This window comes from Seriola dumerili, unplaced genomic scaffold (genome assembly GCF_002260705.1).
Source record: "Seriola dumerili isolate Sdu_G_001 unplaced genomic scaffold, Sdu_1.0 BDQW01000113.1, whole genome shotgun sequence".
Lineage (NCBI taxonomy): Eukaryota > Metazoa > Chordata > Actinopteri > Carangiformes > Carangidae > Seriola > Seriola dumerili.
Genome location: NW_019174368.1, coordinates 1,298,442 through 1,370,530, shown reverse-complemented (window position 1 = coordinate 1,370,530; position 72,089 = coordinate 1,298,442). Strand labels below are relative to the sequence as shown.

General features: G+C 40.1%; 3 protein-coding genes across 4 annotated transcripts in view; 1 reads left to right on the top strand and 2 right to left on the bottom strand.

Moving 5' to 3' along the window:
- rad23a (RAD23 homolog A, nucleotide excision repair protein) overlaps window positions 1-2,730 on the bottom strand; it is an 8,175-nt gene extending 5,445 nt beyond the window's left edge. Inside the window, exons 1-3 of the mRNA XM_022748001.1 lie at window positions 2,503-2,730; window positions 1,413-1,574; window positions 988-1,208 (exon numbers count right to left, since the gene is read on the bottom strand). Of these exons, the coding sequence (XP_022603722.1) occupies window positions 988-1,208; window positions 1,413-1,574; window positions 2,503-2,568 (449 nt within the window). The 5' untranslated portion in view covers window positions 2,569-2,730. The remainder of the gene's footprint in view (window positions 1-987; window positions 1,209-1,412; window positions 1,575-2,502) is intronic.
- Window positions 2,731-22,361: 19,631 nt separating this feature from the next.
- On the bottom strand, window positions 22,362-38,971 carry LOC111223783 (guanine nucleotide-binding protein G(I)/G(S)/G(O) subunit gamma-13-like). The gene is made up of 3 exons (XM_022748052.1): window positions 38,547-38,971; window positions 28,533-28,659; window positions 22,362-26,524 (listed from the first exon to the last, which is right to left on the bottom strand). The coding sequence occupies exons 2-3, from the start codon at window positions 28,628-28,630 to the stop codon at window positions 26,419-26,421; spliced, it is 204 nt and encodes a 67-aa protein (XP_022603773.1). The 5' UTR covers window positions 28,631-28,659; window positions 38,547-38,971; the 3' UTR covers window positions 22,362-26,418.
- A 14,969-nt stretch (window positions 38,972-53,940) lies between these two features.
- On the top strand, window positions 53,941-69,294 carry traf7 (TNF receptor associated factor 7). Of its 2 annotated transcripts, none has more exons than XM_022747951.1 (22): window positions 53,941-54,010; window positions 55,927-56,101; window positions 56,252-56,309; window positions 56,434-56,522; window positions 56,774-56,890; window positions 57,083-57,175; window positions 57,850-57,883; window positions 58,045-58,267; window positions 58,407-58,541; window positions 58,678-58,773; window positions 58,976-59,097; window positions 59,739-59,812; window positions 59,965-60,013; window positions 60,353-60,480; window positions 60,990-61,072; window positions 61,174-61,213; window positions 61,337-61,453; window positions 62,852-62,974; window positions 65,251-65,370; window positions 65,666-65,797; window positions 66,074-66,193; window positions 66,651-69,294. In XM_022747951.1, exons 3-22 carry the CDS (start codon window positions 56,258-56,260, stop codon window positions 66,663-66,665), a joined length of 1,962 nt encoding a protein of 653 aa, XP_022603672.1. In that variant the 5' UTR covers window positions 53,941-54,010; window positions 55,927-56,101; window positions 56,252-56,257; the 3' UTR covers window positions 66,666-69,294. The 2 variants fall into 2 exon arrangements, with proteins under 2 accessions (XP_022603672.1, XP_022603671.1); XM_022747950.1 differs by having other exon boundaries at window positions 56,431-56,522.
- The last annotated feature ends 2,795 nt before the right edge of the window (window positions 69,295-72,089 follow it).

Genomic DNA, 72,089 nt, shown 5'->3' with positions numbered 1-72,089 from the left:
ACAAAACATAAAAAGGTGAAGAGACAAATCAGACGGTCTACCCGTTATTTCTGTGATAACATGGTGAGAAGCAAAACAATGAAACAATGTTGACAAATGAATTCAGAAATCAACATCTATTCCATGAGATTAAATAAATGTTACACTACAGATCACTGTGCTAAAAGCAAAGTACTTGTCTTAGATATAAAAGAAGGTTGGTATATTTGAATCCCAACCACTTTATGACTCATGTTCTTCTTTTCAACATATAGTTTGACAGATTAACTGCTTGTTCCATTGTTGTTCCATTCTCCATTAAAATACAACTGGGTCAGGAATACAGTCAACCCCGATTTATAATGAATCACTGCTCCACAAAACACAGGGTGAGAAAATACACATTTAGCAGGGTCTTAATTGTGCCACCGACACAAATCTTATCTATATTTTACTTGGAATTCAACTTAAAAAAAAACAAAGTTTATTTGTACCTAGAAACACAGACAAATGTATCACACTTAGTGAGTTAATAGTTTGATTAATGGAACACTTACAGTTATTCAATTGTGATTATTCAAAAAATAATACTAATAATTTGTATTCAAAGGTGATGACTGCTATGTACTTTTCCATGAACTGCTGATAAGTCACTTTGGACAATTAAAGCTGAAGATAGCTGGAAAATGACAAACCATCTTTGGTTGGGCATGCAGACACTGGCTTGTGATGGATGTATATGAAATAACATAATTACAAAAGTGAACACTAATTTACTACAGTTGAGAAAAAAGACTGACAACAACATTTACTACTTTTATTTAACCAACAGTCAAAAACCCAAAGATATTCAGTTCACTATCATAAATAAAATACAATAATAATAAATAGAAATAATCAATAACATTAGAAAAGCATCCAAACCCCAGATTTGAGAAGCTCGAATTTAATTATTGACTCATCATCGCAGCGATAAACATTACGCACTATGTAAGGGACTGCGTCTACCTGGCTGGTTGTTGTGGTTCTGTGGCTGCGGCACTTGGCTCTTCTTTGGCCTCCTCGGGGGGAATGGGGACAGCTGCTGGGGTTGGAGTTGGGGCTGGGGCTGGGGCCGGGGCTGGGGTCGGGGTTGTGGCTGGGACAGCTGTAGACGTGGAACCAGAGTCCTGTACAGGAGGTTTGGGTGCTTCTGAGACTGGGGGCGAGGTGGCAGCTGCAGGCTTAGCCTTTAGCCAGTTCAAAAGAAGGTACAGTTAGACTAGCAACTTAATAGGGAAATTGCTTAACATTAAATTCAGTGCAAAAAAGTATCAAAGTACATGGCACATAATTGTTTACCACAGATTAGCTAAAATTTTTTAATTCAAACACCACAACACTGTAAAACCCAATGTCATATGTCATCTGTAAGCATTACAATAAGATCTCACCTTGGACACCATCACTACAACAAAATTCTTCTCATCAATTTTGTATTCCTTAATAGGTGTGTCATCTTGCAGGATTTTTCCAGCATATATCAGCTTCTGTCCAGATACAGGAAAGTTGTCTTTGCCTCTTTCCGCTTCTATCTTCTCTTTCAAAGCCTTCACCTGATGACAAAGAGAGGAATCATCATCATCTTAATGGTCCTGTAATGCTTTCTACTCATATCCATGCTCTGTGTAAGATGGGAGTCTTTCATTCACCTCTTTGATCTTTCACTTTGGTTCTCAATATTCTACCAAACACCTATTAATAAAAAAAAACTCTCCAGATGAACCACTGACAATATAACTATCAGTTGTCATACATCACACTAACCGCAAAGCCGAGTTGCAAAACTCATTTGAGTTATGGCAGTGGATATGCAGTGGTTTGAGTCACTTCTCATACAGCATGACGGTGCTTACCATAAATAAAAGTGTAAAATTATACGCATGATGTCCACCATGAGTAATGACAGTAATGTGTCGTTGACAGATTGAGCAACACAATCTAATGTTCACTTAATGTTGGCCTTGCTAGCTACATGACAAAGATGTGAACATGCTAACAAACTTAGCCAGCTTTTTAGAGCGCTACCAATAAGGCTAATCGTAATTGTCATCAGCGTTAGCATTAGCAATCATAGCGTAGTGGGAGGCTTGAGTTCATCATAGAAGTTACAGCATCACATACTAGATCACATCAGATATTACCGAGGAGCAGTAGCAGCCAAGTAACCGCGACACAAACTAGAAAAGATAAGAAACTCGTTTGCAGTCGCGTCGCGATGACTTTATTAACAGGCTGTTCAGCTAGCTATGTGGCTAACGTTTGCTAGTAAGTGAGCTTTCGCGTTGTTTAGCAATCTACTTCATGTGGTTTGTTCATTTGAAACATATGAAATTAATGGGCACTCTTCACCAGACACTATATAAATTGTTCTTTAATTGGCGATATCAAGTAAAGCTGTAAGGTGTAACCGTAAAGTTAAAACATAGGTCTCGCAGCTAGTACTGTTAGCTGAAGTTAGCAAGTTAGCTAATAGCCACTCACCGTTTGTTCGGGGTCTATCTCAATTTGAATAGTCTGCTGCTGCAGTGTTTTAAGCGTGATCTGCATGGTAGCGGTGGTTGACGTTGTGTCAGATGTGCTTCAGAGGGAGATATAGTTGCTCGCTAAGCAGTTAATTTGTTTTTAAAGTTGGCGTTTCGGGTAAGATAGCAACTAGCCGACAAATGTGTGTATCCATGAGCACTCAGCAAATCGCCATCTTTGGTGACAAGTTGGTGGTGCGGCGAGAGAAGCTCCGCTGTAAGGTACGAGATCTCGTGTTGAACGACGGGACTATGACAAGACGCTTTAACGAGTGAAATGTATCACTAATTGTATATTACATATTTACAAATGCATTTTGAACAATCATAATTAAGGTACGTCCAGTAATGATGTTTTATATATATGGAACTCCAGTCCGGCTGGTAAGAACAATAAGTCAAGGTATCTCCAAAATATAACCTACAGTCATATTGCCTATGCGCCTAAAATATGACGTCACCATCGTCATTTTTTAGATTGACTTTACTAATTTTACATTGACCATAAACTATCTCCATTTAATTTATACCAATATGAATAGTAACTTAATATCTCCAAATAAATTTTGACTTGTCTTTACATTCTTAGTACTACAGGGGCGTTTCTAGGAGTTCACTGGTCTGGGGTTGAGGTCAAGTCTGGAGCTGATGTCAAGGAATGTGTGCCACTTCTTTTTTTTCTTTTTTTTTTGATGAGCCTTGAGTGTTCCTGTGTATCAAATAGAAATGTGTGGCCTTGAAAGAAAACTTTGCATCTCTTGAGTTTAACTTCACAGAGAAATCGCTGCTTGTATGCTGGCTGTGTGGCTGTGTGGCTGTGTGGCTTTGTCATGTTAGTCATGCTTTTCCAGGCTGTATCATTTTGAAATCACACATACAGTACAGTGGTGCATTTCAGAACTGTAATTTAATTTACTGCATTTAATGGCTGACTACATCCTGGGTGGTAATGTATGGACCAAAAGCAAAACTTACAGATGTTTTATTTCATTTTAAGTCAAGACAAATTCCTCTGAACTATCTTTACAGTGACATTTAAGAGTCTAACACTATGTTTCAACTTGTTGCAAGATTTCATCAAGGTAAAAAAAACAGTAAAACTGATAGACGGAGACCTTTTAATATTTGGAGGCCCTTCACATATATGAAATATGGCAGCCATTTGGCACAATCCCCAGCTGAAGAGGAAAACACTGTCTGCTGCTTTGTTCCTGTTGTCTGGATGTGAGGAAGCAACTCCTGACCTGGCTCCTGACCACCAGGCAGCTGCTTGAATCCAGAGCCAAACCCCTTTTTTTTCCACTATATCTCTAAATTTATTGGAACAATACAGTGTGTGGGTGGTGAAAACACACATATGGCCAGTCACACTTTAATAACAGGACTCTAATAACAGGACTTAAGATCAAACCATAAGATGCTACCGTGTCATGTTAGAAAGTATATTGTTTCATCTTTGTTGGTGGCAGTGCTCTTACATCTGTCAGCTGTTTGAAAACAGTGGAGGTTTCATTTACAGAAATTAACTTGCTGTAAATCTGACAGCGGCCCACCCAAGTAAAGTCTATGTGTGGGAAACACTGGTAGGCTTCTAAGGGAATTACAATTTGTTATACTGGATTGTTGTAGGGCATCTTGATACATCGTCAATTATGAAAGTCTTTGTCACCATCGGTTCTTTTTAGTTAGTAAGAAAGTCGCATGGGAAAAGAGGCTGAAAATTTGCCTTTTCTACAGCCCCTGCCTCTCTAACGTCCTCTGCATGACCCTGGTGAAATCTGCAATATGAAAACACAGGTGGCTGAACCTGAGACGGTCTGAGATCCTTTCACTGCAAGGGAACGGTGCATGTTCAGCGATTCGTTCATCCGGCCCTGAATGATGGACAGTCGCTGAGTCACTCAAGCCCACCCATCTCCCTCCTTCTCATGTCTTCAAGTTTTACAGTAAGAAGTAGTTCCAAATAGGGGTGTCACAATATGCCATTATTGATAATAACTGTGACTTTTAAAAAATGAAACAGCGGTATCTTGTTAATAATACACATTTGATAATATCATAATGGCGGATGTTAGGCCTGGTGGACCTTTTGTGTATCAGATCATCATGAATTCTCTTGGCCACGATAATTGTGTAGTGAAAATCTATATTGTGACAAATATTTGATTTAGCAATTAGGTGTCAAGAATAAATACGTGTTACACATAATAAGGTAGAACTTTCAGTTTGTAAACAATATCTTTATCCAACTAAATTCTCTGCTCACTGCCTGCATGTAATCGCTGCGGGCGACCAGGGGATATGTCTGTGTTTAATTAGTCAAGTTAATAGTCATATATTTAATGTAGGAAGTGTAGCCCAAGAACAGAAACAAAAGAAGAAGCCATTCTGTGTGTGTGTGTGTGTTTGACACAAGACAAGACATGTATTACTCAAGCAACACACAAACACACACATTCTCTCTCTCTCGATCTCGTGCCCCCCCACCTCACCCCACCCCATCTCACCCCAAGCACTTAATGATTCAGTGAGCAAATCTTTCAAACTAAACTTTTTAATGAACTGATTCTAATGATTCACTACACTGAAAAGAAATGCTTTGCACATCATTATCCGACACCTCCCTTGAATTCATGGCCAGGAGCTTCTCAATCAGCACATTCTTTTTAGACTTCATGAAGAGCCTGCCGGTGCTCAGGTGATGAGGATGGATCGTGCTAACATATACCACATCTAGAGAGAGAGAGGGACAGAGACAGAGAGGTAAAAAAAAAAAAAAGCCAGCTAATTAAACCTGGACAGTTTGTGCTGCATCCACAATGCCTGCTGGAAATGAAAGCTTGCTTAGCTGCGTTTTCGTAGCCCAGCCTATTAAATGAAGTTGACCTCTGGCTGCACCACAGCTTTTCCTCAGAGTGGATGTTTCGAATGTGGCTTCATTTGCTTGGCACAAGTAATTAAATTAAATCATTTAAGATACAAACTACTTGATTTTATTCATCTAAATTGCTTAATACTACAGTAATTACAACCTACTACATCCATGGTGTCATCTAATACTACTTAGCTCGATGTTTTGCTGTGTAATATTCTCAACATATGAAACTGTTCATAATCACTAATGCATGTAAACTCCTGTATTTAAACAAATAGCACTACACCTCTGCTCGTTAACTCATACATTTCAGGATGTACGGACACATTTCTGTACTCCCTGCCCCGTAATGCTAATAAAGGTATAGTGGGTGGGATGTCCAAACCGATTAAGATGTTGCAACCTAAGAGAACTGAATTGCACTTATGGGACGTGGATGTGAGGAGCGTCGATCACGCATTTTCTCTTCCTTATGTAGGAGGTACTGCTACGAAGTATGTAGTAGTTAAGGGCTGAACTCTCTTTTGGGGAATTTATGTAATATATATGTAATAATATCTATGTGTTTGTGTGTGGCAATAAGGGTAATTTGGTGATATGCTGAGTCAGGATGACAGCCAGAAAGGAAACAAATAACAAGTCAAAGTGTGAGTCACTTAAAGAAAATATTTTCTCAGCTGCTAATGTGTTGAGTAAATTATGGTAATAATGATTCTCAACCAAGTCATAAATATTTTTATGTCATCGATGTGTTATTTAATCAGGTGACAGAAGCAACGTGACCGAGACAGCGGAGGGGAGGCGGGGTCACAGCTGAGGTTTGATAATGACTTGGTGACATGTTAGTAGTGAGATTCTGTATTGTGACAAATGTTGGGCTGATGATGTGCTGCACAACAGTACATTGTGTTTGAAACAAGAGCTTTGAATAGGCACATGTTGTCTCACTGTTCATATGGAATACATCAGTGTGTTATTTTATCAGGTGACAGAAGCAATCAGCCAGGTAGTTCAGACAGAGGAGGAGAGGCGAGGCCACAGGTGAGGTCTAGGCTTCTAACAATGAGAGTAAATAGATATTTGTATTGTATTACACTGAGGTTGCACTGGTATAGTATACTGTATATATAATATATAATATAGGTCTGTTAATAACGTGGAAATTAATACTATGATGTGTATATGAGATATATAAAATGAGTGCGTTGGCTACCATATCTATGAAAGCTGCAGCTTGCAGGAGATGCCCCTGTGAACCACTTTTATGTCCCCACCTACACCTACACAAATCAAACCTACACACTTGCCTGAAGTGTTGTTGTCATCTTAAGGCTAGTTGTTTCTTCCTATCTCTGGTGGCTATGCTAAGCTAAGCTAACTGGCTGCTTGCTGTAGCATTATATTTACCATAGAGATATGTGAGTGGTATCGATTTTCTCATCTAATTCTCAGCAGTGTATTTCCCAAAATGCTTAAAAATAAATCCTGATTTATTGTTTTAAAGTTTGTGATTAAATCAGAATCTCTTTGTCAGTATTTGTGTTCTGTCTGACCATACATACCTTTGTATTTGGACAATTAGGTGTATTAGGTAGGCCCACACACTGAGGCTGTGATGGTCCCATTGACACAACTTTTCTTCTTTTTTTTTTTTATCAATGCCTCAAATTAAATTAAATAAATACATAATATAAATATAGAAAGAACATTTCTTCTTTTGGCTGTAAGAAGTCATTGCTTTTATCACTGTTCAACAAAGGAGTGGAAGAACTGCCAGCTCACTTGTGACTGTGTCTGCTGCCTCCATGGCAACCAAATATTTCAACAGGAACAAAATCCTTTTGGATCCTGTTAGTTTAAACATTTTTAAACGCCTCTAGAAACCCAGGATTCAGTGTGTGAGTTGGCAAGAAAATAAATACTGTACACATCTGGAGGGAATCTGTCTCACACACACTTTATCTGTGCAGTTTTCCGATGCTGTCAGCAGGGGGCAGAGTTTGACAACGCAGAGAAAAGGCAGCGCTGCAGATTTCAGCACAGAGCAGAACTGAGAGGGAGGAAGAGAAGAAAGCCTGGAAGAAATATGTGACACATTTTCTGAATAATGAAAAACAATATGTTGTGATTTATTTGCGGATGATGCTCTAGTTGTTTAACTGGCTCTTTCAGGAGAATTGAGAACTCTGTCACTGGCCACATGGGGATATTATATCATGGATGGATGGATGGATGGATGGATGGATGAATAGGTGAATGAGTTCACTCCCTTAAACTTATGCAACTACTCCTGTTGAAAGGAATGTGGTGTGAGAACAGCTCTGAACACTCACATGATGGACAAATGTGCTTCTTATTGAAGGGACAGCAGAGATAGCATTTACAAGACCTCATATCCACACATGTACAGTGTTTGTGCTGCAATAATCTGACTTCATCCACAGGAATAATGGCCTATCTGTGTGATTTATTTTCACCTTCTTTTCTGCCTCTGAGCCACATCACCAAATAACACTTACACACACAATAACACACACATACACTGCACTGACTGTGACCACCAGTCAAACCTCCCAGCAAGCATTGCGACATAAATATTTGATCAAATTACCCTCGATTCATCGCTCAGTGCCAAGTTTGCCCGGGTCTCCCTGTCATTTCTCACCTTCCTGTTGCTCCTCATCCTATTTTCTCCTCCTTCCCTCCTCTCCTGTCCTCTCCTCCAGATATTTGCCTCTCCCACACCTCCACTGAGTCGTCTTTTGTTTCATCCTCACTTTCCTCAATTCCTCCACTTGACAATATCTTTTCTAAAGTGGATCGTCCTATTTCGTAAACTGGGGTTAAAGCCAGTGAATGGGGGGAGGAGGGCTAGGTGGAGGAAGAGGTATGAAAAGGGCAGAAAGACAAGAGGAAAGTGGAGGAAAGATGACAGAGGCAAAAGAGGAGGAGGGTGAGGATGATGGGAGATTGTCAGGAAGTGGAAGTGGGATAAAGTAAGGGAGGGAGTGTGTGTGTGTGTGTGTGTGTGTGTGTGTGTGTGTGTGTGTGTGTGTGTTAGCATGAGGGGATGGTGCCCTAAATGTGTGTTCATCTGGGTTAATTCTCAAGGACAGAACTATTAAAGATTAACAACGAATCACCATGTTTTATTGAGACAAGCTGCATTTGTGGGCATATGGCTCTAAACACAGACCTACTTAAAATGTCTTTGTCGTGTGTGTATGTGTGTGTGAGTGTGTGTGTGTGTGTGTGTGTGTGTGCGTGTGCGTGTGTGTGTGTGTGTGCGTATGTATGTATGGTGTTTTCTTCAGGCTTTTATTTTGTCCACACAAAAAGACCATCTTTTCTGAGAAGCCATGTCGTGACTGGAGGCATGGCTTTCTACTGCAGCACTGCAGTCGTACCTCAGTTAGACTGGCCTTCCCTAATGCATGCCAACACCTGACAACACAGTATATCCAATGTGTTGTTGTATTACGTAGGAAAAGATCAGGATATGTTCCAATATCCATCAGCTGATACCAAGCCCTTATCCGATATCATTGCATTACCAAAAAAAAACATCTGTGTACCGCTAACCCTGTATGGATGTGATATGATTGCTGTCATTGTTGTATGACATGGCTCAGGTTAAACCCTCTGTAAAACACGAACAGATACATTAATACTAGAATCCTTTTATTATCTAATTTGACTGTCAATCATAAAAAAATAAAATAAATCTTGAAATAAATTATACTTCCTACACTAGTTGTCCTGACACTAGTGAAATTAAAGCCTTGCGTACTGTACACGTTGCCTTTTTACCACTGGGACTTTCCAGTGTAACATAGCTAAGTTTATTAACAAATCACTCAGTATCGGATCACTGCATAGACTTGCGTACTCGGCAATACCCAATCCAGTATTTTAGGCAGTATTGGAGGCATTACCAGTATTGGTATCTGAACAACTCTATTCATGCAGATATGCAGATACTGAACATTAAATGACATTGGGAGTGTCGGCAAAAATAATTACCTCAACACTTGTGCACATGAATGACATTACAAACTTCTACCTCTCTCCTGCTGCCTGTATTCTCTCTCTGATGTGGCTCTTTAAAGCAGTATGGCTATTTGTTTGGCTCTTTAATGTCTGCCTGAATTGGCCCCAGCTCCCACGCGTGTACCAGCTCTCCAGAGCTGGATGTGTCCTTCAGGACAGGTCAGCTGTTGGTCTTGCTCTCTCTCTCTCTCTCTCTCTCTCTCTCTCTCTCTCTCTCTCTCTCTCTCTCTCTCTGTTTGTGCCATGTTGTCAAACTGGCTGCAGCTGCTCCATTGATTCTCTCCTAAATCAGAAGACCAGGAGGTGCAGGTGCAGAATCAGCAACATTTCAATTATTTCTGAGCTTTTTTATTTTCAAGGGAAAGTGATGGTGCCAGATTTGTGTTTTAACTTTAAGACGTCCGTATATCTCTGAACACACAACTGCACAGATATAATAAATAACTTCGCGGACAAGAACAGACACATATATACAAACACAAACTCAAAAGAAGAGTGTGTCTTTAAAATTATTTTTAATTGGGGTGTAGCTGGCACAGGAGCTACCGACTGTGTCACTCCTCCTCCTCCTCTCTGTTGTCGCTGTCCTCTGAGAGAAATCCTTCTATTCTTTTGCAGGAACACCCCCACAGTATCATCTGCACAGCCATGATATGTGTGTGTGAGTGTGTGTGTGTGTGTGTGTGTGTGACGGTGCTGTCACCAGTGCAATGAGTGAGTCATGTATGCAACCCACAAGGATTCCTGTTAATATGAGACTTTTGAGACCCATAAGGCCTACACTCCACACACACACACACACACACACACACACACACACACACACACACACACACACACACACACACACACACAGTCTGTAACATGATTCGAATGTGTTTAGCTTCTTTTTGTATTTTTCTGGTGTATTTTTAGTTGGGATTTAATGTTGTACTTGTATGAAACATCCAACTAATAATAGCATTGTCTCATTAGAACAGTCTCCTCATTAGTTGGTTATAAACACTACAACCCACAACTTTAAGTTATCAATGTGCTACAAGCAGCAAAAGTGCATTTTTGAGTGTTTACTGCTAAAAACATTCTTCCTTTGAATGACATCTGGAAGTTATACGTTGTCAATAATTTAATATTTGCAATGGTTCATAACTGACATGTCCTGTCCTGTCCCCACATCTTGTTTCAGAGGGAATATGAGAAGCAACACAGCATCACACTGCAGTTTGATTCTGACCAGGCCTGAGCGTTGAGCAAAAAATTCATATTGTGATTTTGATATTGCACTTTGCCATATTGCGATTTCATTAATACTTTGATGAATATTTTTCTTTTGACCTTAAAGGAGTTATTTGTAAGTTTTGCTATTGCTACATAGCCAACATTAGCATCAGCAGCTGTTAACTTACCAGTCTAGAAGAAATGTTGTGAGTTCAGCATCGAACTTCATTCATTTACTGTCTCCAGAGGTGGAAAGCAACAGCAATTTTAAGTCTTCTCTATCACATCTTTTCTTCTACTGAAGTTAGCATGCTAACCAGCTAGCCCCGGTTTGCATCATCACTTTCTGATAGCGACTCACTGTAGCCTCCAATCTGCCTTGAAGACATAGCGCCGCTCAGAGGACATCTTATAACCTCTTGTATTATAAAGACAATGACAACCATCTGCTCCCGGCAAGAAACCACTTTTGGCAGCAGAGAAAACTTTAATCCCTTTAAACGTGTGATTGTGTTTGTGCCTCCATCTCCTCCAGTTAGCTAGACGAAATATGTACATGGAAAAGTACAGCCTCAAAGACTCATTGGTATTATATTTATATATGCAATTACAATTAATGTCTATTATTACACGAATGACAGACATTTATTAGTGTAATGTTACTATTAGATACAGATACACAACAGCTACACCTGACAGTTAGTTGGTGTAAAAAGCTAATATCTGCAAAGTCTGTGCAACTTGCCTCTTGCCATAAGAACAGGTTCTTATCTGAACCTTCAGGAGGAAACAGTTTCATTCTGACAAATAACTGAGTTTGGTTTTAAAAATCAATCTCTCCTGCGTTTGAAGGTGACATCCAGGAAGGCTCACTGCGTCTGTTGGTTGCCACGGTGATGACGGATGCATGACTCCCGCAGTGACGGCTCAGAGACCACGCTGGGTAAACATGGACTCCCGTGAGAGCGGGACAACCGGTAATGACACCACAGAGGAAAAAACACATATTAAGGCACAAACACACACACACAGACACAGACACACAAATGATCACACACACAGGGAAATTCACAGGGGACTGGGGTGCTTTAGTCGCTAACAACCCCAGCCTCTCTGTCTCTATCTCCCTCCCTCTCATCTTCTCACTTCTATCTATATTTGTCCTTCCTAACCCCTGACTCTTCATCGGGCCGACAGTATTCTCCTTATTCAGCCAAAAGTGGGCCAACGAGCACAACCCTATCCCAGCTATGAACACACTCATGCACATATACACACATACGCTCGCTTTCATGGACACATACTTGCACACAATGCTAATTAGCTCTACAAACAGGTCTCAGCTTGCTCTGCGTGTGTGTGTGCGTGTCGGGGTGAGCGAGGGGCAGTGTGCCGTTAACTAACTAGTGTGTCAGGATTTCTTTTTCTGTCCTCATTTACGGAAATGAAGTTTGCCCCCTGAGTGACCCATATCTCCCGACACAGGGCGGCAAGAGAGAGGAGGAGAGGGAGGCAGAGAAGAAGGGACCATATATTTTAATTTATACGACATCAGCAGAGGAAGATGAAGCGAGGTAAGAGAGGGAGACAGAGACATGTGGAAAGTCTGATAGGCGGAGAGAGAGAGAGAGAGAGAGAGAGAGAGATGAGTGATGACTGAACTGTACCAGTCAGAGTTGAACCTTCCCTTGTAAGGCTAAATTCAGTGCTCTAAAGCAGAAGTCAGATGGTACATGGATCAGTGCATATGTCTCAATGAACCAGATCCTTGATCCCTTCTCCATATACAGCCATGGACGTGATATCCAGCAGGGTTTCCTTGACAGCGTTGTGGCCATATTAGAAATCCGGTCTCATCTTAACATCCATCTTTTGTTTCCATTGCTTCAGGCCTCCACTGTTGTCCCAAAACCTATTACAAACACATGAATGAGCTGCAATGCTGCAGTGGGCAACTTGTTTCTTTATAATGATAAACATGGACACTGTGTTTATTTTGAGTCAGTGCCACATACCAGTTTCTGCTGCCATGAATTTTCACAAGTGCAACAAAACCTGGATTAATCTGCAGCTAAAAATAGTCAGTGCTCAGTTTATTTCTGTTTAGGTAAAATTACAGTGTCCAGCTGCTTAAGGAAATCACTTAACCTTAAATGAAACAGGATAAAGTATTTGTGACAAGTTTTTGAAGATGTATATCCTCAGAGCTTGGCTTGGGGCTGAGTGACTGACACTGAATGGTACAGAGCAGTAAATGTCTTCCTTGTTGGTTTTGGGGATTTGATAAGAAGAAAAGATAAAAGCTTTGTGGTATTATACCTCTGCAGTTCCCCTTTTCTTTATGGAGCATTTTAGCATCTTCCAGCTCATTGTTTTGGTTTTACAGTTCGCAATTTTACTGTTTTGGTCATTATCCAAGTACAACAGGCAGCTGTTTTCAGCATAACAAACCTCTGATAACGCCACTGCACACTAAAGTTATTATCAGTCTAGATCCATTAATCAGCATCTTAAAGATTTGGACACACTACCACGAACTGCCTGCACATTAGCTCTACAGAACTTCATCTTATTTGACATCTCCAATGGAAAAATGTTATACCAGAGAAAAAAGATTTTCCAACCAGCTTCCTGACCTGGTATTTTTTCTGCTTAAAGAAAAGCCTGTGCCATCTGGTGTAGCCTACTTTTAGCACCACCACACTGCACTGTATTTGCAAACTATGCAATCTTTATTATTCTATGAGGTGCACTGATTCCTCTGGACTTTTCTCTACAGAACAAAGATGAACATACTTGGTAAAAAGCAGATAAGGAATGTCTGTGGAAATTTATCAGGATTATCCTGGCTCAGGAACAACATTTTTTACCTGGGTCAAAGAGCTCATATCATGGGTTTTCCTCAGAAGTTTGGCATCTCTCTACTACAGGATCATTTTCTGGTGCTCGACTGCTATTTTGTTACATGAAATGACATGTTTAAGATATGTGTAGTGTGCAGATATTTTTATATATATAGATATATTTTAAGTCCCTGGACTCTGTGGCCTTGTGGTCTGACTGATGATCCAGTGGGTAAAACATCACATATATGACACCTGTCCTACCTGTTGTGTCCATGTCTATGTGACAAAGTGGGTGATGACACACAATTTGTCCCCATTTTGCCAGAACTGCCATATTGCAAACTAATCTAATGATAAATCTGATCATTTTAATGCAGTGGACATTCGCCTTCACTGGTCTGCATTCTTTAATAATGATGTCTCAGCAACATTACAGTTTTTAAATGATTGTTACATGATCAAGTTGCAGCTATTCTGAGCTTCACACTACCACTTGAACGCAGGAGAGACCCCCACCCAACCACCAAAGTATATTGTGGTTGCTCCTCCCCCCACTGCCCTGACCTCATAGTTGATCTGGCTGGGTTACATCAATTGAGCGAGTGAGTTGTGTGCTGGGTTATTATTGATCTTGTAGCACTGAGCCTGGATTAATACTGGGTTAGTGGGTGTGGTGTTGATGGAGCTTTGAATATTATATTCAACTTGACCAGACAGCATCTGTATATAGAGTTGTACATCTAGGCTTTTGGATATTCAGGGTCCTTGTTAAGCTGTGATTATCTGAACTGCCTGATATTTTTCTTGATTTCATAATTTTTAAGTAAAGTAAGAGGAGGTAAAACACTTCCACCACAGCCAAATCATCTTTCGTTTGTTTACAGGTTTAATAAATGGTAAGCCAATTCCACTTGGTAATAATATGCAGGTTAGGATGAATGTTTTTTCAGTTGCATCACAAGATTTTAAATTATGTTGATAATTTTCTGAATATATAAACAAGCCAGGGAGTTGGAGATATTTAATGAATTAGTTTAATAACTTAAAGCAATAGTTCACATTATGAGGAAAAAAAACTTTTATTAGTTTTCTTGCTGAGAATTAGAAGAGAAGATCAATACCACTCTCATGTCTGTATGCTAAATATGAAGCCTCAGGCAGCAGCCGATTAGCTTAGCTTAACACGAAAACTGGAAACAGGGGGAAACAGCTAGTTCTGTTTGAAGGTTATAAAATGCGCCTACAAGCAGCTCTTAAGCTCAGTAATTAATACATTATTATATCTCATATGTTGAATCTGTACCAAAATAAAATGTAAAAACAACACATTAAGGTTTTAATGGTTGTAAAAGCCATGCTAACCAACTGCAAACTGTAGCTTCATATTTGCTGTATAGATATGAGATCTTTTCATTTAACTCTTGGCAAGAAGGGAAATAAACAGGGCTATTTTCCAAAATGTCAATTTGTTTAAACCTGCAATGAGTTTTTTTGTTGTTGTTGTCATTAGCAGAAACAAGTGGTGAACACAACAGCAAAGTTGTCAGCAAACGATTTGTTCTCTACCAGCTCCTGAGGGAAAACTCTTGCTCTTAATGCTCCCCTGTGTTCACCAGCTGCTCGCTGAATATTATTGCCTTTCACAATGCACTTGGCCTGGCTGCTAACAGCTCCTTTAGCTCGAGGCAAAGGGAGCTAGGCCACGGCTAAGAAAGCTTTCACACTGGCACAATCCTGGTGCGTTCCAAAGTGGGCTAGCCCTGACTTTAGCCCAGGGTTTGCTGGCTCTGCTCCAGAGTAGGGTTGTCCACAATTGTGTGGGATTATCTCCTGAAAATCAAGTGAACACAGAGCTAAAAGTTGCCAGTGTGAAACTACGCTACAGTTAACGATGGACTTTGTGTCACCATTTGGTTGTCCAATCACAGAACCTCGTCATCATCGTTATTATGTATGCCATTATGTATGACAAAATATCACAGCCAACCTAAAACAACAATAATATGTCCACAAAAGATAAAAGAGATAATTTTTCGCTGATGGAAACAGCACTGTTCCTTCTTCCTGGTCAGAAAGGTCTGTTCAAGACAAACTAGACAGAACATGCTGCAACAGAAAGGTTCCCAACAGTGCACTGTTTGGGGCTGAGCAGGTGGCATAGTGCTACAATGGAAAATTATGCTAAATGTGAGAGCGATGAGAGTGAACCAAAAACCATAAAGTAGCAGTCTGAACAGTTAAACAATGGTCTGAAACTCAGTTTAAAGCTCTGTAGAGCTGAAGGGAGCTGCAGATCTGGAGGATAATTCTCTGTGGATTCATCACCAGCGTCACCTTTTGTTTTCACTTTGTCATCTGATACATTGTTGTTATAAAAATATAAATTACAGCTGTTTTAAAGCTAAACTACTAAAGCTTTTACTAAGACCTGCCATTCTTTGTCCTTACACATTAAGAGATTAAAATCCCCTTTAAAGTTTTTCACCTGATGACAGTTGAAGGGAGAGGAAAAACTAAATACTTCTTAGAGGCTGAGCGTGCAGTGTGTGCCACTGAAAGCTGCACAGAGCTGACATAGTCTTGTAAAAACATTTGAGTTTCTTGACAGCTCCATCTGGATCTAACAGAGTGTTATGTGAGTGTCTAAGCTGCAGCTCTGGTGGATTAACCCTTGCACTGATAATGAGTGTCGATGGTAACCTAAAGACGGGGGAATCCACTGCTCCGATCAGCAGATCAGCTCAGTAATCTCCAGGAGACCAGCAGGTAGAGACGCACTTAAGGTCATATCTTTTGATAAACCCACGACAGAGAGAGACAGTTAATATTTTGGGATGAGGGAGTTACAGCAAAGGAGAGACAGAATGTTTTTGAATGCCCAAAATAGCCTTCATGTGAGAGAGAAAAAACAAACAGATCTGTCTGACTCGGTTCTTTAGAGCAGTGGCACACAAGGATGCATTCAAAGATGTTTGTGTGTGCTATTGAAAATTAAAATGAAAACGAAATAAGATAATTTGGTGGATCATTTAACCAGCTGAACTGTCTTGTGCTGGCACAATAAAAAAGATAACTGTGCAGTGCTCAGAGTGAATGCAAGGCAAATTTATGTGATTTCATGAATTTGGGCATATTGACTATTTAAAAAAACACTTTATATTGTAAGAAATATTAATACATCTCCTTTGTGATTGGAGATTTGAGACATTTTAAGTCTCCATTTGGTATCACTGTTAAATTGTGCATTACCTAACTTTGTGACAGGAACAATTTGGAGCATACTGGAAGTGTATCAGACAACCATGTACAAAGGCAGTTACATATATGGGTCCTAATGTATATGTGAATACTCTGCATGTGTGAGTGGTGTAGTGGTGTTAGTTTATGAATTTATCAGGGATATCACATGTAAATGTATATGGACGTGTCTTACATTAATAATTTGTGCACACAAATCAAGGAAACACCACATTAAATGATGTTGTTACCATTTTAACATGTGCTTATGGGATGTCAAAGTCAATACAAGAACGAAGTCAAGCTGTGTTTTGGTATAGAGGTGCCTAGAAATATATGATTTCATTTGTCCCTGTGTGATATTGATGTGATGTATATGAGTGATATTGTGATTTTGTCAAGCCAAGTTAAATCTGATCCATTTAGCTGCTTAGATTTAATGTAGCTCCTTTAATGTTGGTAATTCATCTTTTTATAAGACCCTATATACTTATTCTTGTATACTTAATATTGCAATGGGTGTAAGGATGGTTTTACACGAGAATAACTAGTCAAACAATATGTCACGTTATGTTCAGTTTCTGCCCACAGTGCTCTGCCAATTCAAATACAGGGAAGTGCATTCATGAGAGAGTGAGGGTAGAGAGAGAAGGTCCCCGAAAGAGTGGATTAAAGCTCTCAGATTAGATGGCATCTGGTGACCTCAGCAGCACAGAGAGCAGTCAGCATGGTGTATGTGTTGGGTGTGTGTGTGTGTGTGTGTGAGAGAGAGATAGAGAGAGAGAGAGAGAGAGAGAGAAAGATTATCACCACCAGCAGAATGTGCATTAGAGATTGGTTCTGGTTCTCTTTGTATACACTCTGTGTGTGTGTGTGTGTGTGTGTGTGTGTGGGTGTGTGTGTGTGTGTGTGTGGGTGTGTGTGTGTGTGTGTGTGGGTGTGTGTGTGTGTGTGTGTGGGTGTGTGTGTGTGTGTGTGTGGGTGTGTGTGTGTGTGTGTGTGGGTGTGTGTGTGTGTGTGTGTGTGTGTGTGTGTGTATAGTGGTGTAGCGGGTGGATTGTTAATCCTAATCCACTCGTGAATGTACATGCTGAGGACCAGCAGGCCATTAGCCGCTATTTTGTGTTTGTGCATGTGTGTATGTGTGTGTGTGTATGTGTGTGTGTGTGTGTGTGTGTGTATGTGTGTGTTTGTGTGTGTATTTGAATGTAAGTATATGAATACATGGTCATGTTTACCAGAGTGTGTTTAAGTCTGTGCTTGAATGTGCACATGCATGTGTGGATGTACTGGTATGTCTGTGTGTAATCTGAGAGTGAATGGAGGGTTAGAGGGCCATTAACCAGAGCATTAGCCCTGACTGCAGACAGACCGAGGAAACAGAGTGAGGAGAGGGGTGGTGTGTGTGTGTGTGTGTGTGTGTGTGCGTACGTGTGTGTGTATGCATGGAGGAGAGCTGATGGTTTGAGGATTTCAGGGGGAAAGGGACAATGGGGGTGAGGATTTAGCAGCGAGGGTGAGGGGGATTGAGTGCATTAGTGAGTGCATGTGTGTGTGTGTGTGATTGTGTGTCGAAAGGATTGAGGGGAGCTGACCCATAAAAAGCAGACAGACACACCCTGAGCAAGAGTCAGCCGTCCCATCATCCCTCCTCCCTATTATTCAAAACGTACTTAACAAAACATTTAACACTGAATTAATACACCAGTGTTGAAAACATGAATATTTGTACAATAAATCAGTTAAGTTAAGTTAAGACATCATCTTGAGTCAACCCTGTCTCCTAGAAATTACCTTTACATACAACAAATTTTCCACAGCAAATACATTTTGAAGGAATTTGTGACTGGATCATGTTTTCATGAGGAAACGTTCATTTATGTAATTGGCAAGTTGCAAATATGTTGCTGCTTATTGTTTTCCATCAAAATATCCAATCTTGCCATGCAACATCCATGTGTTGTTGAGGCTCTGGTGTGACAGTCATGTGCTTTGTGTGTCCACCATCTAAACCGGACCTCTTGCTGACTCTGCTCCCATAAATAAATGTAGCTCTTCAGTCATTCAATAAATTAAAATGAATGTAATACAGATTACACTTTACTTAACATTTACTTAAAAAACGACACCTTGATCCAGGATTGCATAATAATTATTAGCCAGTCTCAAATCTTCCTTTTTTTTTTGTAAAGTATTGGAATCATTTGTGTCTCAGGAGCTTTCATCGCACTTGTGTAATAATAATCTTTTCAAACTGTTCCAGTCTACCTTCAGGACCTGTCACGCCACTGAGACAGCGCTCACTAAAGTAGCAAATGATCTTCTGCTTCCTATGGATTCAGACGCCACCTCTGTGCTCCTCTTACTGGATCTCAGTGCAGCTTTTGATAGCATAAATCATTGTATTCTCCTAGAGCAACTTGTTCCTGGCCTGGCTCTCACTTGGTTAAAGTCCTACTTATCTGACAGAACACAGTGCGTCTCCTGTAGTAACGATAGATCAACATACCCTGCTGTGAAATATGGAGTACCCCAGGGCTCTGTTCTTGGCCCTCTGCTTTTCTCTCTATATATGTCACCTTTTGGCCAAATTATTTGCAGTCATGGAATTCATTTCCACTGTTATGCTGATGATACTCCAGTGCTCAGAACGTCCTCTGTTACCTGGGGGGTAAAACAATTGGTCAGGAAGTTGGGGCCTGTATATATATAGACATGCCCCTGCCACTACTACTAAAACACAATTCCTACCCCCTGACACACTGGCATTGACGTATGACCAGCACTTTCTCCAACATGTCTATACAATGGCTGGAGAATGAGGTTTCCAAAAGTAGAGTAGAAATGAAACATGCTTTGAATTATGGAGAGAGACAATTCAGTCCATGTTATGTTGACGTTTTTGTGAACGTGATAATGTGTGCACTGCATATGAGTTTGCTGGTTGTTTCTGGCATGGCTGCCCAAAGCGCTCCAGTGCCGGGCATAAAAATTCTGTTAACGACATAGCATTTGGTTTTCTTTACAGACAGTTTAAGGAAACATCGAATGCTCTTAGACAGACACACAAGATGCATGTAAGGGTAATGTGAGTGGGACCATGCCACTTCAGGACCTTTTGAAAACATATATGGAAACCTGAAAGACATGACCTATGAAAAGTTCTGTTTAGGGGGGGGGGGGTTGCACCAATGCGTACAAGCTACACCACAAAGTGACTTATGGTGAGAAAATACATTAAAACCACTTTGTATATGTACAGGCATGCAAAAGCTATCCAGTTGGACGTCCTAAAATAATCTTTCACCATTTTGAACTGATCAAAAATTACTTTGGGATGATAAAATGTACTGTGCCACCTCCCAGGGGCTTGTATTACCCTGTACTTCCATACCGCTGTAACAACAAGCTAATTTCAAAATCAGACCAGTGGGTGTAACCACCCTGATCTAGACAGGACCCTGTCTGGAGTCTGGGTCAGTTTTGATTACTGAAAGCTGTGGAATAGGGCTATGTTGTGACCAAAATTGATGAGATGTTGCATTTTGCTATTGAGTTGTATTGCATTATATGTATGGTGTTTCTACTGTTTTGTCCCCGTCTGTTTATATCAATGAGAGTTAACTGAATAACAGAAACACCTCTCTGTATAATCAGTACCATACTGTTACAGTTGAATCAACACCTCTATAAAATGAGATGTACCTAATAACCTGCCACCTGAGTGTATGTCTGCCATATAAATGTAGAGGAGTAAAAAGCAAAACACTACCCTGAGAGTAGGCAACATCTGAAACAAAGGTGCTGTAATCCCCAGCTGTTCATATTGTTTTGTTGTACACACTAGCTTATGTTGCCATATAAATTTTCCTCACAGCACACTGCGGATTAATATTGGGAGGGAAGTGAGAGGGATGAGATGGATAAAAGGAGAAAAGCCAGGGATAGACAGAGAGGGGAAGAGAAAGTGAGAGACCAAGAAGCACTGACAGAGTGAAAAAAGTGAGAGCCCTCGTATATCTCCCGTTTTCTATTATTCATGAGTTACAAGAAGCAGTGGAGGGGAAGGAGGAGAAGAGATTGTAGCTTTCCGTCTTTGCCTTGAATGTAGCCCTCATCTGCCCCCTCTGTCTCTGCCTCCTATCTTTTAATCTCTTTCACTTCCTCTCCAGGTCTCTGCTTCTGTCATTCATTTATCTGCCTTTGTCTTCTCTTGCAGATTTGAACTTTAAAGTTTTGCTCTGGGAGGCTGAAAAACTTAGAGTAATCAAATTAAAACCTGACGCTCAGAGGCAAAGAACTGCAGTTGCGGAAAGACTGAATAAAAGAGAGAGGCAGGACAGGAGGCTAAAATTCTGAAGGCTAGCACTCTTGCTGCTAGCTAAAAATAGCTATTTCATGACTGCCTGCCATGATAGCTAATTAACTGTTATGCTAGACAGCCGCCTGACTTTCCATGACCATGAATGTTAATATGGTCATAAATATCCCCAACAGTGATATTTCTACAAAAATATATTTCTTTGAAGTGTAACGAAGAATTTCTGAGGATCTATTTTGCGACGATATCCTGGAAGCAGAGCGGCTCTAAGAGGCTAAACTCTAAAACTAGTTCACTGTAGATTTTGGACTTTGGAGCATCAGATGAAAGCCCTGCAAAAATGAAGGGAAAGTGAAGCGAAAAGTGGTTGAACAAGATGCTAGAAATTTGAAGGCTAGCACTCTTGTCTCAATCTGGGAAAGACGATAAGTAATTTTTTGAGGTATTTTTTGCCTTTATTCAGATGGTGAAGTGAGAGAGACAGAGGAAAGTCAGGGAGAGAGAGCGAGGGGACGACATGCAGCAAAGGGCTATGGGTCGGATTCAAAACCATGGCTGCTGCAGGTAGGACTAAGCCCATGTGGTACGCACTCTACCAGGTGACCCACTGAGGCTCCCCTGGAAAAGACTATTTCTAGACATTTATAGATATATGTTACATAATCCCAAAGTCTGCTAATATATGTTCATATAATAAACAGTAGAGTCCAAAAGTCTGAGACCACTTTCTCCAGAATGTGAAGATAGACATGTTTAAAATGACAAATTGATTAAAAAAATCAACATGTTGTTCATTCTGCGACTTAAAGAGTTTCTATCTGAGTTACCATAGCCTTTCTGTCATCTCCAACTAGTCTAGCCGTTCTCCTCTGACCTCTCACCTCAACATCAACATCACTACTGGATGCTTTTTATTTTTTGGCTCCGCTCTGAGTAAAAACTCTAGAGACTGTTGTGTTTGAAAATCCCAGGAGATCAGCAGTTACAGAAACACTTGAACCCATCGGCCCGTCTGGCACCAAAAATCATGTCTTAGTCAAAGTCACTGAGATCACATTTTGATGTTTGATGTGAACATTAACTGAAGCTCCTGACCTGTATCTGCAGGATTTTGTGCAGCACACTGCTGCCACATGATTGGCTGATTGGATAATTGCATGAATAAGCAGGTGTACAGGTGTTCCCAATTAAGTGTGTGATGAGTGTTGTGGGACATATAGAGAGGTGCATACAAAAACAAAACAAGGCAGACAACCAGGCTGTCTAAAAATCTTCTACTTTATTCAATAAGATAAATGTTTTTGTAAAACATTCAATAAAAAATGATTTTTAATTTATTGCTCATTGTCATCTTTACGCTAAGGACTTGATCTGATGCATAATAATTTTTCCAAAGCACTCTCACAAGGAATATGTTGCTAGATATTTAGACAAGATTTTTATGCTGTCATTATAATAGTAATAACATACATACATACGCACGTTCTGATTATATAAAAACAAACCAAACAAGTAAAGTTACAGTAGCAAGACAGAAAAAAAAAACAGACCAGGGACAAGCAGAATCAGAAATCCTCTCACGTACTTCTTAAGTTTGTTTTGGGCCGTTGGTTGTGACACAGCATTTATTGCTTTCCCAGTGGTGATGGTGTAAGAACTTAAAGAAAGTGTTAAATCTTTAAACCTAGAAATCATGTTGGAGTGTAACAAACTTAAGCCAAACACCGGAAAAGCAGAAAATGTGAACTTCTTTGCACCGTAGAACCCATTTTGGAAGTCCCTCGTCATGCATTAGTTATGAAATTACTAGGTTATATTTTAAAAACCAACTAGTACATTGAACTTTCCAACAGCTAAACTATTAAATAAAATCAAAGAAAACAAAGTTCAAAATAAGGGCGGTGCCTCTAATTGAACCATGGGACTTCTAAAATGGCTCCATTTGTAGTTCATGTTGCAAACAGCATATGTTTAGAGTTGCACTGGACATCATAAATTCACCGGCCTCACTTCAGGCTCAGTGACACAATTTTACATTAAAAGTTTTTATTTTGTTCCCTAAAAGTATTTTAAGAAATGTGAAACATGTCAACGCCTTTCATACATGTTTTACGAGTTACATGCAAGCAGTAATTAAGATAAATAATTTATTAGCACATCGTGGATTTGATTGTTTCAAAAGAGGAAAATTGAATATTTGCAGTTACACATAAGAAGTCCTCCGAGCACTGAGCAGCCTTTAGGGAACTGGGACATCTTGAAGAAAATGTACATGAGTCTCATTACAGTACTGAGATGATGTGAGGCTCCGCTGTCCCCCAGTCTTTCAGAGAATCCCACATCCTTGCCACTCCTCCCCTCATACACATTCTTACTAAGCAGTGTGTGTGTGTGTGTGTGTGTTGTGTGTGTATGTGTGTGTGTGTGTTTGTGTGTGTGTGTGTGTGAGATGCAGTTGCATGTGTGTGTGCATCATAATCCACATGGAAGCCTAATGTCCAAATTGAAGCACTTTGTTTGAAAATATGCACACACACACAAACACACAGTAACACAGCCACACACACACACACAGACACACACACACACACACACACACACACACACACACACACACACAGACCAGCTCAGAGGTCAGTGGTGATGTTCAAACCTCATGCCATTATATTTACATTCTTATATTAAGGAAACTGTGTACAAGGCAGTAGTAGATGTGATCTGGCAAGGTGTAGTCGTTTTTTGTTTTTGTTTTTGTTTTTTTTGGTCTTTGTTTTTTCCAAGTTGAGGAAGAGGGAGTGCAGACGTAGGAAACAAAAACTACAGGTGAGAGAGAGGTCTCATCAATAAATAAATAAATAAATAAACCAAGTCTTGATCAATAAGTTAATAAGTTAAAGGGGTCTATCTGTACATGTGTGGAAAGAGATAGTGTGTGTACGGTTGTATGGGTGTTGAGTGTGTGTGTGTGTGTGTGTGTGTTTATATGTGTTTGTGTGTTGCCTTAGGGTCTGTAGCTAAGCAGGAGAGGGAGCAGAAAACTCAAACCTCCTCCAGAGACCCAGAGCTCCACTCTGCTCTGACAACACAAAGAGCTGCGATGACTCTCTCTGACCTCTTGACACTGAAGCAAAAAAACAAAAAAAAAACAGCACTGGTTGCAGATCTCTCTCTCCAGAATGTAAATTTGATAACCATGCATTACGAGTTGAAGGTAGCATTGAAAGCTGAAAAACGGCGCGACTAATGTTGCTGTCGCGGCGAACTCTTCTTGGGGTTCATGCACGTTGCCTGTTCCACGTAAAGGCTTCAGCTGTTTTGGTAGAGATCGTTGGCAGTGCCGTTGATATTTTGTGTATATGTCAGACGTTCTCTCAAGATGTCAGTATGACTCAAATGAAGTGCCATGGGAGAAGGAGTGGGGCGTGTCCAACAAGTTACGTAACTTTCCAAAGCCGACATTGTACACCCAGAAACTAAGCAGGGTTTTAACCTTTCTCTCAAGATCTTGTTTTCATTCTTGCACTGTTTCCATCACTTCTCATGTGTACAACCAAATTCAACACCGTGGAAATATTGTCTGAAAAAGTTTGCACCATTACCCGCATTTTTGCCCCTCTCTAAGAGCAGGCGCTTCACCCTGACTTCGAGTCATGGCTGTTTGGAGCTACAAACACGTTTGTCTTCTTTTGTGTTCATGTGACACGACGTACGAGCTAGTTTCTAGCATACTGACATCTTTAGATAATTAATAAACTTGTTTCCATGTGCTAAATCCTTGGAGTTCATCTTTTTAAAAAAATCAGATCTGTAACAGTTGCATTTGTCAAATCAAGTTTGTGCTTAACATATTACAAGTGTAGTGTAATTAGTCAATAACAAACATGTTTATAATTAGTGAATGCACCATAAGAATCTATAAAGACTTAAAATTAATAGTAGGGATCATTCAAACTGCTACAATGGTTTACAGTATAGGGATATATAATGTATTAAAACTGCCACCATGCTGACTGGAAAATGGCTTGAATGCAGACAAAGACTGTGTTTACACTCAGTCATTTCATGCATCTTGGATGGATAGAAAATATCACAAAAGCTAAGTGTAGATGCAACCAAAGAGCATTCAAGATGGACGGAAATCGGATTGTTCAAACCACCTTAGAAGGTAAAATCAATATATACGATTCAGCTTCAGGTGCATTATTGATCGGCAGTAGAGCCCGATACATGCAGTAGAACTCTGATTCACATGTAGCCTGGGGAAACCATGACAGACTGCAATCAGATTCATGACCTGGGTGATGAAGCTAGTTATATATGTCGGTAAGTGTAAACAAAACAGTGTTAAATTGTATCTGGATTTAATCGAGATACAAAACACTCGCAGTTATAAGTGTGTGAATGATGATTGATAATGAAGAACAAGCATATTATATTTAGTTAAGGCAAGCAAATACATATGAAGACATTATGTATCATTAAATACTAGTCTTAATGTCCTTTATGTGCAGGTCCTCCTTTCTGACTTCATAAAACATTAGAACCATAGTCTGTAAACCAATATAAGCAAATCCTTGGTGTGTAAATACACTGTATGGACTAAAAATGATCCTCATTTAATTATAAATCATTATAGGGTTTCTTATGGACAGGTTAATTTAATTCTAATGAGGTTTTAACAACTTTATTGTAACTATTTTGTCAACCACAGACTTGAGCCGTCACCTTCAAGCTAAAAAAGTACCATAATTTTGTTTCAGTTTTATGTGTGGTAATATGGTTGATATCTCACTGTAGAACAAACCCCCTTCCCCCAGCAGATCTACAGTCAGTTTGGTATCGAGAATCTGACTCTACATTTTATTACAGCTCATTAATTCATCATAAATGGAAGAAATAAAAAGTGCTATGCTCAGAATGAAGAGTAAGAGTAGAGAAAGCTTGTGACTGGCAGCTGCATAAATAAATCGTTATGTATTCATATAGAGACATGTAGTAGGAGTATTGATCATTGTCGTAATATCATAGTAACGATGCATTGCCGTGGCAGGAATAAACTTGCAGTGAATGTGTGGCAGTCGGGGAGAAACCCCAGAATTTGGAGTGAAAGTGTGTGAGAGTGTGTGTTTCTGTGCCCTTGTTGGGGTGTGTGTTCGGGAGAGGTTGGGGGAAATCAGCTGTTGTACATTCACGGTGAGAGGTTGGGAGGCGCTGTCCTGCCGCGGCCTTCGCAGGCCAGGGAGGGCCAGGTTCAAGGGGTCATCTGTAGGTGTGTGTTGGTCAGCGTGGGTTGAAGTTGAAAGGTTGTGACAGGGTGGGTCGTTTCTTCTAGAGAAGGATGCATTTTCCTTTCTCCACCCAAGGGTTGTTCTTCATCAGCTCCGGGTTCAAGAAAGGATCCTCTGGGACGCCGTCCTCTATCCACTTTACCAAACTTTGAGGAGAGACAGAGAGAGACAAGAGACATTTTTTAAATTCCTGAGGGACTTTATTACTACAATCCATCCTCTATCCATTTCCTCTTTTCCATACAAGGCAAGAAAGAGAGAGAATCTGAGCAACCAGACGTAACTAATCGCATTACTTCTGCAGCTTTTTGGGTACTTTTACTTTTTGGACATTTTTTTTCTATTTTAATTAAGTCCTTGTGTACTTAACTGCAGTTGAAATCACATCCATTAAAAACTACAGCTGTAATTGGCTCTCCATAAACTTTAATAGTAGCGACCTTAATCAATGATGATTAGATGAATAATTTGTTTTTAGTTTTTGAGCTTTATTGGGAAATGTCCAATTTTTCCACTTGCATTAAAATACTGGGAAATAAAGTTTGTTCACTTCCTTGGCAAGAGCTGGATGCGATGACCAACAGCACTCTCAAGTATGAAATCCTGGCCAAGGAATAATCTGGCATACAACCCCCCCCCCCAAATTAAACAAACAAGATATAAAATGCTAATTAGTGAGCTTTAAATGTGGTGAATTTGCAGAACCAGGTTTGCTGACCCGCTGTTCTGCTAAACAGTGCTGCAGGGCTGAACCCGGAAATTAGTTCGCATTTTAGCACATCCAGTTTCCTTGTCCCAAAGTCTAATACGTTTTCATGTTTTGTTCTACGGCATAAAATATGTCAGTAAATACCCCAGTCATGATTTCTTTAAGCATTTCTGTGTCTTAGAAAACGGCCAGTTGCTAACAAATGGCTAAATGAGACGAATGACACTGCAGAGGTTGTCAGGGACATTATATATCATCATGCCAAACACAAAAATGAAGTTTATTAGTTGTGACATTGAAGTCACGTTTCCTGTTTCCTTTATAGCCTTATATTAGCTAACCTTACATGTTAGCTAATGTTAGCTAACTTTAGATAGCTGTTATTTCGTAACTGAATACGATCGTAGATTTTATTACTCCTTTTTGCTTGTGCTAATGTTACACTAGATTTTAACATGTCACAGATTAACATTTCAATAAATGCCATGTGTTTACTTCTAGTTTTACAGCTGACTCAGTAATGTCAGTTACACAGCAATAGTTATAAACTAACAACAGCCACCATAGCTACTGGGCAGACCAGATCAAGTGGCATAAAAAAACAGAAATTAGCAAAAGTGTGTTTTATTGCTTAGGAATGTGTAAGAGGAAGAATGTTTAATTTCTTCTCTCAAAAGTTGCATTTTCTCGCTTAAAATTCAGTTGAATATCCATCAAATCCTTCTCCTTGAGTCAGACAATGAACTCTTGTCATCAGTGCTACTTCTGTTTTTTTAATAGTTTTTTTTTTTTTTTTACTTTCATAAGACTTTCAAACCGGGTTTCAAAACACTGCCCCTGAATACTCTGGCACTCGACATGAAAAACGGCATCAGTCAAAAGACAGTCCGTTCGAGCAGAGCTGATGAAGCCTCAGATGAAGTGTTTTTTCAGAGTTTCCTTGATTGGCCCTTAATCTACTGGCACTGCTGTGAGAGCCTGAGGCAGACAAAGAGAGTGCTGTACAGATCCTAATGATGGCTGCAGCTTTGCTTAATGCTCAGATCTGCCCGTGGCTCTGACAGTAGCCTGCGAGGCGGTTGTAGTTAATGAAGTCATATTGCTGTTTTATCATTGTGCTGGAATGTCTAATGCTGTCATCACCAAAATCATTACATCTATTTAATCATATCACAATGAAGATATTTCCGTCTTTTGCGAGTGCCATTTATAATATTGTTGCATAAATTAATAAACCACTCAAAAAGCAACAACAAGCGAGTAAGTAGACCTTGGGTTGAGATTCTGTAAACTACTGATAATACTGTGTGTAATTTTGATTATTTGCGGTGTTCTCAATGTATTTGGAAAAAACAAGGGTATTTTATTTTTAACATCAGTACTCATTGTTCTGGGCTCTAACTCTGTGCATTAGTTTGTAGAGCTATTGTGGACTAACTACTCACTCAGTCACTGTTTTGGAGGACTTCTCTCGTTTGAAGGCCAGCTGGTACTTGAGGCTCTCCACCTCCTTCTTCATCTGGGGCAGGTCCATCTCATCCATGGCTGCAGCTTGATGTAGGGCTTTTCTACCTGTGCACAGCGAGAGGAGGATAGAGATATATTTGTACTGTTAAATAGTAGGCAGACACACTCAATACAACCCTGCCCTGCAGCAAGAACACCACGAAGTACATCTGATTTATAACCGCTGCTTAGAGATTCCACCTACAGGAAGGGAGAATAGAGGCTGTTAAATTCATAGAGTACAACCAAGTGCTGCCAAAACTGGCAGACCCACTTAACACCACAGGATATATTCAGTTGCCTTCTTTTGTGTCTCTTGAGCTGCATGTTTCCACTTCAGGAAAAGCTTCCATAGCTTTGTTGAATATGCCACATGCAATTTATGTTTGCAACCAAAATGACAGAAGTTCAAGGGCATCAATTTCATGCAAACCTTGGTTCATTCTTGTATATTGCCACCTTCAGTTTGGTGATTTCATACAACGATTAATGGCGTTGAGTTGGAGTTGAGTTGATTTTCAATACCTGAAAATGTTTTGCTTCCCTACCCAAAGAAAAGAAAAAGCACAGCATGTACTTGTGCTATGTCCCATTTCTTCTTATCACCCTCAACCCCCCCCCCCCCCCCCCCCCCCCCCCCCCCCCCCCCCCCCCCCCCCCCCCCCCCCCCCCCCCCCCCCCCCCCCCCCCCCCCCCCCCCCCCCCCCCCCCCCCCCCCCCCCCCCCCCCCCCCCCCCCCCCCCCCCCCCCCCCCCCCCCCCCCCCCCCCCCCCCCCCCCCCCCCCCCCCCCCCCCCCCCCCCCCCCCCCCCTTGATTGTATTGCGTGTGCTTCTGAAATGTACTGGTGTCCCAACACAAAACTTCACTCTGGGAGATAAGTGTGTAGCCACCCCCCTTCCCCTCCACATCCCACTGCATCGAGCACTGGATGAAAAAAAATACAGTTAAAAGGTAGCAGTGCAGCTTGAAACTGTGTGAGAACCTTTATTACAACCATGGGTGCTTGTACCCCTGGAGGTACTTCTGTGGATAGATTTTGGACTAGCTCAACTAATTTAAACACAAATATAAATTACATTTAAAAATGCAGTATTTCTTATACATACTGAGTCAACTACTTGTTGCAAATGAGAGTGTGTGACGTCTAGTGAGCAAGCAGTTGTCTAAATAGTTAGCAGTTAGCAATGGACAAATGGTTAAGCTAGTTAGCTAAATGTATTGGATAAATGATGAAAAAGCTGAAAGTAGTGGATAAATAGATGAATTAGCTAAAAGGAATTGGTGAACAGTATAACTACAAGTGCTGGATAAGTGGTTAAATAGGTAAAAAATAGGCTTATAAGTAAACAGTTAAAAGTAGTGGATACACTGGAGCGCATGCAACATAACCACAACATCCGTGGTTCGATTCTGGCAGAGTACCTTTGTTGTATGTCACATCCCTTCTCTCCCCCATGTTTCCTGTCTGCCTCTCTACTGCTGGCTTTAAAATGAAGGCAATAATAATAATAATAATAATAATGATAGGTAATATATACATATATATATATATATATATGTAGTATATCCACACCAAGTGGTCATGATACAGATGCAAACTTGATCAAGCAAAATTAAGAATTGCCAGCTGTATGAAACACATTTTATAATCACAATAGCCACTTTTGTGTTATTCAATCAGTGGAGTTGAATAACATCTAGATTAATCAATTCAACTGAACACATGTCAATGTAGGGGTACTAGAGTTCATCTGAGGCTGTCGGGGCACATCAGACAAAAAAGTTCATTTCACATTCGTTGACATGTTTCTATTCTACTGCTCTATTTTACTATAAGTCACAACTGGTGTCGCTTTTAATTTCACCCCTGTCCTTCAGCACTTTTTGGATGACTACCCCAACCCTCTGACATACAATAAGTAGTAGTAGTAGTACTAGAATTTCACCAAGATGCCAGGCCTGGATTTGGACACACAACTTTAATCATCTTATTTTGATTTACCAATGTTTGGAGGCTCCTAAGTGAGGACATGACAGTGCGGTTTAGACATGTAGGCTGTTTGTGTGCTCACCGCATAACAGGCCCTTGTCATTTAATGGCCTCTGTGAGGAAAGGGATAAAGTAGACACTTGAACAAATCCCATCTAGTGCTGACAGGAAGACTGTTAAAAGGAAGGAGAGGCTACTAGCTGTGCCAAATGTATAAGATATTATTAGTATTTTGTCCTGTGTAGGAAATGCCCTCCTCTTTTCTTCAGCACGGTTTCTGTATACGACACCTGCACTGCTCAGATTTCTGAAGATTGGATTTTCCACACAAATCTTACACGAAGTTTCTAAAACTGTATGCAGCTGCAAAATCTGAGCCACCCACCCAGCACAATATGAACAGCTCTCCCTTTACACAGCCTGCAGACATTAAAGCATCCGTAATATGCACTTTAAGAGGTCGTATCCATTTCAGAAATGCATTTAGCTAAAGACAAAATCCATCCTATGGAGACAAAACGGCGCATTTTATCACGTCATATCATATTAGCTGTAATTAAAGTTGAATATTACATACTGTATGACACAATGTGCAGGAGATTAAACCATACTTATTTAACTGATAGTGTTGTGGCACATGATGTGCAGTTATGTGAGGATTTCAGTGCAGCCTTCTAGGACACTACAGCCTTGGGTGAGAGGAAGAAAGACACACGTAACCAGGTCAAAGTCATGGCTAACTACAGCTAACTGCAGGACTGCACTCCTGTGTGAATGTATTGTGGTATCCAGGTTAACTGAGACTTTCAGCATCCTTTTAGTATCTAAGAACACTTATTGCTGCAATTGAGAGCTCTTTCTGTCTTTCTCCTTTCCAACCACTCAAATATCTGAGTTCAGTTTGAGACGTGGTTCGCCCAGCTTAGCATCAAGAGCGAAGGCGGGAAGAAACAGCTAGCGTGGCTTTGTCTACAGTGAAATAAAACAACTACTGGCAACTGTGATGCTCACGTTGTATCTGATTTGTTTAACCTGACAGAAATGAAAAAGAAAATAAATAAAATAAAAGGCTTATGTGGTTTTAAGGGGCATTACTTGCTGAAACTAACTGCCTCTACTGTAATTTCTGTCCGTGTAGATTAAATATACAATAATGAGCTTTAAGAGATGTTGATAGGTGTAACATGTCCTCACTCTAGCTACTCAATGCACAATTGTGGTGTTAATCTTCTCCTCTTACTCTCAGAAGTACAGGGAATAAGTATTAATTTTCCCAAAACTTCAAACTATTCCTTTTAAAGACAGGATATATTTAGGACTTATTATAGCCCACACATACACATTCAGTTGTGAAGTGTTAGAGTGATGTGAAATTGATTTTGGCCCATCCACAGTTTACTAACTTGGCATGTCAGGAACAGAAAATATACTTTATCACATAGTCTATATACAAATAATAAATAATTCAACTCTCTATAGCAATGTTGTCTTCTTCTCTTCCGCTGCGTCTTTTTCTTTGTCTCTTCCTCCCTCCTGCTCTCTCGCACTCCCCACCCACGCTCTCTGTCCACTATACTCTCTCAATAATACTCTTCCCCTCTTGTGAGTGTGTGTGTGTGTGTGTGTGTGTGTGTGTGTGTGTGTGTGTGTGTGTGTGTGTGTGTGTGTGTGTGAGTCATTTGAGGATTCGGGGCGAGCCGAGTGCTTGTGTAGTCTGCACTCAGAATTGATCTCACTAAGGTGCTTCAACACAGGAACAACTCTGGTATTTTTAAGGGACATTAAATAATACTTGATATTATGCAATTGTTCTTTATGACAGTTTAGTGAGTGAGGGGGCATTTTGAGGCAGGAAACAGCACCTCTGAATACAACCACTACTTCACCGCACGGTCAGCATGCTAATGAATATCAACCATTTTTATGTTTAAATGGTTCTCAAAGTCTCTACTTCTGTTTTTGCCAAAATGTACTGTAGGTGGTGGTTGGAAAAAACTGGAAAAATGTCAAGTAAAAATACAACTTTAGCTTTTTCACTTCTGATTTCAGCTACTTAACTGTATTTTTATTTGAACGTCTCAGTCACATGCGAGTACTATCACAGCTTTGTGACCAGTGATTGAAAAGGAGAAAGGTTGTGGCTCAAAAAAGGAAAGAATGGCACTGAGAAAGATGTGTGTCCTTTATTGAGTCTGAGGAAAACACCCAGGTGCAATATTACACAACGACGTATGTGTGTGTGTGTGTCCTACCAATATTAGACAGAGATAGAGAGAGAGGCAGAGCGACGGGCAGGTCCTGAATGAGATCAGGTTTCAGCAGCATCCTCCAGAGACGACAGGAGGATTGGATGCTTTCCTCTCTCTAACTCTATCACTCACCATCTCCTTCACCCCTGTTTTCACTGCGTACTTCTCCTCCACATTTACTCCTATTTTTCTACTCTATCCATCAGTTTCCCAGCACCTACCTCCCTTCCTCCCTGTCTCTTTGTCTCACTTCTTCTCTGCAAGTGTCTCTGTCTGTCGGCCATTTTTTTCCTACTAATTCATTGTCTCATCTTTCTGAAAGAGGTCTGGTCCAAGTTTTGGGGAAGACTGGCTTTAGGTGGTGGGTGATGGGACACTGTACAGCTAAAGATCACTGCATGAATGCCAGGAAATGCTCTAAAAACCAACAGTTATACTGATTTAAAACTATGTAACAGCAGCTTTAGCCTCAGTCTTTTAGTTGTCTCCAAGTGCACCTGGAGACAATGAGCTAAAATTAGCTTAATTAGCCTGACTGTTGTCATTTCAGCCCACAAAATCAACATCTCCAGGCTACAAATGAAAAGCCTGTTTTTTTTTTCTATCAAATCTGCCACCGTTATCACTGTAAACGGCATATACAAGTGCCTAAACCGTAAGAAAGGTTTGAGCGGTTGTTGCATTGTGAAAGTGGTGCAGGAAAGCAAATGAAATACGTTGTGAAATGCTTTGGTTATATGTTCAGTACCAACATTTTGCAACTTCCAAGATTCGTTAGTTAACAGGTTTTCTTCTCTACTTTGGTAAAGAAAATATATTCAGTGAGTTTAAGCAAATGGGAAAGTGGTCTCAGACTTTTGGCACCACTGCGTATACATACTGTACATATACAGTATATGATCTTGGCAGCATTACATTCCCTTCAAAACATCTTTGTTGTTTGAAACAAGTATATAAACTTCACTTGTAGGATTGCATGCTATACACACCCAGAAAAGTGACCATCAGATCAGAAACCTGAAGAACTTTTTCACTTATGTGCCCAGTGAGATACTTTCTAGAGAAGGGGCTTATCTTTTACCACACTATCCAGTTCTCATTATACTGTACAAGTACAAGGAAACAGGTGATTTTGGTGTCAGTGTAAGTAAATAGTCTCCTACATAATTACTGTAAATCCAGATGCAAGCAAAATTTCATAAAAACCCTCAACAAGGAAACCAAAAAAACCTCACAAACAGATAATAGTATTTCTGTAATTGTACAACTGTAACTACAATATTTGGCCTTATAGGGATATATAGATAATGTACTAATACATTTATTAAAAGCAATGTTTTTAAACCATATTGTCCCTCCATTTTCTCCTCTCATCTATCCACCTGCCCAGCCATTATATTCTCCCCATTCTCTTCTCTCCCCATCATTTACCTCTTTCCATTTTACTGTGTCCTTCTTCTCAAATTACTCTGCCTGTTATTTGCTCAATACCCTCCCATGTCTCCGTGTGTTTATCTTCTGCATCTCTGCTACCAGCTAATTAAAACCTGTGCAAACTCTAAACCTCAGACACCGCGCCATGTAAACATTACACTCGTAAAGATTGAAGTGGCTTACTGTTGTCTTAATACCATGAGGTTTATATCACAAAGAAGAATTGAGGCAGGAAGCCCCTCACCCCACCACCTTCTCACTTTCCTCCTCTCATTGCTCTGATATCTGTTTTCTGTCTGTCTCCCGCTGTCTTCCACGGATGACTCCTCGCTAAGTGCTCCCTGTCCATTTTGACAAATTCCACACAGTTAATCCATTTCTCCACACATTAGCAATCTCTCTCTCTCTCTCTCTTTGTTGCCCAGCCAGGAGCTTGTCAGCCGCGGTTCCTCGCTGATAAAACCATCCAAAAATTACATATTATACCTCAACTAGCACTCATATTTAAAGGTGATAGTGAAATATATTAAAACACCAATATCTCTGACACATTTATTGTGATCACTTGATACAATGACTATAAACTAATTTCAAACACCCCTATCTGCTTGCTGTCACAGGGAAGACCTTGACTTCCTCAAAGTGTCTGGCACTCTACCATCTGCCGTTCAAAGAAACTAAAAGCTTTGCTTCGTGTTCACACAGGATATGGTAAGGATGTGTACCGGCAGTCGTCTGCTGGCTTTTGACTTCCACGTTAATGCATTCTCAGGAGGTGTAGATTTACACGCATACACGAATGAATTCATACTCAACAATCAACCTGAGTGCAATGCTGTTGTTATAGTTGGTTAATTCACATAGTTTAAAGTGTTTTTTTTTTTTTTTTTTTTTTTTTGCTGATGATTCATGGAACATACGGGGCAGTTTGCAGGATCTTGTTCACATGATCAAGCTACCTGGACTTTAAATCAATGTATAGAGACACATTGCTTGGGGATTTACTGCAACACCCTGTTGTGGACTGGTGTTGCAGCAACATGAGTATTGAATATGGACTCAGTGCTATACGGGCCAACACTGCCACTTCGAGTCCATACGTGTGGGCAACAGGTGGATTGGTTATGCAGGAATTGTATCAGACCATCAGGCTGGTTATGGACATCTTTGTTTAGTCTAACGACACCACTAAGTGGTCTGGGATAAGTGGCATAAATCTGATTTATGCTAGGACAATAAAGTCCTTGATACACTCCCCAAGAAATGGAGACAGCGGGACGGACAACAGACACAGTTCCGTTCATACAACACTGAGTGTCTGCATATGAGCACACGTCAGTGCCTTGAGCTAAATGCTAACGTCAGTATGCTAACATGTTGATATTTCACCATGTTCACCATCTTAGTTTATCGGTTAGCGTGCTACCATTTGTACAGCTGAGGCTGAAGGGAATGTCAAAACTAAAGTATTGGAGAACTTAAACCTCCGACCTGATGGTGGCACTCGATGAAAGGTTAAGGGATCTGCAAAGTTATTACAGTTCATCCTGTGGGCAACATTAGTGTCTGTGTCGAATTTCACATTTTTATTAAAAACCACAAATGTTAGCTCATGGTGACACTAGGGGGAAAAGTCAGGGGATCACCACGGTAATTAGGATTTGTCGTCTGGGAACCATGAATGTCTGCACTAGATTTCATGGATATCCATTCAATAACTGTTGAGATATTTCAGTCTGGACCAAAGTGGCGGACCAACCACATATTTTTCCTCTGCTGCACTGGATCATATTGTACTGTGCGAAGTGTTTTCGCTGAATCACTGCAGAAATAAACTTCTACTCATCTCATACATAATCTGTACACCGTCTGAACAAGGCTTTGTCTGTGTTTGCACTGAAACAACAGTGCCGTGTGCTGTCTGGCAGATTCGTCATGAAGTCTGACCTGGAGCTAAAAACTAATGATTGAACACAGTTAGTACAGAGGCCGATCTGGATGGCAGCGGTGTCATTTTTTACAGTATTCATACTGGAATTAATATTAATAATTCACTGATGTAAACTTGGTACATTATTACATCCAAACCAGAGCGGTAACAGGTAATGTAAAGATAAATGTAGTAAAACCTAGGCCCAACTTCAGCTTCAGTGTATGCAGCGGTTACTGTGATGGATATGAAGCTGTAAAGTTTAAACTGGGACACGTTTCCATGAAGGGAGGTCACGTTTGCCTCAAGATTATGCTCAAGTATCATAAAAGATGTCAGTTAATTAATTAAGTTAATTACATTTTCTTTATTAACATTATTTTTGGAAATCTTCTAATCAAACATTTTCTTCCTCTCTCCTGCAGTAGTAGCTTCGCATGTTTTGTTTCAAGTAATTAACAACTCACTGGGCAACAATGGAAATTTGTCGTTGGGTCAAATGTTATTTATGTGTGTGTGTGTGTGTGTGTGTGTGTGTGCGCGCGTGTGGTGTGTGCTTTATAAGATATGTTTGGGTGGGTGTGGGGAAGGGAAAGTGGGGTGGTTGTTTTAGGGGAGGGTATGTAGGTCGCATGGTGATTTGGGTCAAAAGCATCCAGAGATTAACCTCTACCCCCTGTCTCCTCCACTGTCTTCCCAGCCTCCAACAGTGATGTACTGCAATGTGGAGCAGGTGGCAGTGCGCGAGCTGCTACCAGCGTTTAATGTGTTAAATCGCTCTATCTGACTAGTTGAAGGTTTAACTGTTAAACCAAAAGGTGGAAGGGACATGAGGATGTGATGGTGGGTGAACGAGGTGCAGACAAAACGGAATACGATTAGATGGTGAAGGATGAATAAGAGGTAGAGAGACAGATGAGGAGAAACAGAGTGAGCAACTCTTCTTGCCTCTATAGCTACTGCATTGTAAATAGAGACTAAAAATAGAAAGGAACAGGCAGAGCGCCTCTGACCAGCTGAGAGTGGAGACTAAGACAGAAAGAAGAGGCGCCATGCCGTTAAACTGAGGAGAAGATGCTGCTGAGGATAATAAATGCCAGACACTGACAGATGATGTTTGAGCTTTTACAACCAGGCGATCCGCTCGGCACCTCAATGAGCTCTGAAACCACTGGGACCAGTCCAGCTGATATCACACCAGCACGGCCCTGGCTACACGGGGGAAGTGTTCCAGTCGATCACATCTGATCAATACAGGCCTGAACTGGACTGGATGGAATAAATGTTTGCATGTGTAAGGACACACTAAGGTCAGCTGTTACATATCTGCCTCCACTGTACTGTCATTGTAAAGAGCCTCATCAGAGATCTGAGTGATGGTCCCTCACCATGTCTGTGTGTGTATGGGGGGCCGAGAAGGTGATAGTTAGTTGGCTTATAAGTATTATGGAAGGATTACTGAACAGACCCAGGGGTCCCTGGAGTAAAAAGTCAATCAAATGAGTACAAAGAAGCAAAAAAGGGGCTACAAAGAGACACAAAATGACTACAAGGAGACGTAAATCAAACACAAAGAGACACAAAATGACTACAAATGACTATAAAGAGGCATAAAACAAACACAGTGATGCTAATTAACCATAAAGAGAAACCAAATGACTACGAAGAGGTGCAGAACAACCCCAATGAGACACAACACAGCCACAAAGAGGCACTAGAGTGGTCATATATTTCAAATTGTTTATTTGGCATTCATTTATCACACTGAATAAACCATGTATCCATTAATAATGTACAATGTTTATTATACCCAAGAAACAGGGCTTTAGTTTTTGCTCCTTTTTACAAATGTACCCCCTCTTCTTTAAAATTAGAAAAAAAATTTAAAAAGTGCCCCACTCCAGGAGCAGAACGAGGCCAGAGAAAGACATGAGAAAGGAGGAGGAGGAAGTGCAGAGGAGAAATGTAAGTTTTATGTAATATTCGTGGGTATTGAGGTGTGTGTGCTGGGGAGCTGGAGGCGGACAAAGTATGAAATCCTCCACCCAGATAGTTGCACTTTGTGAAGTAGCTGCACTTAAAATAAACTACTGATGACACACGAGCACATATAGTCTACATGATTCTTCTTTCTTTATTTTTACCTCTAATAAATAGCATCTAGAATTTCCTTTTTTGGGGGGATAATTTGACCCCCATTTCGTAAATATAGATCATGCAAACTCGTTTTTTGCTGCAGAAAGGCCTGCAGCTAATATGCTAATAGAGACCCCATTGTGCTGGCACAACAGGAGCCGTGAACGACTGTAATTGTGTAGTGTGGCTAACGGAGACAGTCGCATCTCTTACCTCACTGATGCGCCGGCGGAGGCTGTTGCTCTTTCCAAGTCTGACCGGTGCAGTTTAACCGGAGGGCGGGCAGGGAAGACAGCTGGACCGGCACACGGATAAGAGGATTTTAATTTCCCTGATATACAACAAATGAGAGCTGACTTAATGTCCGTAGACTTTGTTGGTCTCGGGGAGGCGGCGCGCACTCTCGGTATCCACTGGAAAAGATCAAGGATAAAATCCGCAGTCTCCGGAGTAAAACAGACGATGACGACCGGTCTGAGTCTGTCTGGAGAGCTGGAGGAGACTCTTCTTACCCGCTGCTGAGCCCGATAGTCCGGGTGGTTGTAGCTGCTGAAGCTGCTCCGATAAGGAGGAGGAGGGCGAGGAGAGGGGGGGCAAATATCACGAAGCGGACAAGTTAACGAGCTGGTCCGGTGCGCGCTCCGCCGTTCACTGCCCCGCGTCTCTGCTGGGATCCTCCTATATGAGCGTCCGTGCGTGTGCGCGTACACGCGCGTTTGTGTGTGTGTGTGTGTGTGAGCGAGAGTACAAGAAGGAGAGAGAGAGAGAGGGAGAATTTTCTTTGAGGATGCGTATAGAGAGTTGACCAGGCGAGGCGGGGGGACGGGAGAGGGGGGGGGGGGGTGGTTGAGCAGGTACCACTGTTCCACAGTCAAGGAAGCAAAGACTTGAATCTGTCCTCACTTTCACTCTCTCTCTCTCTCTCTCTCTCTCTCTCTCTCTCTCTCTCTCTCTCTCTCTGTCTCTGTGTGGACCCTTTTTCGCCCCCATTGCCAGACTCTGGGATTTCTGCCCTAATATGGCCACTTATAGCTCCATCTGCAAAAGACAGATTTGGTTTCCCACTGAGAGGGAAAAAAAAACATATTTGGGTTTGTTTAATTTCACATATGAGAGATACTGCATTGGAGCTGAGACACCACAGAAGAAGAGCTGGAGCTTGCTTGACAATGCATGTTGTGTGTACAGTTTAATTGCTGATGCAATGATTGTATTTTTATTTGCTAATAACAAGTTTATGTGTCTGTATAACCCCTGGGTTACATTAAGTCTTTAGCACATTTTGAGTTGTGATAACTTGTTGAGAAATTAAGTTGCATTTCACACAACCTGTTTGAGACATCTCCGACACTCAGCTGATCTATTTTCGTCCCCAAACACTCCCCAGGGAGCACTGCTGCTTTCAGAACCAGACATTTTCAGATGGCTCGATTCCAGGAAGTCAGCAGGAGAAAAAAAAATCACTCTCCAAGTAATCATTTTATTTTTTAATTTAATACAGTTTTCAGAGAACTAACTGAATAGAATGATAGAAATTAATAAAAAATTATCAAGGTCAAACTTAAGCACAAAAGCAGCCGTGAAACATTTACCACTTCACTGTGATCACCCAACAGATGCTTCTACATTGAAGTGTGCAGGAAATATTTTGTTTTCTTGTGTTGAATACAATAAACTCCAGCAATGGTTTGTAGTTCTGTACTGTAGTTCTACAAAGATTGTATGTTAAAATCACTTTTTTTATATATATATATGATAGTTGGTTATGTTTTAATGTATTCATCTGGTCATTGAAAACACGTGTAATTAAAGAATGTCTTCTATTTTAGGGTAATAAAGAAAATGTATACAGACTGTTGAATGTGTTGAGGCTCATCATTTAAAAAAAAAAGTGGTCAGTTGAGGACAAAACTAATAAAACTAAGAAATGCAAAAAAACCCAAACATTCCCATGTCTTTGTTTAGACAGAACGTCAAAGGATTTACATAACATCGTACGTATTACTCATTCAGTCTGTATGGTGCATAATGACTTACATTTTCAATTGAATTCTCAAAGCAAACACATTCATCAGTCCAGCAGCTTTTCGTTTGGAGAAATGCTTGAAGAAACACTGTGCATGAAAGAATGGATGATAAATGTAGTTTGTTGGATTTAACATGGAGAACTCAATGGAAACCAAATTTAACCATAAACTAGAAAAGAAGATTTATATTTGCTGGCTGCTGAACCTTCACAGTTGAAACATCTGAAATAGTTGTAGTTGAAGTGGCAGTTAAAATAGAACTGCTGAAAGAAGCTGAAGTGTCAAATACAATGTAATTACTGAGTGAAGCTGAAGTGTCAGTTGAAGTGTAGGTGATACACTGGGCTAGACGTGTCAGTTGAGGTGGAAGTAATGAAAGATATTAATGTTATTTCAACTGAGAGACGATGTCAGCTGAAGTGTGGGCTGAGGTGTATAAGCACTGAAAGCAGTAAAAAATGTTCCAGCAACGGCAGCAATAGTGGTTTGTTTGTCATAAACAGACAGATAACAGGCAGTGACCTCCAGAAACCCAAACAGGAAACCCATGAAAAGACATGATGGCACTGATTTTGGAGGAGGTGCACTGTAAAAACATACACATTACTGTAAAGCTTTAATTCACATAAGGAAACAAGAGTCATGGATTATTCCTTCAAAAAGAGAATGGGGAAAGCACCTGATTTAATAATTGCATATATTTTCATTTCTAATAGTGAAAACCAGTCAACAGTGAGACTTGAGTGGCGGCTGCATCTATCCTGTCCTCAGATTTTGCAGTCAGAGCAGAGCAGCAGTCGTCCCTGGTGTAGTCAGAGCTGATATCCACTTCTGGCTATCAACAAACTGTTCTTACAGATAGGGGTCCAGTCTGGACAGCTCTCCCAAGCAGCACTTTATTCACTCTATGATAACATCACACTAAATGACTTTCAGCCCAGTGTCTCGCTTAAACTGGCCATCTTTTAAAAAAATGAATCAGCAGATTTGAGTAAATTGGCACCGTCTGTCAGCAGTGGTCTTGTAATATGAGATAGGACACAGGACTCAAATTTAACGTCTCTAAATCAGATGAGGATTTGTCCTTGATTCACAGATAAGATTCATATGAAGGCAGGTTTGAAAAGAATAGTTTGACGTTGTAGGAAATAAGTTTAATCTTTTTCTTGCCAACAGTTAGATGAGAAGATCTTTACCACTTTCATGTCTGCATGATAAATGTGCAGCTGTAGCAAGCAGCTAGTTAGCGTAGCTTAGCTTAAAGACTGACAACAGAGGGAAAGAGTTAACCTGGCTCTGTCCAAAGGTAAAAAGAAAAATCTGCCTACCATCACATCTAAAGCTCACTAATTAACACAGTATATCTTGGGATGTCACACACACATGCACACACCACCATATAGTCAGTGTTCAAACAATAGTTTAAATTGACTAGCAAGGTGACAGATCCATGGAGTGAAAATATTCATTTAAAAGGTCAGTGTTGTATTTCCACAGACTGAACGGTAACAACAGTCGTCTACTAATGTTGTGAGCATCCAGCTCACATTATGAGCCACCGCTACGTTAGTCTAGACAAGCTAACGTTAGCTTAGACAAGCTAACGTTAGGTGCATTGATACAACAGATTGCTAACTGTTGCACTCACTCACCCTGAACTCTGTGTACAGATCCAGATGTCTGTCTTTGAGCTGCTTAAATAAGTTTAAGGTGTTTCCTCCTATAATTTGAAATTTTCTGCAGCACCATTTGCATACTGGCTTTTGGTGGCCTATTACTTGTGTCAAATACCAAATATCTCCGTACATCACTCTTCAGAGTTATTATACTGCCCTCACCAAATCCTACAAAATACCTTCAGTACTATAAACAAACGTTGTCATATTTCCAGAAAAAGTATTGGTTCTCGTGACACCCCTTGTTATATCTCACTGGTTTAATCCATAGTCAAAGTGTAAGTGTAAAAAGATCAATTAGCACTGAAGTCTCTGCTGGTTGCTTGGCAACTGCTTCCAGTCAAGAAATAGTCCGGCACATAACTCCATGTAAAATTGTGAATTGACTTCAGTTTTGCTATTGATTTAAACAAACAAGGTTTTGGTAGGTGGATTTTGTTACCTACTGTCTGTGGTCCTGTACCAATTTGAAGGATTGGTTATAGGGCCAACCCAGGCATATTTTAATGGATCGGTATAGCTAAAATAAACCACATCAAAATCTGATTTTTTCCTTTGGCTTCTGTTTAGTCCACCTCAGCCTGATACTGTTGCAGACACCACTCCTCGTAATGACAGCTCCACAGTGTGAGCATTTCACTGCATGTAGGAGCGAAAATTAAGATGTGACTGATTCTGTTCTGACACACAAGTTGGCAAAATACATGGATTCACCAAGTTCCAGTGATGATGAAGCTGTCATCTCTAATCCAGAGTAGAAAATATTCAGGTGGCAGTTTCTCTTTAACTGGTTAAAATGACAAACATCGCTGGAGGTCATATCAGATATCATTAATTAACATCAGTTCCAAAATTAAACTTGTCTGTTGTCGTGTTTGTCTGTAGTCATCAAAGATTGTTTATGAGGTAAAAGAAGGATCACATAGTAACACCACTGTTCAACCATGAGTGGACTGTTTCTGAAGTCCAACAGAATGATTCTGATGTGATCAGTCTTTTGATTCTTTTGATCACTTCATGTCAATTCACATCGCATCACATTCTCCCAGTTAAGCTTTAATCCACATCATCTTATCAACATTAATTATAGTTTTGAATCAGATAATTATTTGGATCAAGTAGCTTGTGAAAGTAACCAAATGTAAAAGGACACAGCTGTTATTTCAAGGTATCAGATACTTGTATTGCTATTTGATTTAGGTAAACATGAGCATCATCAGACTCAGTACTGACAGATATTCTATATCCAAGGACTCAGATCAGGACCGGGGCCAAAAGGCTTGATTGGGACATCCATACTGCAGACAGAGCCCAACTAGCTGTTTCCATCTTTTTCCAGACCTTATGCTGGGCTAAGCTAACCGGCTGTTCGACGTAGTTTCGTATTTACAAGAAAGAAAACAAGTGTGCTTCACAAAATGTTTAACTATTGCTTTAAATGTCTTGTACATTCTCTGGACATACGCACACAAAAGCAGTGAACGATAAGTCATCTCTAAAGAGCACACTCAGCACCGGTCCCATCACAAGTAGACAGCTCAGTGCTAATAATAAAATCAGGATGGATTGAGATCACCATCACCATCAGCGCCGCTCCACCACGCCTAGATTCACACCCAGGCATGTGTAACGATGTCCTCCCCAGACACTGATCCGGTTTCAGCCCATCAATTTCTTCTCCCAGTATTGAGTTCAGGAGTAACTCCCCCCAGTCTCCATGCGAACGGCTGAAGTTAATGGAATGTCATTATTGTACTACTATATACTGTCATTGTTGGGTTATTCTATTTTTTAAAACCTAAACATTATATTATTTGTGTAATATATGTTGTGAAGATGGAAGATGCTAAAACAGGACTGGGAGAGATGAAGGGAAAATTAATTTAGTTTAGTTATCATACACCCTCCTCTCCCCCGACTTTAACCGATATCACACTTTACAGGCTCCATTAAGAGCTGTGACCGTCTCAGAGAGAGCGGAGATACCAGGATGTTGGCTGGTTGGAATTAGTTCCTTTCACCTTTTAGGGTCATGGTCTGCTGCTCTTTAAAGTCCCCCTGGAAAAAAAAAAATCCATTTCCATTGGATGGCAGATGATTTCCTGTACCTGCCACCACTGTGCTGCTGGAGCCAGAGTGCACGCTGGGAGCAGAAGCGGTCAACCACTTACACAGAAGGTGTGAAATGACCGGGAAATTGGCTGTCTCACTGTCCTAGAAAAACCTTGAAGGGTTTTCTTTTTTTTCTTTGACACTATTGATTCGGAAGGTCAGCTAAAGAGCTGTGCTTCTCTAACTAGACTGAAATACCCTTATCACTTACCTGGAGATATACAGCATGTTCATCAACTGTTTGCTGAGGCTGCATTCACACTAATGCACTTTAGGTTTAAAATGCATCTCTTTTGCAACGTTTATACAAGCTGTCCACACTACTCTGGAGTTTTCAAGCGCCTGAAACAGAGACTTTTGGAAACACTGCTGGCACAGTTTTAGTTTGAAAGCACAAGCAAAAACAGAGACCTCTCCATGTGGACAACAAATTATAAGCATTACTGACTTTGTTGTCTTTGCTAGCAACTGCTATACAGCAAAATTCTGCATTTCTGCAACTGCAGTTTTAGCTTTCTGCATTCATAGTATTTTCTGCAACTAATTAACTGCAGAGTAGACAATCTGCTTTCAATGTCTCCCAGTCTTCTGTTTCCTGCTGGGGTTAGTACAGTGTACATTGGGTTTATTGCAAGGTATTTCGGTGAAAACAGCTGTCTGATGAGAGCTGTGAGACTGGATCAAAACAATCAAACGCTCACTAAATGAAAAACAATAGGCTAAAACATGCTAAAACGCTTCTTAGAGCTGAAGGGAACAGCAGAGTTGGTTGATTATTCTCTGCCAGTTTGTCACTACACACACCCAGAAATCAACTCCTCCTGCAAATTTATTGATGATCCGACCTTCACACCCACTTTGCGCTGTGGTTGGCCAGCTGTGCGGAGGTGAGAGAAGAGCCAGGCGTTGTGTACTTATCTCACTAGCTCTCCTCTTTCATTTGTTACACAACTATTTGTGGCATTTTTACTGTGAACAACTAAGTGCAACTCGATAAATGTCATCCTGGAGACACTGTCTGAAAATATGCACTGTTATGCCAGTTCTAATAAGATATTGCATCTCTATCATCAGTATCATTCATTGGATTTCATGGCAATCCACCCAGTAGTAATTATATTTTTGTCTGGACCACAGTGGTGGACCAACCAAAAAATAATGGCTCAGTCATTTTTTGTTTCATGATACATATTACAACTGCATGACAAGTACATTATGTATTTCTACCAGAAATAGCAAGTAAAAGTCACAGTAGAAGTTTCATGATGTAAGTTGATATTTTTCCTTTCTTTGGTGGATATAAATTAGTATTTAAAAGTGAACTGATACAAAATATTTCTGTAAAAACACTTTGTTGGAAAACAAATACTTCCTATTTTGCAGTTATTCCTCTTTTTCACTCTTGAGCTGAAGTCTTTTCAGTCTTGATGAATCTTGGACCTCACAATACACGTTGCCTGCTTTGATTGCAGGAAAAGCAAAACTAATATCATTAACTGTGGCTCGGTTCCATTTAAGGCGGTCTCTGTAACAACGAGGCCGCCTTGCAGTTTCTCCTTCCACACAGGCGGCTGTGAAAACACCTGCTGGCTTCAGGCTGTTGACGAGCTGTTAGGTTTTTAATCCAGGAAGTCTCCCTCATTTCACCCATGCCCATTAATCTGATGTCATTTATGGTGTGACATATTTGATGAGTCCTCACAGTCGATAAAGAGGGTTTGGATTAGATTAGATTACAGCTCTTTGTGTAAATGTGCTGTGAGATTGCATACTATGTTCTGTATGTGTGTGAGTGTGTGTGTATGTGTGTGTGTGTGTTTGTGTTTGGTGTGTTGGGATTAGACGTCGTTCAGCAGATTACTGACTCTCCATTAGAGAAAGTCTGATGGTTTAATAAAACCAGTTCACCATACAGATCGGTGATCAGGACCTCTGCACAATGTGACACAAAGACTAAAAGATAATAAAAATATAAAATACAGACATGACAAATAGAGCTGACAAACATCAACATTAAATTAATGGTTCATGTCTTTTTAGAAACAAGATGCAGGGAAACCTGTGTCTCCATCATCAGATGCCATGGCTTTGGGTGTGTAAGTGGACGTGCAAAATTTCAGAAAAATGAAGGAAACAAAAGTATAAACACCTCATCACTACATAACTTGTTTTCGTTAGATGCATTTCTTGTTGCTTTCACAGAAAATCCATATATTGTTTTCTTCTGTTGACCCTGCGATGCAGTTAGCCTTGGTTACACTGCTTTTGTAATACTATAAATCCTCATTTGCGCAATATTACAACTCAACATCATAACAGTTCAAACATAAATGTTTACTATTTTCAGTAATGTGGCATATTTATCACGCTACAAATATCTTACAATTGAACATGTTCCTCCTCAGTATTTACTGCAACTTGGCGCTTATATAAGCAGACATCAAATCCTCAGCTATCATTTCACAAACACATATACAACATGTTGGGCAAAACGCACTGCTGCTACAGTCTTTATAATTCAAAGGTTATAATACGCTGTCTGAGCAGCGTTACGTCTTCGGGGCAGATTAGAGGCTACAGTGAGATGCTATTGGAAGTGACAAGACTGGTCTGGGCTAGCTGGTTAGCATGCTAACTTCAGTAGAAGAGAAGATGCGATAGAAACGAGAGTTAATATTGCCCGTTGCTTTCCAGCCCTGACAGCTCCTGTCGAGTAAAGGAATGAAGTTTGATGCTGAACTCACAACATTTCCTCTATGGTTAAGTAAACAGCTGCTAATGCTAACGCTGGCTATATAGCAATTGCAAAAATTACAAATTGCTCCTTTAAGCAACTGAGAAAAAATGTGAGAATTAAGGTTTTCACTGGATCGTATCGGGGAAAATCAAGGTGAAATTTCACTTTCCCTGTCAATATGGATGCTGTATCATTATTGTTTTTTCCCCCCTTTTAGGTTTTGTCTTCAAATGAGGGGAGTCATTATTGTATGATCTGCAGCAGATTCAGTTGGAAAGGGGAACTTAGTTCTCCTATATCCATCTGCTTCTTCAAACTGTCACTTGCTAATATGACTGAAAGGAAAAGGTTATATCTGAGATTTAACTGTCAGTAATTGTTGGTGAAGGGGTTGATCGCCTCTGCTCGCGTGCAAAAAGGTGGAGCATATTTAAAACTGGAAACACGTGCGCGCGCGCACACACACACACACACCCCTACACACACACACGCGCACACACACACACACACAGATGGGGCAGCAGTGGTGGTGATGTGAGCACGAGCAGCACTTAGAGACAGGGTCTTACTCAGCACTGATCATTAATTCATAACACACATCTCAGATGGAAGCTCAGATTAGAAACCTCAGCTTTACATTACTGGAAAAAAAAAAGAAGAACTGAGAAACGGGGGTGGAAAAGAGAAATGAAATGATGGAAGGGGTAATTTGGACTAGTAGATTACTGAAACAGAGAGAGGATTGCCTGGGTGTTTCTTGTTCTGTTTCTAAAAACATCCACTCGTCCACATCACGTTCCGTAAGGGGAATATTCGATTCCCTCTTAAAGCCTGTCTCATCTTCCCTCTCTGCACTAAAACATTGAACTCCCCTGACCTCAGCCCCTGTCTGCCATCATTCAGAAAAGTTTTCATCTCAGCGAATGAATAAAAAATGTCTTACTTTGATGAGAAAAATGTCAGACAAATCTGTGTGTTGGCCCGTCTCACTATGAATAGACTCTGAGTGAACAATCAATGGAATTAAATGAGAACGACGCATAATACCAAGCTGTTAATATGTTTATAATATAAAAATGGAACCTTCATGAAAATAGACTAAATCCCACTCTGTTTTTTCCCTCACTCCCATCCTCCACCCCCAACCCAGACTCGCCCCCACCCACTCCACCATTATGTGTGCCTGGCTGTCTCTCTGTAATCCACTGTGTGTCTCTTTGTGGCTGTACAGCATGTGGCTCAGCTGCACTTTGGCCTCTAATGGACCCAGTCAATGGGGAGAATTGCCACCCTGTTGTCTCTATCCAGGTCAAGTGTGTACATATAAGTGTGTGTGTTTGGTGCCTTGTCGATTGTGTATATTCTTTGTTTTCCATCTGCTCGGTGGCAGAGTCATGCACGAGTTTGGTAAGCATGTATATATTACATTTTCAAATGTGGTTCAATTAGCTTTTATTGTACAATTTTATTTTACTTACACTAGCTGTTACAATATATTTATATATTTTATAAAGCTGAACCGCAGTCTGTGTGTCTTTCCTAAGGTGCAAATTTACAGTTTAGAGTGGCTCAAATTAATATTTTACATCAACAATGGATCAAACACTTGTTCATGAAAGGAGTCAATCACAGTGACAAACCCACAGAGAACTGTCACCAACTCGGCATTTTCCCTCGGCTCTACGGAGCAATTTAGCATCTTTACACTCATTGTTGTGGTTTTACATTCTGCAACTTTATGGTTTTATTCCCTTATAGCATTGGTTTTGCAAATAGAAAGCTTAAAAGATAAACTGTACATAAATACCTACCCCAGCACCAAACATCTGACAAAGGCTGTGTCTGAAAGGGGCTCTTGTTTATTCATCCTCTAAACACTGTAGTTTACTAAGTAGTGAGCAGTATATTGAGATTTGGGAAACTTCCCATTGATCATTCTCTGTTGTCACTGACAGCTGTAGAGATGCATGACAGTAATTTTCTAATATATAAAATGCAGCACATTGCTCTTTGGGATTGTTTGCAGAAAGAAGTGTACATGCCGTGGGCACTACTTTTTGTGCTCCGTTGTGGAATTTTTGAGGCCACTGTACAGTAGATAAATATAAACGCTCAAACAAGATGGCAGAGGGAAAATGTGGCGCACTGTGAAGTGAATGTGATTTTGTACAAGACTTTAAATGAATGCTAGTGTTGCTCATTATCTGCTTAATGTGTGAATAGAAAAGAGTTTGCAAACATGATTGCTGCACCAACTTGAAAGGTGTATCTAATAAGTGATGTGTTTGTAGCTTGTTTCTGCTGCGCCCTAAATAACACAATGTTGGCAAAGGTAAATTAAAGCTCACACCGTGCAAAGAAATACAACTCAGATATATTGAGAAGCATACATACTATATAACGTAGTATATTGTTGCATAGCATTTTGAGAAATACAAATGTGTAAGGTGTGTTTCTGTGTTGCATTTACAGTGCATGCTGTGAATATAAACAAATAAATGAAGGTGTGTTTTGTTGCATTCAATTTTAGTGGCAGGGAAGATGAAAAGGTTAAGCTATTGTTGGTGAGTCTATTATTTTCTGGAACAAGTAGAAGAGTAGATTCAAATGCCAAAATTTTGTTTGCTCTTGGGTCTCAGTTTGAAAATGTCCTGCACGCTGAGATTTCCAGACAGTTAAAAAAAATCCACTATCAATTAGAGGCGATATTCAAGCGACTTGTGAATTATTCTGGTAATAATCCTGTCTGTTACAGCCCCATTTTGTGATTAAGACTCTTAAAACAGGTATAATTATACAAATGTTGCTTATGTTGCCAGGTCAATGTCAGTCTGAACAAAACACACCCACACAGTCGAAATACACAGGTCAGATGATTTTTGAGTGTTTAAGTCCTAATAAATTATTCTCAAGGATGTTTTTGCTGCAATTTAACTTTGCCTTTTTTTTTTTTTTTTTAGTCATGCATACTTAATGTTATCAACGGCAATTTTATATTTGAAAACAAGTTTTTGCGGTTTAATGGCAAGTTTCTCTTTATTTTTTCTGCATTTCTGCACAGTCAGACATGGAGTGTAACATATAGGACAAACACAGTGCACTGTAATGTGCACACAAACACATGCACATGCTCGGTTGCTATGTGTAAAGGTGTCACTGAGTTTGCGCTCAGTACATACGTACAAACTGATTTTATAAGGATACATAATGACATGAGAAATGCAGGTCTTTGAATCTGACTTCCACTTAAAAACTACTCACCTACAACTCAAAGGAGCGTTTGTCTTTCAGATTCTACAGATCAGCTTTTTGCACATCTTGCCTCTTTCGGGATTAACAGCTGCAGAGGGCAAAGTTTTCGGTGCCAAGTTCACATAAAGAGAACCATTGCCAACCTACTGTTTACAAGAACTGAGGCTACATCAAAACCCTTTACCATTACCTTCATTCGCTGGCTCACTTGTTTATGTGCTGTATGTTTGTGTTTGTGTGTGGGAGAGACAGAATCTATGCAGGCAGCTGTTTCTGATTACTATAAAATAACTGTCACCATGACTCAGTGAAACATTTTAATGTCACATTGGAAGCGAGCTCATGTGGGAGAGCTTTGTGCACACTGTCAGCTGCTACAGGCACGGTCATCTGCACAGGAGTGCAAATGTTTTGTGAATGAAGACTGAAACGACGTGACACAATGAAACCTTTTGTAATTGCATTACATTCAGAGAGACTGGCAAAGATATTTTGTACCCGCTGTCAGCTGTTTGAGGCGTCTTATCAGCATGAAAAGGAGAGACAGCTTTTTGAAAATGAAGAATGAAGCTGAATCACTCCCTGTGGACTCGAGAGGCTGCTCTGCTGTTGTGATCGCCATTAAAACAGTGTATCAACCCGTCCAAAACATCTGCATCAGGGAGACAGAGGGGGGCTGTCTGCACACGTGTGTGTCGCTGTTGAAGCTGGTAGTTTGTGTGTGTGTGTGTGTGTGTGTGTGTGTGTGTGTGTGTGTGTGTGTGTGCTGGGGGTGATGGAGAGGAGAGTCTTTTCAGTGCTGTCTCACACAAAGAAGATAAAACTACTAATGGCCTGGGCTTCCTCTAATGGAGCTGTGTGTGTGTGTGTGTGTGTGTGTGTGTGTGTGTGTGTATTTGGCATACGCATGTGTGTGTGTGCACACTTCAACAAAGCTGCATTCAAATCATCTCTTATTCATGGCTGCATTACGGCATTCAGGCCTGGTCTCTCTGTCTTTCTATTTACAGCTCCCTCTCTCTGTACATGTGGGCATCTATTCACATGCACCTACTGTATCCAGGCTGCAGAGCTGCACGGATTGGCCCCATGTGTGGTGATAAAAGACCCACTCTCCTCCTTCAGAGTCCAGCAGCGTCTGTCTTCCCTGCATATCGCGTCATATCACACTGCTGTGAGAGTTAACAGAGGTTAAACTTTCTACTGATAACTCATTATTTACGACACTCTAAATATGTAATGTCGTCCTGGGTAAAGGTTGTGAAACATTTTGTATAACAATAGACAAATTTAACTTTATATTAAAAAGCATTAATTTAAAATGTATTATTTTAGTCAGTACATTTACTCAAGTGCTGTATTTAGCAAAATTTTGAGATAATTGCTTGGGTGATATCCAAAATTTAATATTTTGATACACTCCAGCACAAATATTGATATTTTTTAATGCAGTGGGGGTGGGGGTTTATAATATAATTATATTATTATGTTTCAGGTATAAATTGCTGCCATTAAACAGCAGTTCAAAGATTTATTTGTCACATACCAAGATACTATGTACAGTAAGCAAAGCAATGAAATGAGGTTCAGATTCAGCAGCTGGGCAAAAACAAAATCCATATATTATTTTTTCCATAAAATGAAATATATTGCATATGGTATGGAATATTGTGACATTCAAAATGATCAAATATCTGCCCAAGCGTATGTAAGTGTTTCCATTTTATATTACTTAGTACTTATGCTCCATTTCAGAAGGAACTATTTTATACACCTCAGTGTGTATACACCTGTATATGTATTAATGTATGTATTAAAGGCTCTACACATCCACACAGGTGTTTTCAATCATTCTCTTTGATTAGACCTCGGATCAGGCTGAACAGTGCCATGCATTACTTGAGAAAAGTAATTTGTCCCACCTTAACAGGCACAGTCACATCCACACAGTCCTGTGAGAAGGTTTAATCAGTCAAAATAATTAAAATCACCTGGTTTGCTTTGGACGTGCACGGCCTTTAAATGGGATTTGTGTCTTTTTCCCAGCAGATATTTTGACTTGACATAGTAGGAAAAGCACTGATGTCACTATTAAATAAAACATAATGGCTCTGTTCTATTCAAGAGTCACAGTAAGTTTTCTGTGAAAATGCCTGGACTTGTTACATTATCTGTTGTGGTAACAAGTTAATATATTATCATAGATTTTAAGCCACTATGAATAAAAATTTTGCATTTGCATTTGTATCATTTTTATGCCTCAGCCTTTTTTAAAAAAGAGACATGCAGTCATAAAGAGGTTGTTTAAGCCCATTGCTCTGACTACATCTGGATAAGCAGCGCCCTCCTCTGGTGAAAACAAGGCGTCAGCAAGTTCTATAATAAATGTCATTGGTATACTTTTTTTTGTCATTTGCAGATTTCATTCAAGGAGCGTGGGATTATGTTTTGTTTTATCTTGCAAAATTTGCTCTCTGTGAAATGCTTTGTGTGAAAGCTGTTGCATCAAGCTGCACTTAAGAAATAGATGTTTCCCAACTTGACAAGTCATGTCCCCCACACAGAAAGATCAGAGTATGAGGTAATCATTCAAAACCGAATTACTTCAAAATGAAAAACACCTTGCACAACTCATCCCCTGTAGGCAACTGAAGAAGAGTTGTGTGTGACATGGACTCACTTGAAGGATATTACCTAAATGAGTTAGATAGGTCCTACATCTAAAGCAGACTGAACAATACCCTACCTTAAACTTTAGCTTCAACAATTCTACCAAAGGCATTAAAAGTGACCTAATCTCTTACTGCACTAATGTGTACTATAGGCGAGATATTTGTCTGCAAAGCTTAAAAATTATTAGAGCTGACACCAAGTCCTGATGAAAGGTATTGCAGCTAGTGACTCAGGACAGAGAGCGTCATTCATTACCTGAAGAAGCCGTGTGACTCATAGCTTTTACTACTAGCCTGCCATGAACCTGCAGACATGAACACTCTCCTCTAGCTTTCATTAGCCCCCTCTGTACAGTTTCACACTCATTTGCACTACATTTACAAACATTAAGAATTATTAACTCCACCTCCTTCAATGCAAGTTTTGATTTGACCTGTGTTGTTCAAGTAGGTGGTACATGTATTGTCTACTCTATTAGAAGTTCACCTAATTTACAATGTGCAAATGTGCATGTATGTGTATATAGTGCTTGTGTCGTCTTTTGACTTTTCTTTGAAGAGAAAATGGCAACATACATAATGGATGATATATGTAATGCATTGTATATATTTATATATATATATATATATATATGTAATGCACTGTATATGTGTGTATGTGTGTGTGTGTGTATATGTTATTACTATCACCTTCATGTATAGAAAGCTAATGTGCCACAAAAACCTTATGATATCATTTGTCTTAAGGTATTGATGTGACAATGAAATTGCATCTATGCTTGCTGCGGCACGGTCCAGTATTTCCCCGTTAGTATCTCTCAACATCACACCACCATGCACGTGCGTTCATCGTAAAACGTGATGGTGGCGGCCGTCGCATGATGGCTCGGTCCAGGTGAGAACCAATAACGTCGCAGTATCGGAGAGAATGTGGATATATTTGGGAATACTGAGCTTTGCAGTTGGTTTGCGGAATACTGACAGAACCGAGTCCAATAGCAGCCCCGCGAAGTGGATTGTGGGTAACGTAGTCCAACAGTGGAGAGCTGGGTTCACATCGAGGGACATCAGTACGCGTTCTACTACATGTCCCACGACACACTGCGGGAATTCAGCTGCGTGTATGTGAGGCAGAGAGAAGGGAAGATTTGGGATTTCGTCAGCAGTGTCTGTGCTGTGCTGTGCTGTGACAAAAATAATGGTAAGTCCACAAATTAAAAACATGCCATTTTCAACACAATTCCCTCACTGACCACAAAATAACGCAGTCTTTCCGTTGGTGGTTAGCAGAGTTTTCCAAAGACCGTTAGCGTCAGTGATTGCTAATGGAACATGTAACATTAGCTAAGTTAAGCTAGCAAACAAGCCGCTTTAGCTTGCTAGTTATCGCAGTTATACATGGTTGTTAAAAAGATGACTGTTGATTAAAAAAAACTGCATTGTATGCTGTCGTTGAAAGTGGCAAACACAAGTGGAACTGTTAAAGTCATATTTTGTATGTTTGAATATTTAGCCACCTAGCTGTCATTATTCAACTTTGGTTCGGTTCGTGTGTTCCGCCCCCCTTGGGTGTCGAGGTTCCTCTTTACGGGAATCTCCTGGCTTGTGAAAAGAGACAGTGACGCTGGTTGGAGCGGATTAGAGGTCCTGGATAGTTTCACTGGCAGATTGTGCAGCCTGTTACCATATGAGCTGACAGCCCGCATGCCTTTCTGTTTACATCAGTGTCTAGTTGTCCGGGTCACTGGTTTTTGGTTTTACTTCGTCTCTGTGTTGTTCCCTTGTTCCCTTCCTCTCTGCCTCCCTGCCTCCCTGCCTTCCTCTGGGTGTTCGCAGATGTTGAACACGTTAACAGGTTTCCACATGAAGTGTTGATAAGATTTGGGGTCAGTGCTGCCTTTAGTCAGACAGCTGTTGTGTGTTTTTCCCATTTTTTTCAGCTGTGTGTATGTCTCTGGAGGATTACTAACTAACTTAAGCAAGGAAGCTAAAAGCATTAGTGTAATGCTGTGTAGTTTATGTACAGTATATGTATAATTTGCAATTTAGGATTTTAAATGAGAGCTGGCTATTTTTGCAAATCTTAACTTCCTGTTTTTAGCTGTTGCTGCTGACTGAAACTGTGCCTTGAATTTTGCTTGAACTTGTATATATTAGAGGTGCTCCGATCCATATTTTTTACTTTGAGTACCGTTTTTATAACATCTGTGTCTAAATCCCTGTTGTGTGGACTGAATCCACAGAGGGAACATGGGCCAGGGATTTATTGATACCTAGAACATGGAATTTTATAATGTTATTTAAAAAAGGAGCTGTATTTAATGTAGATTGTTCACATCATGGCCGATACCCAAAACCCTGAATGAGGTCAGATCCGATACACAGGATCTTTTGGCATAGATGCCAATCCTGGGTATCAGATGAGTTAATCCCCAGTATAATATGTTACATTTCTATTATACTTTTCTATACTATACAAATAAAGCAAAACTACAGCATAATAAAATCAATATTATGACAAGCCTGCTTCAAACTTTTTTTTGTATTCTAACCTGTAAATTACTGACTCAATGACTCAATGTATTCAGCCATTGCTGATTGAATTTGTGCTCGGACTCTCACTTTGCTTAAGACTTCTACAAACTATAAAAAACAATCCAGTTGAGAAACTAAACCATAAACAGTCTTCTCTGCTGTAATGATTTCTGTGGAATCATTATGGTTGATTGTGTTGTTGTGCCTGAAGCCAGTAAAGTAGGTCAAACCTCCATTCAACAACAGTAACTCAACTGTACAAGCTCCATGATTCACTTATTTCTCACTGCGTTGCCTCTCGTCTTAGGTAGGTCTAAGCTGTATTGTAGCCGCTGGCATTTGCACACGATTTTTGGGCCAAGTGTGGGTGTGTGTTTTTCTCTGTCTCTGTTAAAACATAAAGCCAACTTATGTCCAGCATTATGTATTTATCCTGTTTTCAGCCAGGCTACTGCAGTGTTGCTCAGAATATCACCAGTGTTATAATTATTTTGTGTCACAACATGTCTCTCCCACTCTGTTCTTCACTAATGCCCTTCATTCCTCTTCACCTCTCTGCATGCCTCTTTGTCCTCTTCCCAGGCCTAGCAGTCCAGCTAGCTGCAAGTGTTTCCTCGTGCATGTGTGTGTGCTTCGGGTTATAAGCAGTGGTAAAACATCTCGCTACAACTGATACTCCGGAGGAGCAGCAGCAGCTGCTACCACAGCAGCCATCCCCAGCACCCCTTACACTCCCCCGGCACACTCCAGCAGCGTGGTGAGACTGTAGCATGGAGAGAGATTTTAATTAAATACCCAGACTTTACTTGTGTTGTGTGATGGATTCCTGTTATAATTACACTTTTTGTTTAAGAGAGTTGATAGTTGACTGTCTATCTATCCATCTGCCCTCCTTTCTTCACTGCAGAGCAGGATGGAGGCCTCATTTGGCCCAACCTTCTCAGCTGTGGCTGCAGGAGCTAAAGGTGACATACTTAATAAACTTCTCTTCTCAAAATGCTCTTTCTTCCTCTGTGTTTCTGTTTCTCTTTTTGTTTGTGTTAGTCTGGTATTCTTACTTGTGAACTTGTCTTAATATGTTTTCAGCAGAAGGGTCCAGCACCTACAAATCGCACAGAAGAACTCCTTCCTCCTCAAGCACTCTAACCTACTCCCCCCGCGATGATGACGATGGAATGGTACATACACCCACATTTTTACATGTTATGTTTTTGCAGTCCAACATAATGAATTCGAAAACTCACAAACATTTATAATAAAGCCTCTCAAAGCATTAATTTTAAAATTGCCTGGGGTGAAAAAAAAAAACATCTGGAATGAATTCCTGTTGTACAACTTGTGCACAAGAGCCCACATATCTGGAAATACTATTGTACTATTGATGTATGAATAGGCTATGACCTTTTCTTCTTTCCACTGCCTCCCTCAGCCTCCCATTGGTACTCCTAGGAGGTCTGATTCGGCCATCTCAGTTCGATCTCTCCATTCCGAGTCCAACATGTCTCTGCGCTCCACTTTTTCTCTGCATGAGGAGGAGGAAGACACGGTATCATGCCCCTGCACAAACATACTGTACACATTACCACATACAGTATATGACAGTAAACAAAAACATATGGTCACACTCACATTTATGAACACGTGCATAGACACTTAAACATATAAAGACACAATTACAAGATAGTTTTGGAGCAGAAACCAAAAGCTGAGAAATTAACAAATTTGTGTTTGTGTGCAGGAACCCCAGGTGTTTGCTGAACAGCCGTCAGTAAAACTCTGCTGCCAGCTCTGCTGTAACGTCTTCAAGGACCCTGTCATCACCACATGTGGGGTATGTTAACTTATGTCCTTTTACAGCCTTTCCTCCATCTGTCCATCTTCCTGTAAAAACTTTTTTTTTAATGAAATGCAATTGCACACATATGTACATTGTATTTGGAAGAGTGTGTTTGATGACACATCTTTGTAGAAGTGCAAATAATGGGTTAAACAGTGTATGTTTGTCCGCTTGAACCTAAACTACAAACATTAGCATGTTTAGCTAAGTAGCTCACTCCCCAAAGTAGTAACCCAGTGTTACTTCCAAAGCCAGGGCCACTTCATACTACATTATTTTGTGGGGTTATAGGCTGCATAAAAAAAACCCTCATCGTGAATAACACATATTGTATTCACATTTATGTTGAAGCACAGCCACATGTAGCAGATTGTCGGCTCACTTTACCAGAAACTTGCTGCTTTTTATTGGATTTTGGGAAGTTTACACTCCAGCAATGTCTGAAATCAAGGAGCCATTGTTTAGAACATGATTGAGCAATTCGAGAGGTAAATCTGCCATTGTTGTCATTACAAACTGCATGTGTTTTAATGAGAATGCAGAGCTTGACAGGCGTAGCAGTAGTAGGTTCAGTACAGTCATTTGTGATTAAACTTATTATTATAATGAGAACAAGAAAATTGTTGACTTGAAAATTTCACGACACCTGTTTTTCACTCCTTCCTCAGCACACCTTCTGCAGACGATGTGCCTTGACTTCAGGTGAGTCTTAAAGTGTAATAGACCTATTTCATGGTGGACATTTTTACATGGCACTAATAAGATTAACAATGGTTATATTTCATCTAGATGTATTAGTGCTAGGACTGTAGTTCAAAGTGCTGTTTATCATAACCTTACCGTCATGTTCGTGTTTCTCACAGACAAGTGCCCAGTGGATGCAGCTAAGCTGACGGTTGTGGTGAACAACATCGCGGTAGCAGAGCAGATAGGAGAGCTGTTCATCCACTGTAAATACGGCTGCAGGGCCACAGCCAGTGGTGCGGCAGGGGCCACAGCCTCCAATGCCACAGTGGCCGGGAAGCCTGGAGCGTACGAGGTGGACCCACTGGGCTGCCCGTTCACTATCAAACTGTCCACACGGAAGTAAGGAATAAAGATTTGATAAGATGTTGGATTTCCACTGCTTCTCTGTGAATGTAATATGACTTACTGTAAAACAGCGCAGCAAATTGCTGTGCTCTTACTTACTGTTTTTCATCCTGAACTCTCTGTATCTCAACAGAGAACATGAGGCCAGTTGTGACTACAGGCCAGTCCGCTGTCCCAACAACCCCTCCTGCCCCCCGCTGCTCACCATGAACCTGGAGGCTCACCTCAAAGAATGTGAGCACATCAAATGTCCACACTCCAAATATGGGTGAGTCCTACAAACACACACGTTAAGAAATAATTTAACATTCCTACATTTCTTATATATTATATAAGATACAACTCAACTAGTCTTGTTTATATTTCATCACTTGCTCATCTGCCTCTCTTCTGCTCCACGACAGCTGTACGTTCATCGGTAACCAAGACACGTATGAAACACACCTGGAGGTGTGTAAATTTGAGGGATTGAAGGAGTTTCTGCAGCAGACCGATGACAGGTGAGCAGACCTGACGCTGTTGATTGAAATAAAAATTTAAGACCTTATATATTCTCATCTGAAGAGCTAAGTATTCAATTGTACAAATGTTGGTTGAACTGGATCCTTTCTGTCTATTAAACAATTTCAGCGCTTCAGTGAAATGAACTTGTTATTTTCTCTGATCGATCTGTGTGTGATCTCCGACCTTTGACCCCGTTAGGTTCCATGAGATGCAGCTGACTCTGGCCCAGAAGGACCAAGATATTGCCTTCCTGCGCTCCATGTTGGGCAAACTATCAGAGAAATTAGATCAGCTAGAGAAGAACCTGGAACTCAAATTTGGTGAGATTCAGGAGACGATGAAGTCATTTATTTCACCTGCTTATAAGATTAGATTCTTCTTTACACCATTTAAGGAAGTTATTTACATGTTTACACATTTAGATTAGAAGGATCCGCTCCACTGAACAGGTTGGTGGAGCAGGTGCACTATTAGTTACTTGCTCACTACAGAGGTGTCTGTTGAGGAACAAGTGCTTTTTTTCTTTGGTTTTCATTGTTGAAATAGCAACCAAACAGGGTTTGTGAGTGACACATGGACTCACTATTTTAGCCAAGTTAACTAGACCTCACTGTGCTCTTTATACTAACACACTAACACTTTGATCTGTTCATTGAGCCGGTGTATCAACAGCAGCAGTGGCTGTGACACACAGCTCATGATGGGAAACAAAGGTACTTTAACCTGATTGCTGCAATTTGTGCTAAAAATGGCACATGGAGTTATAACTCAGTCTAATCTGAAGGTATAGACATGATACACGAAGAGCACTAATGTTGAATCTGTACTTGGTATATATGACACTCACACACTGAGTTTGGGTATGGGGATTAGTATCAGGGGAGAAAAAGGTGGCGAAAAAGCTGGATTGGTGCATCCTTAATTACCTCCCTCAAAGTTATTGTGCCTGTGTGTTTTTCAGATGTGTTGGATGAGAACCAGAGTAAACTGAGCGAGGACCTGATGGAATTTCGTAGAGATGCCTCCATGCTTAACGTAAGTGCGTGTGTGTGTATGTGTGTGCACCTTTCAGAGACGCAGAGACAAATTAGTGAGAATAAAAGTTTAATTAGGAAGCCAGAATAAAAGGACAGGAGTTTGCAGTCAGCTTATAAAATACTTAATATTCATTTTCTGTGTCTCTGCAGGATGAATTGTCCCACATCAACGCCAGGCTCAACATGGGAATTCTGGGCTGTAAGTATCTGCCTGTCTGCCCTCCTTTACTCTTCACCTCTCTCAGTGGAGGAAGACATTTGGTAAAACTTTCCCAAGAACTGGTCCCTGTCAAGTTTTGAGTGATTTCAGTGTTAGAGTTGATTCTGAAATGCCAATTGTAGCTCTGACTTCCTTCTCTGGCCGTTCCTCTCCCTCACTCCCACTCACTTTCCTCCACCAATCTCTATCTGTCTCTTCCTTCCTCCATTCCTCACCTACCTAACTGTTCCCGTTTCTATTCTTTATATACACCTCGCTTGTGTAGTTTCCAGTGAGAAATGCATATCCAGACTTTCCCATCTCTGTGCCTGTGTGTAGCATACGACCCCCAGCAGATCTTCAAGTGTAAGGGCACGTTTGTTGGCCACCAGGGTCCCGTCTGGTGTCTGTGTGTCTACTCCACTGGAGACCTGCTCTTCTCAGGATCCTCAGATAAGACTATCAAGGTAACATCAACGCATCACACTCAAGGGAAATGAACAATGCCATTTTCAGACTGCCATTAACACCACTGAAAACACATTTTCCTTGATTATTTCATGGACACATTTTGGATGTGGTAGAGGGCTGTCAAACTCAGACTAGACTTGGATTATATTCAATCTTCTCCCTAGTACCAGCACCTGTAGCAACATGGCCACACCAATACAGCCTCTGTTTTTTTTTTGTTTTGTTTTTTGAAGCAGTGCTATTTTGAGTCTGAGCACAGACTTACACTGCCCACCTCCAGAGAGATTCTGATAACTTCTGCCCACAGCCGTGTATTGGAAACTATGGAGTTGTTTTCCATATACACTTACTCAAACGTGAGAAGACACATTATTTAGCATGTGCTGAAAAAAAGGCCTTTGGAAAGTGGAAAAAATAGCTTCAGGTTGCAGCCTAAAGATGCACACACACAAACAGGAATGTCATTTTTAGCAATATGTTAATGAATGTCCTCCTTTCCCCTCAGGTCTGGGACACCTGCACCACCTACAAGTGTCAGAAAACCCTTGAGGGTCATGATGGCATCGTACTGGCTCTGTGTATCCAGGGGTAATAAAATGCACACATGCACCTAAGCACACACACACTGTGATCATAAGCTTTATATCGACTGGGAATCACACTCGGTTATCTCTTTTTCGTCTCCATAGAAACAGGCTATACAGTGGCTCTGCAGACTGCACCATCATTGTAAGTAATGTTCACTTCTCTGCTTCCTGTTTTTAAAGTAACACTTAACACTAACGCTTGAATGGTTTTTGAAAAGGTTTGTTTCCGTCTTTTTGTCGTCCTGCCAATTTGCATCTTGCGTAGGTGTGGGACATCCAGACCCTGCAGAAAGTCAATACTATCCGTGCCCACGACAACCCTGTATGTACACTGGTCTCCTCCCACAACATGTTGTTCAGCGGCTCCCTCAAGGCCATCAAGGTACAGTTATGTACATGATGTATCACCCAGTGTATGTTGTGTTGTTCCCTCATTTTTAAAGCGTTCTGCAGAGGCATCAGTTTATTTTCCTCATGTCAGGGTTTATTTAAAGTGCATTATCATATGAAAATGTATCTATACCCTTTACAGCAATGTAAACAGAACGATTAACATAAAGAACAACAAACAGATTATTAAAAGTAAGACAACAAATAAAAATAAGTACAGATAAATCATCGAAAACTATGGGTGTAAAATCAACAAAGGGCAAAGACATGAAGTGAGTTTTGCCTCTGGCCTTCAAGGTTTCCTAAGAAGGAGCTGTTTATACATAAGTAGGAAGACTGATCCACAGATAGGGACCACAAAGTGAAAATCCTCCGAAACCAGCCTTATTTTTAAGATCTGAGCAGTTCTATCCCTTGTAGTGTTTTATAGGTCAAAACATCTGAAGTGTGTTTAGGACAGAGATGAATGCATGGATCAGAATCTCAGTATCAGATAAATGGAGAAGTGGATGGATTCTGTAAAAGTATAGAGCATTTGTCAAGTCAACAGCAGCCAAAATATTGTTTGGCTTTTTGAGTAGAGGGGTTTAAGTGGAATCTAGATTGGCAAAAAAGTTACTACAAGATTTAAAAGTATAATATAATAGTCAATTAAATAATGTAAGCTTTCCAGGAAATGTGTTTTTAAGTGTTGTTTGATGTAAATACATAGAGAGTTGCTCAGAAACATTAGTGTAACTGTAGTTGCTGACCTGCAAAATTAGTTTTGAGAGTGTGACTCAGTGAGGAGGGAAAAACAGTAAGGAGTGATGGCTGTAGCCTTGTCTTTGTTACCATGGTTACAAGCTAGCGAGCTAAACGAAAGGGGTGATTGTGGTGCTGTGTGCATGATGTCAGAGCTCTTACACAGGGACTTTCCTTTCTTGCCCATCTTGACTCTTCCCCCTCCTCCTCCTCCTACTCCCGTCTCCCACCAGCTCTCTGTTTCAGCTCGGTGACATCATGCAATTAACTGTTTTCACCAGTGTGTATCCGCCCCAACTCAGCTCCATGTACAGAGCGAGTGGGTGCGTGCACTTTCATGAGTGTGTCATAGTTAAAACGTAGCCTCATTTCAGTTTATGTTGTGGTTTCTTGATAGTGATGACTTACTGCAACTAAGTTTATGTGTCAAGTGAAAGGGCAGTGAAAAGCAAATTGTTTTACAGAAAACCTTTGTAATAATAAAACCTTGTAAACTTTCTCTGATGGAAGTCCCCAAGAACTGCAGCTGTTAGTTTTTAAATTAAGTGTTTTATTATTTTGGGTATTCTCTTGTGTAGTTTGAAGTCAGTAAAGTTTGTTTTCCCTAAAGTTTCAGTTTGACTGATCCTCATTTTTGTTTGTGTAGGTGTGGGACATCGTGGGCACAGAGCTGAAGCTGAAGAAGGAGCTGACCGGTCTGAATCACTGGGTTAGAGCACTGGTGGCCTCCCAGAACCACCTGTACAGTGGCTCATATCAGACCATCAAGGTAGGTGGAGGGGCTGGAGAGTGAAGGGGAAATGGAAGTGGTGTACACAATTTAAATTCATAGGTTGATTGTCTAGTCATAGTTTCACAATTGTCACTAAGCATGGAAGACTTGCCACGCTTTGGATTTCTCCACATGTTGAAGCAGTGTGCGTGTGGTTGTAGATGTTTTCGGCCTTTATAAAAGCAACAGGAGGAAAAGAGTGAGGATTAAACTGTGTGTTTGTTTGCTTCAACCCACAGCAGTAACCTTGTGTTATTACCAAAGGCCAGGCATGTGTCGTTTGCTAATCACATTGTATACCTGTTCAGGACTGGAACATCCGCCCTGCAGGAGCCAAGGTGCTAGTAGGTTTGGAGGAACAATAGCAGCTCTGACCTGATTTTTTTTTTGTTTTGGGGAATTTTGCATTCCAGAAATTCCAGCCAAACCTGTGTCACGAAACTCATTGTTTTTCTTCATCCTCAAATCCTTTTCATAATGGCCCGTAATACAGGAACTAACTAGCTCTACACTGCAATACTAGAACAGTGCTATTTGTCTTCTACATGGATCTTGAAGTGCGTGCTTTTGTCAGCTTTGTGGCCTCAATGTCCTAGCATTGTAACATGTATGTAGCCAGCCAAGTGCATATTTAAGACCTTCAAAGCTTCTTGTTTTAAAATGAATAAAAAAGATTAAGTAGAAAGCCACTGTCAGCCACTGAAATCCACTGAAAACTTGCTGTTTGAGCAATTACTCAGAATATCTGGTAAATATGCCACTGTTATCTCTGTAAACTGAAAATGTGTTGTGCTAAAATGCGAAGCTTGACAGGCGTAGCAATAGTAACTGAGGAGGGTGGGGCTTAGTAAACTGTGAATTAAATAAAAGGCCTGCAATGAATACTTTGACGAGGCAATGACTTGAACTGATTTTAAGTGTTCTAGATGCAGTTAATCAAGTTTTAATTTCATCAGGAGGTGCAGCAGAAAAAAGATTTGACAGTGTTGTGCTTGGCAGGTCCTGTAGATTCGTCTGCCAGAGACAGACTTGAGTGGAAGGATGGTGGTTGTGAATTTTGGAGTATAAAAATAAAAAGCTGGAGGAGGAAGTGCATACTGGCCCTGTGGTTATGTAGAGTTGCCCAAGTGACCAGAAATACAGCTCCACATTATTGACGGGAGTAATTAGCACAGATAGAGTACTACATGCGTTTAAGTGTGTGTGTGTGTGTGTGTGTGTGTGTGTGTGTGTGTGTGTGTGTGTGTGTGTGTGTGTGTGTGTGTGTGACAAAGTGGAGCTTGGTCAAGGTCCTTAGTCATGGTTTTAGCTGATATGTTGTTGTCAGTGTTGAGCACACTCAGGGTGCTAATTAGCTGGAGTATAGAAACTGTTGAAGTCACTGTGGATTGTGTGTGTGTGTGTGTGTGTGTGTGTGTGTGTGTGTTAAAGCCATTTGGATATATTGTGGCCAGTAATTGGTTTCTGTATTCTCTATACAAAAAGGACTTTGTGTCTGCGTCTTACTGTCATCTTCATTCACTGCCTCATTGTTGAAAGTATTCTGATTGTACTGTGTGTACTGTGTGTGTGTGTGTGTGTGTGTCCCGCTGTTTTGCTGGAGTTGGTCACTAATGAATACCTCAGGGACGCTGGAGAGAGATGAAGAGAGGAACAGAACAGAGAGCAAAAAGAGAGCGACTGGTTGTGGGAATGGGGGACGTCTGTGAGAGAATGAAGAATGAGTAAAGGGAGATGAAATCAAAGATTAAGAAGACTGTGCTTGTTTTTTATGATTCCTATAAGTGGAGAAGTCGGTCTCCAGCCAATACTTAGCTGGAGAAGTCATTTAGCAAATGTTTAGCTTCAGAAATTGCCTTGACAAATGCTGCAAATATTCAGTGAAAAACACCCCTTTGAACATTTTTGCAATTATGTCACTTCATGCATAATTATATAACTGACACCTACAAAGTTCCTAGAAGACCCAAATATAGTAAAGTCAGTGTTTGAACAGAAAATATTTTTTGCACTCATTTCTTTTTTAAAATGCAAGAGATGAACTTTATTTTTTAATGTTTAAAAAGTCGGACCAGTGTTTGAATGCTTAAAATAGTTGGCAGTGTTTAATAGCAGCCCCTGTAATCTGTTGATCTGCTGACAATGTCTGTTTATCTCTCCCTGTCCAGGACACTCACTCACCGTCACATCTTTTTCATCATCCTCTTCTTTCACTTTCACTTATTTTTTTACCCAGCATCCTCTCTGACTCTCTCTTTCTCCCTCCCTGGCAGATCTGGGACATCCGCTCTCTGGAGTGTGTTCACGTCCTACAGACCAGCGGGGGCAGCGTCTACTCCATTGCTGTCACCAACCACCACATCGTCTGTGGCACTTATGAAAACCTAATCCATGTAAGGGAGACAGACACAAGCACACGTACACTCCTGCACAGACACACAGACTGGTTTTCACCTTCATTTTACATTTACATCTCAATGAGAATTTTTAAAGTCTCATGTACAGTTATATTTCATGTATATTTATAATGTCTGTTTATTATGACTATAAGGAGCGGAGTTCTGCCAGACAGAACAGAAGTTTTGTTGTGTCCTGATGACAATAAAGTATCTACCTAAATATTAGCCAAACTACTGTGATGTGATAATGACGATGATGATGATGAAGGTGCACCTCTCTCCTCTCTAGGTATGGGACATTGAGTCTAAAGAGCAGGTGCGGACCCTTACAGGTCATGTGGGGACAGTTTACGCTCTCGCTGTCATCTCCACCCCTGACCAGACCAAAGTGTTCAGCGCCTCCTACGACCGTTCCCTCAGGGTGAGGACAGACTGTATATCCATTTCTGTGTGTGTGTGTGTGTGTGTGTGTGTGTGTGTGTTTGTGCGTGTGTGCGTGTGTGTGCGCATTATCTGTTTTAAATAAGAAAGTAAGTATTCAAAGAATAGTCCGACTTCATTAATTCATTGTCTTGGCTGAGCTAAAATTACACAATCTTCAGAGGAGAAAGTAGAAGTTAAATTTGTGTGTAAAACACTTTTGCATATTCTGCTTAAAATAAAAGCTTTAAAATGTTGTTTATGTGTTTATTTGCAGGTGTGGAGTATGGACAACATGATCTGTACCCAGACCCTGCTGAGACACCAGGGTAGTGTAACAGCTCTGGCCGTTTCCAGAGGCCGCCTCTTCTCCGGAGCGGTTGACAGCACCGTCAAGGTACAACATATCCTCAGTCAGCTGCGCCACCTGCTGCACATCTGTATCTGTCTGTGCCTCTGCGGATGTTGTTCTCCTCATCATCCATCCAGCAGCCTTTGTCTCTACTGTTCAAATTTTAACCATTGTTATTTTTTGAAATGGGACACGGCCAAGAAATACGGAGGATTAGGGCCACATGTAAAATGTTCTAACGCTTCTCGTGGCCCTAATCCTTCTCCGTAAAGAAAGAAGCATCAAACAGATCCTCGTAGAAGTTATAGACCAGCATCATAAAAAGTCTTTCAGAATAAAAGCACTTGGAAAAAGCTTTTATAACTATTCTTATAGGTCATTATGAATACTTCCTGATCTTTCCTATCCTAACCTGCAGCTGCATATAATTGCTTTATTGTAATGTATTGTATTGTAACTTTGTTGGATCTGCTAAATTAATCTTTCTATCTCCCTCTCTTAGGTGTGGACATGCTAAATGAACAGTTTGCTCTGCAGTTGAGTCCAGATGACTTCGCATCTCGTTAACCTTTCCACATCATTTCCTCTTCCCCACCTGTTTCTTTGATTGTGATTTAACGGCCACAGACCAATAACAACCACCACTCCACAGTCAAGCTGCATTTGAACTGTTTTACTAAGTGTTGCTTTTAAAACTCCAAACAAACACTCCGACAAGTTGACCCGATCGTCAGGATCGTGGGTCAGCTCCAGGTTACACTCCTTGGTGACCTCGGTGACCCAGCGCATTACAGGGCAAAATAAGACGAGCTGCCTTAACGGTTGCAACACACTGCGCCAAAAAAGAGATTGAATGGGCGCTGCACTCCTGTAATCAGAGCAGGAAGCAGAGAGGATTATGGTTGTTAGAGTTTTTCAAACTGTAGATGGTCCTGCCTGCTTCCTGCAGATACACCTGCCATTTAAGAACTGTACTGATGATGCCTAATGTACAGTAAACTGTTCAAATAATGTAAGGGCTGGTTTCATAAACATGTACTGATGCCACAATCACTCAAAATGTTTATGTTATGTGACTTTTCAAAAGCCAAATCCCTCCTGAGAGAACTCCCAGAATGCAGCTTTCATTTTATGCAAATTAAGTAGCAGCAGTTTTATGCTGAAATTCATGTGAACAGTGCTTTTTTGAGTTGGACTTCATTGAGTCCTACCCAGAAAATCTCTTCCCCTTTGCTTCCATATTGTGGTTAGAGGTCAAAGGTCAGCAGCCCTGCAGCTGTTGAGCAACCAGTGTCTTGCTCAGACACCTCAGCAAGTGACCTACTGTTGACTGCTGTAAGTGATTTGAGTAGAAGACAGTGGAGGCCACATGTACTGTATAATCAAAGCAGAAACTCAATGTAGCTAAAATTATATTATGTCAGTATTTACAGGTAAAGGACAGTATTTCCAGTGTGCTCTCTGTCTTGCTCTGAACGATGGTGAATGAGGTCGATAAGGTTTTTAATGAAAAGAAAGCAAATATTCAGTTATTGATGGCCATTATTCAAGGCAAACTCAGTGTAGAGATAGAGCGCTGGCAGTAGCAGTGCTGCTGCAGACACACTGGCGATGTGGACACACACTCATGCAAGCTGCAGCAGTTCAGCGATGCAGCCGCCACGCAATGCAGGCAGTGTGTCTTTGGCGATAGTCAAGGCAATAGATTAACGCAGTTACAACCTCTGAGCTATGTGTATTTTGATTTGACTCTGAACCTCAACGTCAGTCTGGATCCACTGAGATTTTGGCTAAGCATGTTTTCAGACTTTGGGGGCTTTCACACTTGACACAATTGGTTGTGTTTTGTTGGATGCATTTGTTCTGGTGGAAGATCGGTCAATGCAACTGAACTGTCTTATGAAGTCACCAAAACTGGCCAATGGATGACTTCATGCTCACAGGTCTTGGCTCATTTGTAAACAGTGTGAACTTGAAACACAGCAGAACTAAAAAGGAGCAATGGATCTAAACCAACTGAAGTAAACTCCAGGTGTGAAAGCAACCTTCATCTGGTTTTGTAGCTGGTTAAAATTTATTGTCCACTGCATTTTAAAACCAGCTAGTGAATTGCCTTGGCTGCGTAGCATTAAAAATTTTTTCCAGTTCTTAGCAGACAGAGTGTTCGTCTCTTGATTCAACGTTTCTGTTCTAGACCAAGAAAAAGTGCACATATCAGCATGGATGGATGCAGGTGCAATAACACATTTTCTCACTCCTTGTTTACTGTAGTTGTCGCACAGTTCGGTTTTGTGAAACCAGCCTTTACAAAACACCTTTTAATAAGTGCAGAATTTAAAGAGAATGACAGATCTATAGATTTACTGAGTTTTATATTAGTGCCATGATAGAGCTGTATTCAGAGCCACTCAACGGTTATACAGTTGTGTAAAGTAACAGATAGTGCCGAGCCTGGACATGTGCCCATGAGAATGACTCACCCTGGCCTACATAACAGAGACAGGCAGAGAGGAGGAGACAGTTCGTGTGCATGTATGTGTCTGTTATTGTGTATATGTGAGTGTGTTTCAATGAGTGCCATATGTGCGGATGAAAAGTTAGGAAAGACTGCAATAATGCGTATTTCTCCCCTCTCTCTGTCTCCCTCCTCCCTCTCTCAGATCTGTCTTCAGCTGGTTAGAATAAACATAACCACGGATTAACACTTTATGAGTGTAGCACTTGATGGACTCACAGAAGGCAAGAGGCGGACTAGGTGTAATTAACCTCAAAACTCCCAGAGGCAAAGTGCCATTGAGCTAAAGTGAAGTCCAGTGTTCCTAAATTATGTCTGAGGACCCACATTGGGTTGAACATATGAAAAATGACTAAATATGCCTGGGAGGGTAGTTTTTTAGTTAATGAGATCATGTACACTCACACCAAATTTAGACATTTAAGCTAAATTAGATTTTTACAGATGTTCGGAACTATTTTGCTTTCATTTCAATGCAGATCTGTTCGCTACTTACTTTAGCCTTGGTGTGAAAGGTAGAGGTGGGGAGGAGAGAAAGTGTCTTCGCTGGTCACAGTTTCAGTGATTTCTTGTATACTTGTAATCATGTAAGCCTGAGTTGATCATTGATCAATAAAACTGTTGTACACTTTGACACTGTGAATCTGATTTATTTTAGCTATACAACATTCGCTTCATGTGCTAAATAGGATATGAATATGGAAATTGAGCATAAACATAGCTTCAAGGTCCACTTAATAGATTTTTTAAAAAACTTTCAAACATCCAATAGTCTTCATCGTTCACAATTAATATCAATCAAGGGCGTAGGTTTGGTCTCAGCATTGATAGGGACGCAACAACCCCGCCACCCCTCCAGAGAGATTGACTTTTTAATGCTGTCAACCAAACGGTGTATCAACATATAAGATCTGAATTTACATTCAAGAATGCCCATATGCAAATGTAATATATGTATATGTGTTGAATTTCCATATATAAAATATATGTACATATGAAGTAAAATCATATGTGTTGGCTATTTTATGTGTAGCCGATATATATAAAAAGCATATATGAAACCTGTTAGAAATTGGAACAATATATATTGACATATTGGCCTATGTCTAGTTAATAGAAACATGTATTTTAATATATCTGTTTATATTATAGACATATGTTGCATGGATATATATATATATCCCAAAGCTTGTTTGTATATGTTCATATTATATATGTAAATATAAAAGAAAGAAATATGTTTAAATTAAAAAAAAAATTATTAAGAAAATAATATACAAACATATAGAATTACATTACATTAGTTACATTAACGGTTGTTATTATCTTAGATTGTAACAAACTGTGTTAAGATGAATATAAAAAAAGGGGGGACAATCCCTGTTTCATGTATTTTGACCATGGTAACTGTTTCACTGTTATACACGATGGTGAAGGACGACTAATACAATGACAACTCCCTACCTTGCAGTTGTGAAATCCGATTGTTTATCTATTCCTAAAAAATTCAAATTCCTTTGTTTATATTCCTTGTGTTTGTAAGTATATTACACGGTTATGAAATCCTAAGCAATGAGTGAGCCAGGTAACTTTTTCTCTGCCTAGAGACAAAAGAAAAAAAAATCTGGTTGATGTTAGCTTAACTTCTAAAGCTGTTGTACCAGTATAGTAAGACATAAAATTTCAGAAAAACATCATAGTATAGTAAGGCATAAGAAACATCATGGTAGAGTAAGGCATAAAAACTTCATACTATAATAAGTCATAAAAACAACATAGTATAGTAAGGCATAAAAACGTCATAGTATAGTAAGGCATAAAAACGTCATAGTATAGTAAGGCATAAAAACGTCATAGTATAGTAAGGCATAAAAACGTCATAGTATAGTAAGGCATAAAAACGTCATAGTATAGTAAGGCATAAAAACGTCATAGTATAGTAAGGCATAAAAACGTCATAGTATAGTAAGGCATAAAAACGTCATAGTATAGTAAGGCATAAAAACGTCATAGTATAGTAAGGCATAAAAACGTCATAGTATAGTAAGGCATAAAAACGTCATAGTATAGTAAGGCATAAAAACGTCATAGTATAGTAAGGCATAAAAACGTCATAGTATAGTAAGGCATAAAAACGTCATAGTATAGTAAGGCATAAAAACGTCATAGTATAGTAAGGCATAAAAACGTCATAGTATAGTAAGGCATAAAAACGTCATAGTATAGTAAGGCATAAAAACGTCATAGTATAGTAAGGCATAAAAACGTCATAGTATAGTAAGGCATAAAAACGTCATAGTATAGTAAGGCATAAAAACGTCATAGTATAGTAAGGCATAAAAACGTCATAGTATAGTAAGGCATAAAAACGTCATAGTATAGTAAGGCATAAAAACGTCATAGTATAGTAAGGCATAAAAACGTCATAGTATAGTAAGGCATAAAAACGTCATAGTATAGTAAGGCATAAAAACGTCATAGTATAGTAAGGCATAAAAACGTCATAGTATAGTAAGGCATAAAAACGTCATAGTATAGTAAGGCATAAAAACGTCATAGTATAGTAAGGCATAAAAACGTCATAGTATAGTAAGGCATAAAAACGTCATAGTATAGTAAGGCATAAAAACGTCATAGTATAGTAAGGCATAAAAACGTCATAGTATAGTAAGGCATAAAAACGTCATAGTATAGTAAGGCATAAAAACGTCATAGTATAGTAAGGCATAAAAACGTCATAGTATAGTAAGGCATAAAAACGTCATAGTATAGTAAGGCATAAAAACGTCATAGTATAGTAAGGCATAAAAACGTCATAGTATAGTAAGGCATAAAAACGTCATAGTATAGTAAGGCATAAAAACGTCATAGTATAGTAAGGCATAAAAACGTCATAGTATAGTAAGGCATAAAAACGTCATAGTATAGTAAGGCATAAAAACGTCATAGTATAGTAAGGCATAAGAAACATCATGGTAGAGTAAGGCATAAAAACTTCATACTAAAATAAGGCATACAAACATTATAGTATGGTAAGGCATAAAAAGTTAAAAGAAAGTCATGGTATGGTAAGGTATAAAAAGTCATAGTATAGCAAGGCATAAAAAGTCATAGTGTGGAGAAGCATAAAATGTGATAAAAACATCATATTATAGTAAGGCATCAAAAAGTCATAGTACAGTAAGACATAAAAAGTGATAAAAACATCATAGTATAATAAGGCATTAAAATGTCATAGTATAGTGAGGTATAAAAAGTCATAGTATAGCAAGGCATCAAAACGTCATAATATAATAAGGCACAAAAACTCATAAAAATGTCATAGTATAGTAAGGCATAAAAACTTCATACTATAATAAGGCATAAAAACATTATAGTATGGTAAGGCATAAAAAGTAAAAAAAAAAGTCATGGTATGGTAAAGTA

Excerpts from the sequence above, each read along its gene's own strand:
- LOC111223783 (XM_022748052.1), bottom strand. The coding sequence starts at position 28,630 with ATGGATGAGATGGACCTGCCCCAGATGAAGAAGGAGGTGGAGAGCCTC. Across the intron at positions 26,525-28,532 it reads TCCTCCAAAACAGTGACTGA|TTTGGTAAAGTGGATAGAGG; the intron begins GTGAGTAGTTAG and ends CTCTCCTCAAAG.
- traf7 (XM_022747950.1), top strand. The coding sequence starts at position 56,258 with ATGGAGGCCTCATTTGGCCCAACCTTCTCAGCTGTGGCTGCAGGAGCT. Across the intron at positions 56,523-56,773 it reads GCGATGATGACGATGGAATG|CCTCCCATTGGTACTCCTAG; the intron begins GTACATACACCC and ends TGCCTCCCTCAG. Across the intron at positions 59,098-59,738 it reads GAACCTGGAACTCAAATTTG|ATGTGTTGGATGAGAACCAG; the intron begins GTGAGATTCAGG and ends TGTGTTTTTCAG.